At 46.6% G+C, this 70,862-nt stretch overlaps 2 protein-coding genes across 9 annotated transcripts; both read left to right on the top strand.

The window, feature by feature from the left end:
- Positions 1-22,328: 22,328 nt before the first annotated feature.
- On the top strand, positions 22,329-40,605 carry CEACAM20 (CEA cell adhesion molecule 20). Its single transcript, XM_036013064.1, has 12 exons — positions 22,329-22,758; positions 25,607-25,684; positions 26,252-26,530; positions 26,987-27,268; positions 28,627-28,905; positions 31,905-32,183; positions 34,302-34,416; positions 34,644-34,729; positions 35,509-35,573; positions 35,939-35,974; positions 36,200-36,322; positions 40,002-40,605. The coding sequence occupies exons 1-12, from the start codon at positions 22,725-22,727 to the stop codon at positions 40,053-40,055; spliced, it is 1,710 nt and encodes a 569-aa protein (XP_035868957.1). The 5' UTR covers positions 22,329-22,724; the 3' UTR covers positions 40,056-40,605.
- Positions 40,606-42,015: 1,410 nt separating this feature from the next.
- Positions 42,016-70,524, top strand: ZNF180 (zinc finger protein 180). Of its 8 annotated transcripts, XR_004900230.1 has the most exons (6): positions 42,016-42,261; positions 45,212-45,285; positions 54,845-54,919; positions 61,751-61,874; positions 63,226-65,639; positions 66,312-67,283. XR_004900230.1 is itself a non-coding variant. In XM_036013056.1 (5 exons), exons 2-5 carry the CDS (start codon positions 45,235-45,237, stop codon positions 69,460-69,462), a joined length of 366 nt encoding a protein of 121 aa, XP_035868949.1. In that variant the 5' UTR covers positions 42,016-42,261; positions 45,212-45,234; the 3' UTR covers positions 69,463-70,524. The 8 variants fall into 8 exon arrangements, 7 of the variants coding, with proteins under 7 accessions (XP_035868949.1, XP_035868950.1, XP_035868944.1 ...); XM_036013056.1 differs by lacking the exons at positions 63,226-65,639; positions 66,312-67,283 and adding an exon at positions 69,347-70,524; XM_036013057.1 differs by lacking the exon at positions 63,226-65,639 and having other exon boundaries at positions 66,312-67,338.
- Positions 70,525-70,862: the final 338 nt, after the last annotated feature.

Raw genomic sequence — 70,862 nt, 5'->3', positions numbered from 1 at the left:
GCCAGAGGTCGATCGGGGCGCTGGGTGGGCTGCGGGGCTCCCAGAAGCGGCTCCTGTGAGGCGGGTTAAGTGCACAGGGTTGAGTTGGTTGCGTGACCCCAGGAAACCCCCTCGGGGGTGGGAAGTGGGAGGGGAGGGAGGCTGCATCCCTGGGGAGCTGTGAGCGCATCTGGGGGACCTCCAGGAACCGGCCTCCAGCTCCCCTCCTCAAGGGCACTGGAGATGCTTGGGACTGATTTGTGTTTCCCCTCAAATTCCTGTGTTAAAGCCCTGATCCCCCATGGGACTCTATTCGGAGACAGGGCTTCTTAGAGTTTCCATGGGGAGGTACTTTGGCATTATGCAAATATCTTTCGCTCATCACACTTACATTTTATTAATGGATTAATTTATGTAAATTAGTATTTATGTACCAATATGGACTTGTGGATTCCTACTTTACTCGGTGCATTATACTCTGTTACTATCTACTGTGTGTTGAATTGTGTCCCTGCCCCAAAATTCATATGTTGAAGTCCTAACTCCCCAGTGCCTCAGACTGCGACCTCGTTTGGAAACAGGTTCGTTGCAGATGCAATTAGCTAAGGTGAGGTCATAGTGGAGTAGAGTGGGCCCTAATTCAATATGACTGGTATCTGTAGAAAGGGGAAATTTGGCCCTGACTGGTGTGGCCTAGTTGGTTGGGCACCATCCCACAAAGGGAGAGGTCGTTGGTTCGATTCCCAGTCAGGGCACATGCCTGGGTTTGTGGGTTCTGGTCCCAGCTCAGGGCACCTATGGTGTTTTTCTCTCATTTTGATGTTTCTCTTCTTCTCTTTCTTCCTCCCTCTTTCGAACAAATAAGTGAATGGTAGAATTTGGACACACATAGGGAGAAGCCACATGAAGAGGGAGGCACAGATGGGGTGATGCTTCCGTAAGCCAGGGAGCGCCAACAGTGGCCTGCCAACCACGGGAGTCAGAGGAGACACAGGGAACAGATTTCCCCGAGAAGCCTCAGAAGGAACTGACCCTGCCCTTGGACTCCAGGACTGTGAGACAATCTGCTTCTGTTATTTGAGCTACTTTGTTCCATCAGCCTCAGCAAGTGAAAACACTATCATTGTTCATTTTGATGCTCACATGACATACTCCTTCTTCAGCCAGAAGAGTTCAAGTGGCTGAGCACTCTGGTGACACAACCCTGTCTTCCCTTGCACATGTCTTCACCTTCTGGCACAAGACATTCCAAGTGCATCTTGAGCTTTTGCTGCTCTGGCCTCGGACTCGGCCATGTCTCCAGGGAGCCCGGGCTCCCTGTAGTGACTGGTGGTTCTTAGAAGCCAACGCTGCATGCTCAGCACACATATATGCACATCTACCTCTATTTCTCTATCTCTGACTACCTGTGTACAACTTCAAGTTCATGCCAACGCCTCTATTCCCACCTACAATCACGGTGTCAGGCCAGCTTTCTCCCTCCCTCCCACGCTGACCCTGAGAAACCCAGCTTCTCTGTCCTTAATTCATTGGCTTCCTTGGTCGACCCTCTTGCACAGTGAATGCATCTCTCCCCCAGGCCTGGGCCCTGCCCCACGCGCAGGGGCCCCCTTCAGCTGGGGCAGGCTCTGACTCCCTCCCTGCTCTGGGCCAGGTGCTCCCCTTCAATCCCTGCCTATGAATCTGTTGGGGATATTTTTTGTTGTTGTCATTGTTGTTTTCTTTTTAAAAATGTTTTTACTTAAAAAACATTTAAAAGTGTATTTTAGTGATTATGCTATTACAGTTGTCCCAATTTTTTGGTTCCCTTTATCCCCCTCCTCCCTGCACCATCCCCCTCACCCTCCAGCATCCTCTCAACCTCTGCCCCCGCTGTTCCTGTCCATGGGCCATACATAGAAGTTCTTTGGCTTCTCCATTCCCTGTGCTATGCTTAACCTCCCCCTGGTATTTCGTGCCTGGTATCCCCTGTACCCTTTCCACGCATTCTCTACCTCCCCCTCCCCACTGATAACCTCCATGGGATCTCCATTTCTGTGGTTCTGTTCCTGTTACTAGTTGTTTGCTTAGTTTTTGTTTTTGTTTTCTAGGCTCAGTTGTTGATAGTTGTAAGTTTATTGTCATTTTACTGTTCATAGTTTTTGATCTTCTATTTTTTAGATAAGTCCTTTTAATGTTTCCTATAAGAAGGGCTTGGTGATGGTGAACTCCTTTAACTTGACCTTATCTGGGAAGCATTTATCTGCCCTTCCATTCTAAATGATAGCTTTGCTGGATAGAGTCATCTTGGATGTAGGTCCTTGCCCTTCATGACTTCAAATATTTCTTTCCAGCCCCTTCTTGCTTGTAAGATTTCTTTTGAGAAATCAGCTGATAGTCTTATGAGGACTCCTTTGTAGGTAACTGTCTCCTTTTCTCTTCTGCTTTTAAGATTCTCTCCTTATCTTTAATCTTGGGTAACTTAATTATGATGTATTGTGGTGTGTTCCTCCTTGGGTCCAACTTCTTTAGGACTCTCTGGGCTTCCTGGACTTCTTGGAAGTCTATTTCCTTTGCCAGATTGGGGATGTTTTCCTTCATTATTTGTTCAAATAAATTTTCAGTATCTTGTTCTTCTGGCACTCCCATGATTCGGATGTTGGAATGCTTAACGTTGTCCCAGAGGTTCCGAAGCCTCTCCTCATTGTTTTGAATTCTTGTTTCTTCATTCTCTTCTGGTTGGGCACTTAGTTCTTCCTTTCGTTCCAAATCATGAGTCCAAATCGTGAGTGATGTGAGTCCTGGTTTCTTTCTCTTCTCTGTTGGGTCTCTGTATATTTTCCTTTATTTCACTCTGTGTAGCCTTCATTTCTTCCTTCATTTTGTGACCAAGCTCAGTCAGTTCCGTGAGCATCCTGATCACCAGTGTTTTGAACTCTGCATCTGACAGGTTGTCTATCTCCTTGTCACTTAGTTCTTTTTCTGGAGTTCAGATCTGTTCTTTCATTTGGGCCATAGTTCTTTGTCTCCACGTGCCACCTGGATGAATGTTTCTTTGACTCCTTGGTTGTTGAACTTCCATGAAAATATTTTTCTGGCCGTTCTGGTTGTTCTATGTTTTTAAATTGGTTATTATCCTTCTTCTGGTTGTGGGAGGAAGTGAAGCGTTCCTGCCTACACCTCCATCTTGGCCAGAAGTCTAATCAGTCTTTTGGCTCAAAGTGTTTAGGGAGGGCCAGGGCCAGGGGCTTAGCTGCAGAACCACCCTGTCTCCAGGGTCCCATGCTGGTCCCACGTGTGTTCTTTCCTCCCCTGTCCCCATAGGCTGATGTGAGGGCCAATTCTTTCATGGCCCTGGGGAAAACCATCAGGCAGGGCCATATGTTTCTGATCCTCGTTGGTAATAAAAGGCCCTAAAGCTTGTTTGTCCCAGGAACTATCTCGGGTCAGTCATAAAAGTATACAACCCCTCTGGGTTCACCAGAGCTCCCTGAGAGCCTAGTGTCAGGGAGTTGCCGGGGGCAGGCGGCTGAGCTGGCAAGTACATTGGGGCGGGGGGCAGGGCAGTGATTTCCTCGCTGGGACAAACCCACCATCTGCTGGGGTATGTTTTCAGGGTGGAGAAATTTCAGCAAAGATTAGGCCAAGGACAAGAAGCCATCACAAAGATAATATGAAGCCCAAGCCCAACATGCCCTGGGCCTGTGGCTGTTGCCTTTATTTTTTCTCTCACAACAGGCTGGAGAGTTGTTGTTTCCCACCATTGAGGTTGAAACTGCCAGCGTGTCCAACAAATGAAGTGTTTGAAGATGTTCCAACAGAACCAGCACAGGCCAGGGGTGAGACACCACAGGCTGTTGCCAGCTGGGAGACCCATACTTAGACTCCCTGCACACCTCAGGTTATCACAGGAGGGAGCTGTTTGCCTGCACACTGTGTCCTGATAACCAGGCACGTCATGTTTTTTTTTAAACATACCATTTATTTTGGCATCAAAAAATAAGATACTTCAGGATACATTTAACAAAAATATGAACAAGACTTTCACATTGTAAATTACAATGCATTGCAGAGAGAAAACTTGAAAGACCTAATAAGTAAAGCGATATATTATATTTACAGATTGACAAATATTAATATTGTTAAGATATGAGTTCTTCTCAAGTTGATTTACAGATTTAATATTATCTCTATGAAAATCCCAGCAGGGTTTTTATATAACTTGACAAGCTTAATCTAAAATTTATATGGAAATGTAGAGTACTTAGAATAAGTCCTTGAATATTGTTTCAAAAAACAGTTCTGAAAAACAAGAACAAAGGTAGAAGATTTACAATAATTTTTTTTAATACAAAGGGGTTTGTTTCCAGCATGAATCATTTCATAAAAATGAAATGGAGGCATTCACTTTTTAACTTTCTTAAACTCAATGAGCATAACACATTTTTAAAAAGATTTTGTTTACTTATTTTTAGAGAGAGGGGAAGGCAGGAAGAGAGGGAGAGAAACACCAATGTGTGGTTGCTTCTCACATGGCCCCTACTGGGGACCTTGCCCTCAACCCTGGCATGTGCCCTGACTAGGAGTTGAATTGGCAAGCTTTCCCTCCACAGGCCAGCACTCAATCCACTGAGCCGCACCAACCAGGGTGCATAACACATTTTTATTTTAAGAATCATAACATCCTAATCCACTTAAGAGGCCCAGAAATATCATGGGAAAACTGGAAGGAAAAGAAAACATTTGATACATGCATGTAAAAGGTAGATAAAACTCTGAGTCATGTTCTACTCTAATTTGGATATTTTATTCCTTCACAAAATGCGTGTTCCCACAACAGCAGGATTATACTGTCTTCTGTATTTTAGGAATTATTGGCCATAAGAAGTGCATTAGTTCTTCCATGCCTAAATGAGTAATACGAAATAAGAGGATAGGGTAAATTTTTAATCCCTGGACATATTCCAGTGAAACATTTTCTTTTAAAAAATTTTCATTATTATTTTACTTCTTTTTAAAAAATTAATCTTGGCTGGTGTGGCTCAGTGGATTGAGTGTCAGCCTGGGAACCAAAGGGTCGCTGGTTCAATTCCTAGTCAGGGCACATGCCTGGGTTGCGGGCCAGGTCCCCAGTAGGGGGCAAGTGAGAGGCAACCACACACTGATGTTTCTCTCCCTCTCTTTCTCTCTCCCTTCCCCTTTCTCTAAAAATAAATAAATAAAACCTTAAAAATTTTTAAAAAGAATTCTTGCGGTGGCATTGGTGAATACAATTATGTAGGTTTCAGGGGGTACAATCCTATAATCCATCACCTATATATTGTATTGTGTGTGCACTGCCCAAGTCTCCTTCCATCACCATTTATCCCCCCTTCACCATCTTCTATCTCCTGCCACAGGTCCATGTTAACACATGTGAGCCAGAGACTTCCAGCGTGTCAACCACCTGCAGAGAAGAAGGTGAGCAATTTAAAGCTGCCTTCAATACTTCATACCCCGAGGGTCCTGTTTATTGGGCTGGCTAAGTACGTGTGAACATTTTGGTGGTTATATAAATAAGCACTATGATAACTTAAACTGCTTAATGATTAAACAGCCTCAATTACCCTAACAGACTGCAACTGGCTGTGGTTAATATTTATCCGTATCCTTTGAAGTTATCTCAAATAAGAGATTAAGGTGGCAGTACACTTCCTGAGTCCAAGATCATTTCTTAGAAAGTTCATGGTACAACAGGTTAAATGAGACATAAACATATGCCTCCCTCACTACAAAGCAAAGCATACAGCCCCATTTCATCATTAAGATTCTTGCCTCTCCCAGTGGAGATGGCTCTAGGCTGCCAGTCAAGGACAGGACAAAGGGGCTGGGGAACTCTCCTCTATTTCCTCTGCTTGGACTTCCGAGCCCTCCCTCTTTAAGGCTGAGCCCTGGGAGGCACCTGGAAAGCTCGGGAAAGGCGAGCCTGAGGTTGGGCAAGCTGGGCTCTGCTGCTCTCCACTTGGGCGGGGAGAGGGGGCTTTTGTGGGTCAGATTGAAACCCAGGCACTCAGCCCCAGAATCCGTGGCCACCTTTGTGTAATAATCACATTGAGAAGGGCCCTGGCTGGTGTGGCTCAGTTGGTTGGGTATCTACCTGCAAAGTGAAAGGTTACAGGTTCGATTCCCAGTCAGGGCACATGCCTGGGTTGGGGTTCAGTCCCTGGTCAGGCACAATTGATCCATGATTCTTTCACATATCAATGTTTCTCTCCCTCTTTTTCTCTCTCCCTTAATAAAATCTTTGAAAAAAATTGATAATGGCCTGTGCTTACTATGTGCCAGGTACTTCTTGGAGAGCTTTCCATGTGTCTCAGGCTGGGTTGTCTGCAGAGTCGGAGTCATGAACCGGAAAGGAGAGGCAGGAGCAGACGGAGTGAAAATCCCAGCCACCGGCAAGGGGCTCCAGAACCAAGAAGGCCCCCTACAGAAGTCTGGTGCTGGGCAGGAGCTGCACCCCACCTGATCATCGATGGGGGCTGCCCCCCACAGAGCAAACCGCAATTCCAGGCTGAAAGGGAGCCGCCACACAAGGAGTGGTGAACGAATATTTAAAGCATGAATTTTATTCCCAAAAGCCCCAACTGGGAGTAACGTGAATGTCCGTGCACAGGCGAAGGGTGGAACAACTGTAAAAATCCACTCGGTGGTGAAATGCAGTGAGCTGATGGGATGGACAACAACGCTCGTGAATTTCGATGCATGACCCTGAGCTACAGAAGCTAAACTTGAAAGACTACATAACATCCAATTCCATTCTCAGGAACTGCATGGAAAAGAGGCCTCGCTGGGTATCCAAGTCTGTGGCACCAGCAGGCTTCCAGGGGAACTCGTTTCTGGTATTTAGAACCAGAGGAGTTCTGGCCAAGACAGAGGTGCAGGTCGAGACCCTTCGCTTCCTCGCACAGCTGAAAGGAGGATAACAATCAATCTAAAATCAATAAACAACCAAAATCTCCAGGAGATCAAACTGCATGGAACTCCGGCAACCAAGGAATAAAAGAAAAAGTCAACAAGAACAACCAGACTGGTAAGGCGGACTGCTCAGGCCAACTCAGAAGAACCGCAGCAGGTGGCTGAGGGGTGGGGCTGACTGCCAAGCTCGGCAGAGCTGCGCCAGAGGGACTGACTTAAGGGGGAAACTGAGACTCAGAGCTGACTGTAGGCTAAGGCTGGGGTTGCCGAGGTGGGAGATAGTTCCAGTCTGACACTAGAGTTTGTTGGAAAGTGCGCTAGAGATAAGCTGCATTTTTCCCTCTCTGGCCCCTCCCACACAGGCAGCGCAGCTCAGAGGGTGAATAGCTGCCTAGGTGAATACCTTAGAGCCCACCCCCTTACAACCTATCAGCTGCACCAAGAAAAAGAAATACTGCCCAAATGAAAGAACGCAGCAAACCTCAGAAAGAGAACTAAGCGATGAGGAGATTGCCAGCCTATCTGATGGAGAATTTAAAGCCCTGGTAATCAAAATGCTCACAAACTGATTGAGCTTGGTCGAAAAATGAAAGAACAAATGAAAGATACCCAAAATGAAATAAAGCAAAATATTCAGGGAACCAACAGTGACAAGAAGGAAACCAGGATTCATAGCAACAATTTGGAACAAAAGGAAGAAATAAACATCCAACTGGATCAGAACGAAGAAACAAGAATCCAAAAAAATGAAGAGAGGCTGAGGGTCCTCTGGGACAACCTGAAACATTCCAAAATCCAAATTATGGGGATGCCAGAAGAAGAAGAGCAGCAAGAAATTCAAAACTTATTTGAACAAATAATGAAGGAGAACTTCCCCAACCTGGCAAAGGAAATAGACTTCCAGGAAGTCCAGGAAGCCCAGAGAGTCCCAAAGAAATTGGACCCAAAGAGGAACACACCAAGGCACATCATTATTAAATTACTCAAGATTAAAGACAAAGAGAGAATCCTAAAAGCAGCAAGAAAAAAGGAGACAGTTACCTACAAAGGAGTTCCCATAAGGCTATCAGATGATTTCTCAAAAGAAACCTTACAGGCAAGAAGGGGCTGGGAAGAAGTATTTGAAGTCATGAAAGGCAAGGACCTACATCCAAGATGACTCTATTCAGCAAAGCTATCATTTAGAATGGAAGGGCAGATAAAGTGCTTCCCAGATAAGGTCAAGTTAAAAGAGTTCAACATCACCAAGACCTTCTTATATGAAACATTAAAAGGACTTATGTTAGAAAAAGAAGATAAAAAATATGAACAATAAAATGACAACAAATTCACAACTATCAAGAAATAAACCTAAAAGAAAAGAAAAACAACTAAAACAAAAACTAAGCAAACAACCAGGACGGGAACAGAATCAGAGAAATGGACATCACAAGGAGGGGTTTCACTGGGGAGGGGGAAGGGAGGAATGGGGGGGAAGGTACAGGGAAGAAGCATAATTAGTAGACATAAAATAGATGGGGAAAGATAAAAATGGCATAGGAAACAGAGGACTCAAAGGACTTATACGTACAACCCATGAACATGAACTAAGGGGGAGGATGCTGAAGGGTTGGGGGCAGGGTGGAGGGGTGATAAGGGGGGAAAAATTGGGAAAGTTGTGATAGCATAATCAATAAAAAATACTGAGAAAAAAATACATGCACACAAAAATAAAACCAGAGAGTCAGGCGCCCTCTAGTGGTTCTCTTTGGGAGACATATGCCAGGGAATCATGACAACCATTTTTTCCACCTGGTTGGATAGAGGGGGCAGAGAAAGGATACTACTTCTAATAGCAGCCCAGTCCGTTGTGGCTTAGTCAGCTGAGCCTCCTCCTGTGAGGCAAAAGGTTGCCGGTTTGATTCCCATACAGGGCACATGCCTAAGTTGTGGGTTTTGTCCCCAGTCGTGCGACATATGAGAGGCAAAACCAATCAATGTTTCTCTTTTTAAAAATTATATTTTAGTGATTATGCTATTACAGTTGTCCTGATTTCTCCTCCTCTGCCCCCCTCCACCCGGCACCCTATAGTCAGTCAATTCCCACACCATTGTTCAAGTCCATTGGTCATGAGTATAAATTCTTTGGCTACTCCATTTCCTGGCTATTCTGTGACTACCTGTTTGTACTTCTTAATCCCTCACGCCCTCACATCTGGCAACCACCAAAATGTTCTTTGTTTCCATGATTCCATCTCTGTTCTTCTTGTTTGCTTAGTTTGTTTTTTAGATTCAATTGTTGATAGATATGTATTTTTTGCCATTTTATTATTCATAGTTTTGATCTTCTTTTTCTTAAATAAGTCCCCTTAACATTTCTTATAATAGTGGTTTGGTGATGATGAACCCCTTTAGTTTTTTCTTGTCTAGGAAGCTCTTTATCTGCCCTTTCATTCTAAATGATAGCTTTGTTGGGTAGAGCAATCTTGACAGGAGGTCTCTGCTTTTCATGACTTTGAATATTTCTCGTCAGTCCCTTCTAGCCTGCACAATTGCTTTTGAGAAATCAGCTGACAGTGTTATGGGAACTCCCATGTAGCTAACTAACTTCTTTTCTCTTGCTACTTTTAAGATTCTCTTTATCAGACTTCCGGCAAGATGGAGGAATAGGTGGACGCACCGTATCTCCTCGTACAACCAAGATTAGAAAACCAATAATTTACAACAATAATTTACTATCAGAATAACACCCAGATCCGGCAGAGGATTTATCTGAATGGAAGTCGGGCAGCCAAGAAATTGAAGTAGACGCATTCATCCGGACTGGTAGGAGAAGACGAGCCAGGCGGGCACGGGGCTGGCTCGGGTAGGCGGCGCGCGGAGGTCGGGGGAAGGTTTGGCGCGAAATCATCGGCACAAAAGCCATCCGGGGGCGCAAGAGCACAGAGGTGATCCCTGAGTACGCAAGCTGCGGCTGGCAGACCCAGAGGGGTAGCGATTGTGGACCAGGGCAGAACTCGCGGCCCAAAAGCTCAGACAAGGGTCTGAGTCCAGGAGAACGGAACTACCACCATTGTTTTCTCCCGCCCCGCTCCCGCTCATGCCCCGCCCCCACATATAACGTCACAATCTAGCGACTGGGGTGCCCAGCCCCAGTGAGCACCTAAGGCTCCGCCCCCCACCGTAACAAGAGCGACCAGACCGAAAAAAAAAAAAAAGGAGAGACAGGGGAAAAAAAATATGTTTTCAACAGAGCAGATCAGTCCCCCAGGACTCATCCTTTTGAGTGACCAAGAAATAGCCAATCTACCAGATGCGCAGTTCAAAACACTGGTGATCAGAAAGCTCACGGAACTGGTGGATTTTGGACGAAATTTAGATGAAAGAATGCAGATTACCATAAAACAGATGCAGGAAGACACGCGGAGGAGAGCCAATAGTGAAAGGAAGGAATATGAGTCTCAAAACAATACAGTGGACCAGAAGGAAGATAGAATCAACCAAGCAGGGAAGCATGATGAAATAAGAATTCAAAAAATTGAGGAAAAGATTAAGAGCATCCAAGACACCTTTAAACGTTCCAATATCCGAATTATAGGGGTACCAGAATCGGAAGGGGAAAAGCAACAGACTGAGCACGTATTTGAACAAATAATAAAGGAGAACTTCCCCAATCTGGCAAAGGGAACAGTCTTCCAAGAAATCCAAGAAGCTCAGCGAGCCCCAAAGAAGTTGGACCCAAGAAGAAACACACCAAGGCACATCATAATTACATTAGCCAAGGTAAAAACGAAGGAGAGAATCCTAGAAGCAGCAAGAGATAAGGGGACAGTCACCTACAAAGGAGTTCCCATCAGACTGTCAGCTGATTTCTCCAAAGAGACCTTACAGGCAAGAAGGGGCTGGAAAGAAATATTCCAAGTCATGAAAGACAAGGACCTACATCCCAGATTGCTCTATCCAGCAAAGCTCTCATTTAGAATGGAAGGGCAGATAAAGTGCTTCTCAGATAAGGTCAAGTTAAAGGAGTTCATCATCACCAAGCCCTTATTTTATGAAATGCTAAAGGGACTTATCTAAGAAAAGAAGATAAAGAAAAGACATGTATAGTAAAAGGACAGCAAACTCACAAATATTAACAACCACACCTAAAGCAAAACCAAAAGAAACTAAGTAAACAGTTAGAACAGGAACAGAACCACAGAAATGGAGGGCACATGGAGGGTTAGGCAGCAGGGGGGTGGGAGGAGGAGAGAGGGGGAAAAGGTATAGAGAATAAGTAGCATAGAATGTAGGTTGAAAATAGATAGGGGGAGGGCAAGAACAGTACGGGAAATGTAGAAACTAAAGAACTCATAAGTATGACACATGGACATGAACTAAAGGGGGAAATGTGGGTGGGAGGGGGGTACAGGGTGGAGGGGAGAGAAGGGGGAAATGGGACAACTGTAATAGCATAATCAATAAAATATATTAAAAAAAAAAAAGGTTTCCAACAGACAAAAAAAAAAAAAAAAGATTCTCTTTATCTTTCACCTTTGGCATTTTAACTATGATGTGACTTGGAGTGAGCCTCTTCACATCCAACTTGTTTGGGACTCTCTGGACTTTCTGAACTTGCATGTCTATTTCCTTCACCAAATTAGGGAAGTTTTTCTTTTACTCTTTCTTCAAATAGATTTCCAATTTCTTGTTCTTTCCCTTCTCCTTCTGGCACCCCTATGTTGCCAATGTTGGAATACTTGAGGTTGTTCCACAGGTTACTTAGACTAGCCTCGTTTTTTTGAATCTTTTTTCTTGTTCTGATTGGTTGTTTTTTGCTTCGTTATGTTCCAAATCATTGATTTGATTCTTGGCTTTGTCTGCTCTACTGTTATTTCCTTGTAAGTTGTTCTTTATTTTAATTAGTGTATACTTTATTTCTGACTGGGCCTTTCTTATGCTGTTGAGGTCCTCACTAAGTCCTTGAGCATCCTTATAACCATTGTTTTGAACTCTGCACCTGATAGATTGCTTATCTCCATTTCATTTAGCTCTTTTTCTGGAGTTTTGACCTGTTCTTTTATTTGGGTCATGATTCTTTGTCTCTGCATTTTGTCAGCCTTCCTGTGTTTGTTTCTATGTATTAGGTAGAGCTTCTTTGATTCTGTGTCTTGGTAGTGTGGCCTAATGTAGTAGGTGTCCTGTAGGGTCCAGTGGTAAAGCCTCTTTTATCACCCAAGCTGGGTACTCGAGGTGCACCCTTTGTGTGGGCTTGTAACAGGGTGCAGCCAAGGGGGGCCCCAAATGGGGATTAGTAATGGTGTCTAGGACTCAGGGTGTCCAGGAAATACTAGAAATATATATATATATATATATATATGTATATGTATATAGTATGTCCTCACCCCCACAAGTCTGAGCTAGGGGATGGGATGCATGGAGCAAGACCATTAGGAGTTGTTTTGAATAGCAATAGTTTTGAAGATAACATCTAGAATGGTCATTTAACGTATCTATAACCTTTAACTGGTTTCATGAATATGTTGAGTAGCTGTGGTCATGCTTTGAGCCAGGGGGATGGGAGTGACTTCAACCCATGGTGTAACTGGGAGGCAACTCCCTCTAGGTACAGCACCTGCGTAAAAGCTTGCAGATGATTGGCTCCACGCCATGGGCCCAGGCCTGCCCAGACTTAAGATGGCAGCCCAGTAAAGCTGGAAGAATATGGGAATGCTAGCAGGTGTAACTGATTGTGGGAGGAGTCGGAAATGGTGCTGCAGAGGAAGATTGGTGCTGGAATTTAAACCCAGGCGCGGCGGCCCTGCTGGGGCTTTTTGGGACTGTGCAGTTTTAGGGTGCACCCATTTTGCCATGTGGCTTAGGAAGCAGGAGGGACTTTGCTGGGAAGAAAAGGGGTGAAAGGACTCTTGCTGGTGGGCCATAAGAAGGTGCCACATGGTTTTGGATTAACTGGAGATCTTGGTGGTGACACAGCTGATGGTGCCAGAACCGAGGGGCTGCCTGAACCATGGACTTGTACTTCTTTTCCTGAGATACGGTACCCCAGACTGCACAAAGGGGAGAAGGAAGGACTGTGTGTTTGTGGGTATTCTAAAGGACTTCAGTATTTTTAATGAAGACAGTAAGTCATTACTCTAAATTTGTATAACTTTTTAAATAAATAATTCCTTTCCTTTTCACCAGTCTCTGGCATTGAGAGACACCCTTCCCTGGTGGCAGGCAAGGTGAACCTAGTACTGGGATGGGGGGACCCCCAGAGCAAAAGGGTGGGTCCATTCAGTAGTAGTATATCATTCACCACCACCCTCCCCCCCACCCGGGTCTGTTCTGTAACAAGCTGAGTATACCCTCCTCTTGTAGTTGAGCCTTAGTTGCTGTTGGCAGGGCAATGGAAGGGATTTACCCAGGCCAGCCAGCTACAAGGACTGGTTGTGACCACTGACCACAGGCCTCTGCCCTCTGTGGAGGGTCAGCTGTGCAGGGACAGGGTGGTGTGCCATAACATGTCTGGAACTGTCCAGTGGGTGTGCTGGCCCTGGGATTTCCCAGGTGGTGCAGGCCAAGGTCAGGCGTTTTGCCCAGGGCATGCTGCCTGAGCTACAAAGCAATCTGAGGTGGCTGCTACTTGTGCTGGGCTTGGAGATTCCCAGGCAAAGCCAAGCTGTGAATCCAGGCTGGCTGCTGCTAGTGCTGGGCCTGGGGCTCACTGAAGCCCACTGTTTTGATAGGATTTAGGGTATTGTGAAGCAGGAGACAAGACCAGATACTCACAGGGAAAAGCAGCTTGGGTGGGCCTGTTGGCTGGGTGGGGCTGAGTCTCTGGGGATCTCCAAGGCAAGTCAAACAGTGCTAGCCAGTGTGATGGAATCTCAGATATGACGCCAGCCTGTCAGCTCTGTGGGGGGAGGGGTTAGAAAAGGGACAATGGCCTCTGCTGTCCTTGATGCAGGACTTCATTTTCTCTCTGTATACCACTGGGGACTTACAAGCTGAGTCTGAGTAGGTGAGGATCTTGAAATGAGATTACCCTGGTTTACCCAATGGCCCAGTGTAGTCACAGGGGTCATTAAAGGAGGGAATCAGGAAAATGAGAATCAGAGGAGACACGATGGTGGAAGTAGAGGTTGGAAGGATTCAAAGAAGGAGCCACAGGCTAAACTGAGGAAGGCAGACAGGCCCTGGCTGGGCGGCTCCTTTGGTTGGAGCATTGTCCCACGCACCAAAAGGCTGTGGATTCAATTCTCAATCAGGGCACATAGGCTGTGGGTTCAATCCCTGATTGGGGCTCATAGGGGAGGCAACCGATCGATGTTTTTCTCTCTCTCAAATCAATAAAACATGTCCTTGTGTGAGGACTTAAAAAGAAAACAACATCTTTAAGGAACACAGACAGCATCTAGAAGCTGGAAAAGGCAAGGACGTGGGCTCTCTCCTGGAACCCAGAAGGAATGCGGAGCTGTTTCTGACTGTTGGTGACTTCTGGAGTTGGGAGATAATGCATTCGTGTTTTCTTAAGCCACTCAGTTTGTTGCAATGTGTGACGGCAGCCACAGGGAACTAACAGAGAGAGGATGGATCACCCAGTCCAGACGGCAGACTCCATGGCGCAGACAAAACAGGAAGTGAAAGAGTCTGATGTCACTGAGTAACGCAAGGGGATTTTGGAAACATAACCCAGGAGGAACCACGAAAACGACCCCACTAAAGGCATTTGTGATGAACAGTCTAATAGTGGACACAAAAGGGCTTCGTGGGACGCAGCAGGCTGAGGGATGAGTAAGTGAGCTGGAAGGTCAGAGAACCTTCCATGAGACATCCAGGGTCTGGAGCCTGCAGGGAGGAGAAGGCACCCACCCACCCACCTCTAGTCACATTTGAATCGCCTAGTGCGTGTTTCACCCACATACAAATTGCATGCTTTTCTTCTTCCTCATGTTTTTCAGGGACTTTTATATTCTAGGGATTTTAAGCATTTGCCTGTTCTAAGTGTCACCCTTGTTGGTGCTCCTGTGACCTGTGGTTGTGACAAGTCACTGGTATCACTGGGGCTTAGCCAATGTCTGCATATGGGAAATGGTCACTAAATCTATCTGCTATTAATAATATTGTTAGCCCTGGCTGGTGTGGCTCAGTGGATTCAGTGCCAGCCTGTGAACCAAAGGGCCACTGGTTCGATTCCCAGTCAGGACACATACCTGGGTTGTGGGCCAGGTCCCCAATAGGGGGCACTCGAGAGGCAACCACACATTAACGTCTCTCTCCTGTTTCTCCCTCCCTTCCCCTCTCTAAAAATAAATAAATAAAATCTTTACAAATATTATTAGAATAGACATATTTAGTTATAACTAACATTATATAGTGCCCACTAAATTCTAGCTATTAAAATGACATCATTGTTAATCATAAATATTGCTAGTTAAATTACAAAGAACTAACAAGGCACAGTTCTAGGTTTACTCAGGAAATCCATCCAACCATTTTAGGAAGAAGCTATGGGTGTTATTCTTTCCAGTTGAGAGGAGGGTAAACTGAGGCTCAGAGAATCAGAGAGACTTGGCCAGGGTCGCACAGGACCTACACTTGACTTCATACCCAGAGACCTGGGTTCAAGTTCTTGCTCCACCACTTCCGGGCTTTGGTCATCTTGGGCGACTTCTTTACCCTCCTGGTCTGTGAAATGAGGCTGATAGTAGGACCTCCATCGGTGGGTTATTAGGAGTTAGAGTTGATACCTGTCCCTGTACAGGGAAAATACAAATGTTCAAAAATGAATTAATTTAATTAACCATCGATGAACTTCTTTAAATGAACTAAAAATTAACTTCACCCTCTGCTGAGCTGTTGAGCTCAGCCTCTCATCACTTCATTGAGAGGATGGTGTCATGGTTATGCCCGTTGTGTAGGAGAAGAAACTGAGATTTAGGGAGGTTCAGCCTCTTGCTCGAGGTCACACAGCTAGTGGGTAGGGGATCTGGGCTTCGAACCCCTTTCTGTCTGACCTGGCCCTTATCCACTCTGCTGCAGGGCCCCCTGAAACACACAAAGACTGGAGCAGGGTGGGGGAGCGGCAGGGGGGCTGGGACTAAGGTATCACATGGGTGCATCACCTCTGTGTACCTATGGACAGACACCAAACAAGCTTCACTTGCTGGGAGGGACCCCAACGTTACTCACCACGACACCATGAGACTTACCCTGCCTTCAAGGCTCCCTCGGACATCAGGCTCATCTTTGAAGCAGAAATCTCATCTTTTTCCCGCTTTGCCTCCACCCTGTTATCTCACCTTAGGCAACATCGCCATCTTCTTTTACCTGTGAAATGCCACCACCTTCACCCCTGGCTTGCATTGTCTCTAGACTTAAATCCTCCAATCCACCCACCAGGTGGGTGGGGTGGGTTTTGCTTACCCAAAGAGGCACACACTTTCCCACCCTTCTCTTGGGGCTTAAGCCTTCTCTCTAGCCCAGGAGTTCTGTGGAGTTCAGCTCAGCAAGATAAGGAAGCATTGTTCTGTTTAGAGGAAAAAACAGCCTCCAAAATGCATGTAGGGAGATGTCTGCGAGCCCCCTCCCTCTGTGTGTGCAGAGGTTGTTCTGCAGGGTCAGCAGGGGTGGGGGTCGGGGTCTTGGGCCTCCCTCTTCAGAAGGGAGGGACTCTGATTCAGAACTGGGATTTGGGAAGGTGACCAGCCTCTGGTGGGTGGGTTGGAGGATTTAAGTCTAGAGACAATGCAGGCCAGGGTGAAGGTGGTGGCATTTCACAGGTGAGACAAGATGGTGATGTTGCTTAAGGCAAGATAACAAGGAGGAGGAGAAGGGGATAGATAAAATAGTTCATTAAAAGAGGGAAACCACCCTGGCTGGTATGGCTCACTAGATTGAGCATTGGCCTATAAACCACAAGGTCACCGGTCCAATTCCCAGTCAGGGCACATGCCTGGGTTGCAGGCCAGGCCTCCAGCTGGGGGCGTGTGAGAGGCAACCAAATGGTGTTTCTCTCACACATTAATGTTTCCCTCCCTCTCTTTTTAAAAAAAAATATTTATTTATTTTTAAAGAGAGGGAAAGGGAAGGAGAAAGAGAAGAAGAGAAACACCAATGTGTGGTTGCCTCTCACATACCTGCTACTGGAGACCTGGCCTACAACCCAGGCATGTGCCCTGACTGGGAATCAAACCGGCGACCCTTTTGTTCACCGGCCTGCGCTCAATCCACTGAGCTACAACAGCCAGCACTCTCTCCCTCTTTCTTCCTCCCTCCCCCTCTCTCTGAAAATAAATAAATAAAATCTTTAAAAAACAGAGATGGAACGCACGGGATTTGGTGACTGATTGGATGTTGGAGGTGAGCTAGGGACAGGGGGGCATCCAGGGGGATTTCCAGATCTTTCAAATTTTAAAGAAAAAAAAAAAAGAATTGCAGGGAGTGAGGGCCTCGGACCCTGGGTTAGGAACCAGGTGTGTCCGTCCCACAGTTGGGGGGGGGGCGGGGTGGGGGAGGCGGAGGCATCTGTGGGTGGTGGAGGCCAGGCCAGGACAGAGAGCCCCCCTCCCTTGGACAGGGCTGACCAAGGTTTCGTGGCTTCTCTCAGAGACGCGGAGAGGTCGGCCACAGTGCAGCCAGCCTTTGGCACCCTTCCTAGAGAGGCCAACTCCTTCCAGAGCCAAAAATGGAGAAACTGAGGCTTGTTGCAGAGGCCAGACGTTTTGACAGACTTGAGGTTACTTGCATAGTAAGTAGAAGATTCTTATCACTCCCCAATCTCTTACCTTTTTTCAAAAAACTGCTCTAGACGGAGGTCTGCATGTTGAGTGGGAACAGATCAGTTCCATAGCCTGTATCCCACTAGTGAAGAACCGTTAGGATGGCAAACACCCTCCTTCATGTTGCATTGTTACTGTTATTATTTACATACTTTGTGTAAGCCCTGAGGAAACCGTGACTCATGTGGCTCAGTCCCAGAGTGGAACTGCATTAAAAAAATTCACAGTTCAGCCCTGACTGGTGTGGCTCAGTCAGGCCTGCAAACCAAAGCGTCGCCGGTTTGATTCCCAGTCAGGGCACATGTCTGGGTTACAGGCCAGGTCTCTGGTGGAGGACATGAGAGGCAACCACACACTGATGTTTCTCTCCCTCTCTTTTTCCCTCCCTTCCCCTCTATCTAAAAAAAAAATAAATAAAATCTGTTTAAAAATTCACAGTTCAAATAGGAACTCCCCCCTTCCCTCACCCTTCTCCGAGGACATACAGCAGCTTGTACGTGGTCCTCGGCAACTCGAGCTAAGACCCTCACGTCATTGGTGTGTCTCTGACGTCCTTCGGTTCCTGGGAGCCTCTCACTGCCCCACTCCGGAACCTCCCCTCCCCCTCCCCCATGCTTTCCGGTCCCCACCATCTCCCTGACATGCAGTTTTCATGGCTGGCTTGATTATAAAAGATCAGAAACTCTTTCCTTCCTTGCTTCTGGTTGAGAGCCAGGTAACTTACAAAATTGTTGCTGCGTGACCTTTAGGCAAACTTGTAGCACCTTGTACGCAACGGGCTATTTGGAAGAGCTGAAGCATTTCACTGTCCAATCGCCGGTGCCCCAAGTTCTAGAAGTCAAGGCTTAGACTGGGTGTGGCGGGTTGCAGATGGTTATGGCAGTGGATGGAGGGGGTAGGATGGGGACAGTGTTGGTGAAGTTATTCTGGTGGCGAGGGGAGAATATCTCAGCCAGAGAAGCTTCCCAGCAAGTTTGCTTGTGAACCATCACTGAGAGATGATGTGTCTGTACTACAATGCCCATGAGCTCAATAACATGTCTGCGTGGCCCTGGCTGGGTGGCTCAGTGGGTTGGAGCCTTGTCTCATACACCAAATTGTTGAGAGCTTGATTCCTGGTAAGGGCACATACCTAGGTTGTGGGTTTGATCCTTGGTAGGGGCACATACAGGAGGCAACTGACCAATATTTCTCACATCAGTGTTTCACTCTCTCTCTCTCAAATCAATTTAAAGACCCATTTAAGCCCTGGTTGGTGTGGCTCAGTGGACTGAGTGCCTGCCTGAGAAGCAAGGCATCGCTGGTTTGATTTCCAGTCAGGGCAGGTGCCAGCCTTGCGAACCAAATCCCCAGCAGGGGGTATGCGAGAGGCAACCACACATTGATGTTTCTCTCCCTGTTTTTCCCTCCCTTCCCCTCTAAAAATAAATAAATAAAATCTTTTAAAAAACCATTTACAAATGTCTGCATGTCTGTAGGCTAATCTTTTGTCTGTCTTCTGTGTTACCCTATTAGTCATGGCAACAAGTATGGGGCAGCACCTTCAGGGGTGTGGGATGGTGTATGTGTGTTTGCGCAGGGGTTCCTGGTTATAGATGCTTCCAGTCGAAGCTTTGAGCTGTTGGGATTGCGTCATGTGGGTGCTTTACCCCTCACCCTTCCTCTTCGAATTCACAATGCTTCTGCTTCTCCTACATACAAGGCACGAAAAGGCACAAGTACAAACTGAGCTTCCCAGGAGCTCCAAGAAGGCTCAGCTCTCTGACCCTGGGGAAAACTTTGTTCTCCCCCGTGAGCCTGAGTTCCCCCATATGGGCTCGAAGGCAGCTAGACGGGAATCCCTTCTCAGACAGAGCCATGAGTCTGCGTAGGCTCCTTCTCAAAGAAGTTTTACCAGCGTCCAGACAAAGGACACAAGCACCATGGGCTCTAGACTTCTAGGTGATCAGGGTTTTGATCGCGAAGTGAGCAATTCCAACAAACATGTCCAATGGTGACTGGACAGGGCACCAGGTGGGATGCATTCAGCTGCAAACAAAAGACAGCCTGCTTCCCAGTGGCAAAAACCGTAGCTGTGACTTTACCAGGGACCCCAGGCTAACTTCATGGCTCAGTGAAATAAATCCTTTTATCCATTCTCCATCCTCAATGTGTTGAGTATCTTTCCCAGCTTCCTGCCTCATGGCCTCAAGAAGGCTGCCTCAACTCCAGATAACATTCCCTCATGTGATATGATTAGATTATGTTATGATTAATGAATGTGTTATGTTACATAGCAAAAGGGACTTGTAGATGTAATTAAGGTTACAGACTTCAAGATAGGGAGCACCCTGGCCAGCGTGGCTCAGTTGGTTGGGCGTCGTCCTGCAAAGCCAAAGGTCTCTGGTTGGATTCCCGGTGGGGGCACGTGCCTGCGCTGTGGGCCTGATCGTCGGGTGGGGCACGTGCAAGACGTAACTGATTCATGTTTCTCTCACACATTGATGTTTCTCTCCCTCTCTCGCCCTCCCTTCCCCTCTCTCTAAAATGAAAAGAAAAGAAAAGAAAAGAAAAGATAGGAAGAGTGGTGCTGAGTATCCAGGGAGTCCTAGTCCCAAGACACAACCCATTCAAGACGATGGACACGAGGACTCTCTCCAGCCGGAGGCAGTAGAGAGACTCAGGAGGAAGGAAAGCTGGAGAGATTCCAAGTGTGCGAGGGGTCATGTGAGGCTGTCTCCGAGACGCAGGGCTCACATGCCATCAGGGGCTAAGGGCAGCTCCTGGCTGACACCCAGAGAGGAAGCAGGGACCTCGGTCTCACAGGTGCAGGGAACTGGATTCTGCCAACAACCCGAATGAGCTTGGGCACAGATCCTCCCTGCAGCCTCTCCGGAAGAGCACAGCAGCGGGCGACAGCGCTTTCAGCAGAGAAACCGGCCGGGCTGGCCTGCACTTCTCACCTGCAGGACTGTGAGATGATGAATCTGTTGTTCCGAGTGGCCAGGCTTTATGGTGATGGCTTGCAAATACATTTCATTAGAGCTCATACAGTTACTTGAATACGAGAAGCAGGGGTGGCTCCTTGGGATGCTGCCTCCACTTTTTTCAGAAGTGGATCGATTTCCAGGCACTTCCAGATGCGTCTGTGTCACCTTCTCCCTCCAAGTTGTTGCTCAAAACGCTATTCTATCCAACCACCAAGTTCACTCCTGCATCCTGTGTGCCTGCCCAGCACTCTGGAAACACTAAATGAGCTGAAATGATGCCTATGACCTTCCCCCCCCATGACACTCAACCCTTTCTAACATCATAGACGATTCACGATTTATCCTGTTTCTCTCATATTGTCTTCCCTCCCCGCTCCCCACCCTGCATAACGCGTCATCTCTTCAAGGGCAGAGATCTGGGTCTGTTTCATTTGCTGGTGTGCCCTAAGCCCCTAAAACAATGCCCAACATGTAGTAGGGCCAAACAAATCTTCGCGGAGGGCAGCCATGGTCACGTATTGACCGGGAGGTCAGTCAGGGTCAGACACGAGGAGACACAGCTGGGGGCCAGCCTGCGCTACTGAGACTGGTATGGAGCGGGCGGACCACCTGGGTTTATTGTCACTGTGGGAAACAAAGTAGAAGTTGTGCTCCAGGAAGGAGCCCAGAAAGCCCCTTTCGCTTGCTGGGGACAGAAAAGAGGGAACCTGCCAGGGGTGGAGAGGGGGCAGGGGCTTGGGGAGGAAGGACCCTGTTCCTGTATGAAGGGGACAGATTTGGGAAGTCCACTGGAGTGGGGGCTTGTCCTGCCGGGCGGGGCGGAGGGTGGGACGGAGCAGAGGCCGCCTGGGGGTACACCCGGCTGAGGAACAGTGGGGAGTCAGAAGACTAGAACATTCCTGGCAGAAGCATGTGTGTGTGTGGGGGGGATGATGGGGGGCCTTGGACCACAGCTGGTCACCGGGCACCGTGGAGTCAGGAGCGTGGTGGGGAGACAACTGGCTGGGCGTACAGAGGAGATGGGGCTGGAGGCCGCGGGAAGCCGCGGGAGGGCTGTGGGAGGCGGTACCCCGGGAGACGAACAGCCAGGCAGCCAGAACCCTGGCCCAGAGGCCCTAGAACTTGAGGCAAGTCATCTCCCTTCCACGAGCTTCGGTGCTCTAGCCGCTGAGGCCGGAGAGTGAGCAGCTCAGAAAATTCCTCTGCAAGTGGAATGGGGAAGCTGAGACAGAGGACTGAACAAACCAAGTCACCCAGGTACGGAAGGTCACCGGGGCAGAAAGCCCTGGGCGCCTAGCAACAAGCAAAACAGAAGGTGGACCTTGCCTTAGGGGTGGCCTTCCTCCCGGGCATGCTGGTCCAGCGGTTTGGACCTCTGCCCTTTCCTCCGTGGAGATAACACCTAGGCCTCGGGTGGATTCCAGCTCCAGGTGCGTCCAGAAAAGCCGCCAAACCAGGCTGGATCAGGCGCCCCTGGGCTCTCCCAGCCCAGCTCACAGCTGTGTTTCCCAACCCCTGGTCATGCCCCAGAATCCTTACCACAGGCGTCATTCCGGCTCCTTCGGTGTTTCCAGGCTGTTCGTGGTGACCTTGGCATCGGAACTGAGTTTGTGAAGCTGCCAACAACCACGAGCCATTATTATTGTCGTTTTCATGGCTGTCGATCATCATAATCTCAGTCCCCGGTTCCTTTAGCTCTCTCCGGCTCCAGTTGCCCCATCCCCCTCCCTGGATGGCTCTGCATCCTGGCAAAGATGGGGGGAGGGGGGCTGGGGGGCATCTTTCTCAAGAGGGCCCTGGGCCAAGAGGAAGGATATGTTTTCTTTCCCTTTGTCCACCTTGGGGGAAACCCCGGGGTTCCCGGGCTCCTGTTCTCTGCGCTGGGAGGAGGAAAGTGAGGGCACTGGGGGTGGAGGGTGAAGGTGGCGCCACAGTCCCTCCCCTGCCGCCACCACCCCTGTCTGTGCTGGGAGCTGCTGTCACCTAAGCGCCTGTGAGTCTGCAGCAGGCCAGAGGGGACGAGCAGGGAGCTGGAGGGAGGACAGGACGGCATCCCCGTGTGCAAGGCGGGCCGCACCGAGGCCGGGCGCTGGGAGCCATGGGTCCCCACTGGGCGGGAATCCTGCTCTCAGGTGAGTGTCCTGCTCCCCGCAGACGGGCGTGGGGTAGGGGTTGCGTGGGTGCATCCAGGTGCACAGAACAGAGACAGAGCACAGGGAAACAGACACATAGAGACAGACAGAAATAAAGACACACACAAAACAGACTGACAAAGGGGGACAGAGACCAGGGGCAACGACATACACACAGAGACAGAGAGAGACGGAGTCGGAACCACAGAACCAGAGAGAGAGAGAGAGGCCTGGAGTGACACTGGCAGGGAAGGTTGGAACATAACAGACAGACAGACAGACAGATGGGAGTGAGACAGGTGGAGAGAGGATGCGCCAGCCCCGAGCGCGTCCTGAAGTCACGCATCAGTGCTACCTGAGGAAGACTGTTGTGGAAATGGGTTCTCCCATGGTGCAGTGGGAAGGGAACTTCGGGTCCCTCGAGGAGGAGGGTTTTGAGCAGCAGTGTCCAGGTTTATAAGAAGGCCCCTGAAGAGGCTGCCGCACTCGCCGCGGCACTTCCCGGCACGCAGCTGGGGCCGCGCATCCACTGGGCCCAGGAGCCCTTCGCCCGGCGTCTCAGTTACAGCCACAGGTGGTTCAGCTCCGTCTCTCTGTGGGAGAAGTCCGGCTTCCAGGGCCATAAGCCCGCACCTGCGCCCCAGGAGGGCAGGGCCCGGACTGTGTCATGACCCAGGTGCAGCCTCTGCTCCCCCCACCACTACGCTCCGGCCCACACATCTGCCCACACATCTGCCTGGGAGAGAGACTGGGGCTTTGATGAGCTGCCCTGTACTCCTCGGGCTTGGAAGAAAGCAGGATTTCTTTCAAACTATACAGTCTCGTTCCTGGCTTTTCCGAGGCCTGTGTCCTCTTCCTATCAGATTTTTTCCCCCAGATTTTCCCGGGTTTATTTCCTCCCCTCTGTGGCTTCCATCCTGGCTTCCACTCGCCTGCACTGCATCTGCACCCAGTGAAAGGATTTTCCTCTCCGCTCTTCCCCACTTCCCCCTTAGTGGGGCGGACTCGCTGGGGTGACTGTAAAGCGTCTTTCTCTCTTTTTAAAAAAATTTTACTTATTCATTTTTTTTATAGAGAGGGGAAGGGAAGGAGAGAGGGAGAGAAACGTCAATGTGTGGCTGTGTCTCACACATCCCCTACTGGGACCTGGCCCACAACCCAGGCATGTGCCCTGACTGGGAGTTGAACCATCAACCTTTTAGTTTTCAGGTCTGCGCTCAATCCACTGAGCTACACCAGCCAGGGCTAAAGCGTCTTCCTTGACCCCTCTGGCGCCCCGAGTGACTAGCACTGTCCTCTCCTCATTAATCTGGCTGTTTTCGTTCTGCTCCCTTTCTTTCTGTTAATATGTAACCAACTCCTACTGGAACATCAGGACAGGGATGGATGTGAAACTTATGCTTAACGGGTATCTGAGGCAAAAGGAGGAAACTGCAATATTTGGATACGGAAAGCGTTTTGCAGGCAAAGAAATGATTTGCGATGTGTGGTGTGCCGAGGTGAGGGCTCAGCCGGGCTGCAGGGGCTCCAGAGTCGTTCTGCGGGAGAGGGGGGGCCCGGGGAAGACTCTCCACAGAGGGAGATTTACTTCAGGTGGGTGTGATGAGGCCCCCGCTGATGCTTTCACTCACGTGTTTTCATTGATCTTTACAACAGTTAAATGAGGCAGGGACTGTTATCATCCCATTTTACAGATGGGGAAACTGAGACTCAGAGACCATCACCCCGCCCCCCCAAATGGCAAAGCTAGGATTCAAACCCAGGCAGGCAGACTCCAAGCCTGTGGACTTAACCACTAATGGCACTGGCTGCAGAAAACCCAGACATACGAGAGAAGAGTAATTAGTGACTGAACACTTTCTGTGAACTGTTTTAAGCGTGTCGCCCCTGAGATCTCAACAGACTTCACAACAGCCCGAGGCACTAAGTTCTACTGTTCTCCCCATTTCGCAGTTGAAGACACTGAGGCTCACGAAGACAAAGCCCCTTGCCCATGATCATAGAGCCAGTAGGCATCCGAGTCAGTATTTGCTCCCAAAGAGCTGAGCAGGGAACGGGGCAGTCCTGGGGCCAGACTGGGGTCATGGGGGGGCATAGGGAAGCATGGCTGTTGGCCTCTGTTGCCAGGGCCTCAGGGAAGGGTGAGGGGGTGTCACGGTCAGCTGCACAGGACCGTGGCTGCTGAGCTTAGGGGCCCCCACCCATGCCCACCATCTCGTTGGGCCTCCGGGAAACCGCGCAGCATGGCCAGGTGGAAAACGGGAGAGTCCTGCTGTCTCCTTTCCCTTTCCTCCCCCAGGCAAGGGGCATCTCTGCCTGGGGGCAAGTCTGAGGGGGTGCCAGGTGAATTCCTCCCCCAACCCCGACAGACGAGAACAAGCGCCCTTCATCAGGGATAGGATCTGGGCCCATCCCCGGGCTTGCCGGGTGTGGAGAACTCAGTCTGTAGGAGCTGGTGGGCCGGGTTTAAGTTTGGCTTCTGCTACTTCCTTCCTATGTGGTCCTAGAGAACGACTTCATCTCCCGTCTCTGAGCACCTGTCTCCCTCTGTGTGCAGTGGGGTGGTGGGTCACACATCTCCCCGGAGGGAGCCAGGGCTCACTACCACCCCGCAACAGCCCTAGGATGCAGGTGGGATTGTGCCCATCTCACAGCTGGGAAAACTGAGGCTCAGAGAAGCTAGAAACATGCCACAAATCACACGGCCAGTAAGTATCGAGTAGGAGTCCAGCCTCTAGGGGTGGAGAGCCGTGTCCATGATCCTCCGCTTGTGAAGAACATGACTGGACACCCTCTCCCCGCTCAACACACTTCTCCCTCCATGAGCACCTCCTCTCTCCCCGACCAGCCTCACTTTGGACCGCGTGGAGCCTGCCCGCTGCAACCCAGCTCGACCTCGACGCCACACTGCTCAACGTCAGCCTAAGTGAGAAGGATCGCTTCTGTGCTTGGGACCCCTTAGGCACTCAGACTCATGGCAGATTCAGAGATGTGGGTGTAGAAAGCGAGGCCGTAGTTCTCCAGCACCCGTCAGAGTTCCACGTCCACAGTCCCAATGAGACGAACCCGATGGGCCCGGCCGGGGTCTAGCAACTGCTGGTCGGACCAGCTGCACGGGGGAGGGGGGGCCTGTGCCAACGTAGCCAGGGGTGGGGGAGGTCAGTGGGCATCCCTGGTGCGGGCTGGATTCTCTTTGGAGCTGACATTCATCAGCCCAGTGTCAGGCCCCAGACCATCAGCTTTGTTTTTACAACCTCATGATACAAACCTACAGAGAAGGGGAGTAAGGGGCTGGAGACCACGCCCAGAGTGAGCAGCAGCTCTAGGATTTGAGCCCAGGCCCTGAGCCTGTGTGTCTTCTGACAATTCCAACCTCTCCCTGTCTCTCTGGGCTCCTCTGTCACCACGTCTTGCTTGGTCTTTGTCTGTCTGTGTCTCTGCCTCTGTCTGTCTGTCTGTCTGTCTGTCTGTCTCTCTCTTGCTCCTTGTGCAGAATTGCCAGCCAAGCCCACCATTTCAGTCAGCCCGGGCATTGTCACAGAGAAAGCGGAAAAGGTGACCTTCCGATGTGACACTAAAGACATCAACCCTAACATCCACTGGGTCTTCAGCAATCGCCCGCTGGTGTTGCACGAGCGCATCCACCTGTCCCCAGACGGCAGGGAGCTCACCATCTCCCCTGTCTTGCGGGGGGACGCCGGGAGTTACCAGTGCGAAGTTTGGGATGTCCAGGGGTCCCAGAGCAGCAATCCCACCTACCTGGTCGTGAACTGTGAGTCCCTTTCTGTGCCCCCTCACCCCTTGCTGACACTCATTTTCTTGGTGTTTCCGTTTAGTCACATAGCTTCAAATGCCACCCAAACTCGGACTTGTCTACCCTTGAACCCCAGATGTGTGATGGTTTGATAGCTCTACTTGGATTCAACCAGAAGCATCCAACTTAATGTATCTAAAACTGAGCTTAAACTTCCCCTGTTTGATTCAAAGTCTTGCTTGGGTCTGAAGAAGGAAAAAGCATTTGCTGGCATGCTTCCGACATCTCTTCCAATCCTATTCTGTCCAGGAATAAGGCTGGCATTTCATCTCCATTAGATCCCTGCACCTCCTTGTAATCGATCCAGAGCCTGGGTGGGGAGAGGAGAAATAGCAATATTAGCCCTGTCAGATCCTCTGGGAGAGCTGGTGCTGACGCTGTTGCTTGCTGCTGTGACTGCCTTTGTCCTCCCAGATGGGCCTGACCCCTTTGACATCAAGGTGGAGCCCAGTGCACCCTGCGGAGAGGTGGTCAAGGTGATAGAGGGCTCCAACGTGACCTTCTCGGCGAAAGCGCAGTCTTATCCAGCCCCAACCTATTCCTGGTTTCTCCCCAACGATTCCACCCCATCTTTCACGGAGAGAACATTCCGCATCCACGCCGTGTCCAGGGAACAGGAGGGCACGTACAGGTGCTGGGCGAACAACAGTGCCACCCAGAAGTCCCGCCTGGCTGCTCTTAGAGTCCAAGTCCTTGGTGAGTCTCTTCTAGTCTGTTCCTCTCCTTGGTTCTTTGAGAATCAGAGCCCCCCAGGGTTCGAGGAGGACCCAGAGCAGTGGGGGTGTCCCCCGTGGCTGGTGGCAGAGCAGGGCTCTGTCCACAGGGAAGGGCCTGGGTTCCTGCCTTGGGAGACCCTCCACGAGACCTTGTCTGTCTCCGTGGGTCGTTGTTATCCGGTTCTCTGGAAGTTGGGGGTTGGTTCTCAACAACAGACAGAAATACTAACAAGACACACACGTTTATACACTCACAGAGCCACCCACACACATGAGAATCACATGTGTGCAGCACACAAGAGACCAAACACACGAGCACAACATGCAACATGCAACACCACAGGCACGGCACACACATACAACACATGTAACACCTACACAACAGGCATGGGCGAGACAATACATAGTACATGGCACTTTGCAAACACAGAACATGTATATGCCCACCCACAACACATGTGTACAATATACTCACACGTGCATGTACAGACAGAACATGCAGGATATATCTATAAAACAGACACACATATCTCCCATATGACACATCTACAACTAACCACAAACACACAAACTCACTCCCACAAAACTCCCACAAAACCCACATAGACGCACAGTAGAACATGGGGCAAAAAAGGACGTTTACAGTTGTTCATATGGAAAAAATGTAATAACTAATAAATACAAGGATAAACTCTGCGTTTTGTGTACTCACAACTGTGAACCTGCTTTTGTCCCACCCTGCAGATAACATGCCCACGACATGCACATCACACTCAACATTTCCACACACAACACAGAAAACACCACGTCATACATTTAACATGCCCCCCACACAACTGACATGCAGTGCACACACTCAGTGTATCCATAGACTATACACACCACACAGCCATGCACAAAGCATGTACGTACACCATGCAACACATGCATGCAACACATACAATACCACAGACACACAGCACACACTCGCATACAGAAACAGACGAATGTGCAAACAGCACACACTCACTCACTCACACACACATGCATACATATAACAACCACAGCTCACAGTCACAAAACATACACACATACCACACACACAACAGACACAAACACACATAAAATACATCCACATACTCCACACACACAAAACCCATAATATGTTCACATCATTGTCACCACACAATACTCACTCATACACAAAAGGCTTGCACATACCACCCACACAATATAGTCACATGCAAAGCACACACACACACACGCACACACATCCTCGGAAAGCCCCGTGGGCCTGGCCTGGGCAGGAGAGTGGGGAAGCATCCCTGAACCTTCTCCTCTGTGTCTCTGTGTTTCCAGAACACACGACCAAGCCTCTCCTCATGACCCCAAACCTGAGCGTCGTGGAGAATGCCAACACCGTGCCCCTGACCTGCCTGACCATCCATGAGGGGGCTCTGGTCCAGTGGTTACTGAGGGGCCAGCCCCTCCAGCCCAGCAAGCACCTGGTGCTGTCTGAGGACAACAGGACCCTGTTCATCCACCCCCTCTGGCGGAACGACACGGGGCCCTATGAGTGTGAGGTCTGGCACGGGGGCGGCTGGACCCGGAGCGACCCTCTCAGGCTGACCATCCACTGTGAGTCAGCCCCAGCCTGGACCTTCTCCTGCTCCCTCCCTCCCTTGCTTGTAGTTCTTCCTCTAGCCACTCATTCACAGTTACTGGTACCTGCTCTGTGCCAGGTATGTCTGGGCATGAACGAGACATAGTCCCTGCCCTGGAGGAGCTTACACGGTAGTGGGGGAGACAGACCGCGGACAGCTAAGCGAGAGAGATGCATGGTGTGTCCGACGGGGCTAAGGCCAAGGAGAACCGTGAGGCAGCGACAGCGTGAGGAAGGGCCGAGAGGGGGAGGTATTGCAGTCTTAGCTGGGGTGCTCAGGGGAGGCCTCCGGGAGGAGGTGGCCTTGGGGAAGAACTGGAAGGAGGCAGGCAGTGAGCCCTGCAGGCAGCTAAGGGAAGAGACCTCCAGGGGGAGGGAACGGACTGTGCATGGCACGTCAGAGGGCCCCGAGGGGGACAAGGGGACCAGAGAGGTGAATCGGGGGGAGAGTGGAACAGGAGAGGCTGGCAGGTGACAGCGTCGGGGCAGATCACACAGGGCGCTGCGGGCAGTGGTGGGGGCACCGGAACTGCAGAGGCGCTGAGCAGCGGAGGGATAAGACTAGACAGGTTCACAGGTCTCCCTGGCTCTTGTCTACAGGTCGGAAGCGGGCGGGGGTGCAGGGCGGAGGCTGTAGAAAGGGCGTGTTTGTGTTTGTCCTGGTCCTTGGAGAGGCAGCCCCCAAGGTGGGATGAAATGGGAATGCGTATGCAGGGATGTTATTAGGGGAGATGCTCCTGTGAGAAAAAGCAGAGAGGGAGCCAGGAAGGCTGGGCGAGCGGTCACACTGGGACGCAAGCCTGACCCCGAGTGAGACGGAAAGGGAGGGATCCCTGGGCTGGACGGAAGCCTTTGGACCACCATGTAGTCTAAGGAACTTTGTCAAGGCTGTCGGGAGTCCCATGCCTCCCAGGAAAGGGCCTGCCTCAGTTTCCCCAACACACTCAGATACTGGCAGAGTGCAGCCCACAGGAGGGCACGGAATGGATTTCAGGGTACAGCAGCTGAACCTTTGGTTAATTCAACTCTGGCCCTTGGAGGTCTGCAAGGCACCCCCTGGTGGTGACCGAGCACGATTGTCCAAAAGACATGAAAGGGCTGGGTCAGGATGGCAGCTGTGGGTGATAAGAAGTGGTCAGACTATGGATATGTTTTGAATATCAAACTCACAGGATTTGCTACTGGTTGACATAAAGCAAAAGAGAAAGAGAGCAGTCAAGAACAAGTCCAAGGTTTTTTGCCTGAGCTACTCAAAGCATGTAGAAACTATGAGCTGAGGTGGAGAAGATTGTGGGGAAGAGGTTCTGGCCCGGGAGGAAGCAGGGGTCCACTTTTGTACAAGTTACGTAGCAGGGAGATATAGCTAAAGGGCTAAACGCAACGCCTTTCTCCTCTTTCCCCTCCTCTGTTGCTCTCTCTTTGCTTTCGCTTTCAGTCATTAAACCAAAAATACCTATTTTGTTCTCTCTCTATGCTGATCAGCATGTCGGGAGCTTGGTAATAGGCAGCCATGACTTCCAGAGCTCACAGCCTACTCAGGGTGGGGAGAGCAACCACCAGGCAAAGAAAACCCAGTGCCATCAGCGCTGCCGTGGGATGAGAGGATTTGGGGAACCCACAGGAAGCCCAGCCAGCCAGCAGGGTGTGGGCAGGCTCACCGTGCGGGGTGGTGTCTCTCGTGAGATCTGATGCACCAGTAAGTCAGCTGGGTAGAGCAGGCTCAGGGAAGAGCGTCTCAGAGAAGGGAGAGAAGGTGGGGTGGCTTTGAGGCAAGGGGGAACATGACCGGGATGGACTATCCAAGTGGGGTCTTATTCCTGGATTGAGAGTGGAAAGTGTGGAGGGGTGAGTGATGCCGCTGGAGGGGCCAGCAAGGGCTGGAGTTTGAGTGAGCTCACCAGCCGTGGGCTTTGTCCTAAGGAGACTGGGGAGCCATGGAGGGCTCTCAGCAAGGCTGGGGAAGTGCCGTGGTTGCATGTGGAAAGACCCTTTTGGCTGCTGTGCGGAGGATCTGAGACTGGGAAGCAGGGGGACAGAGGAGGGACCCTGGTGGCCCCAGGGTTAGGACTGAGAGAAAAGGACAGATTCAAAGGATATTTAGCAGGGGGCGGGGGCAGGCTTTTCCTCCTTTCCTGGAATGTTCCAAATCGAAACTCTCTGCATGCTTCTTTCCCAGTAGTTGACAATAATCTAAACAAGACAAGACTCAAACTCTTGGTTTGCACGAGAAACCCCACAGGCTTTTCAGTGGTCTCCTTCACGGCTGTGAGAGGGCAGCAAGTGCTCTTTACAAAGAACATCCCCCAGCATCTCTACTGCCGAGAATACATAGACGTAAAAGTAAATATTGTTACAGAGCCACATGTCGTTACACAAGAAATCCCATCACAATTTCTTTGGACATTCACAGAACACGGCAAAAACTTCTGAAGCCTGATGTCTTATGAGGCTCCTTTGTTAGAATTTGCTTTGGCAGGAGTAGGGTTTTTTGGTTTCGATTTTGATTTGCCTTCTTCCATGCTGCAAACTACTATCTACGCAGCTAAGCGGGAAAGGGAGCGTTTTCTTCTTATCTTGCTGAGACTTCTTTCAACTGCAGTTAAAAGAGCCTTTGCTGCCTGGGGTATAACCTGGAAATAATCTGAGTTAGAATTGAGAAGAGGCCTGGCCGGGTGGCTCAGTTGGTTGGAGCATCGTCCCATACGCCAGAAGGTCGTGGGTTTGATTCCCAGTCGGAACACAGACTGAGGTTGCAGGTTTGATCCCCAGTCGAGGTGCATATGGGAGGCAACCAATCAATATTTGTCTCTCATATCAAAATCTCTCTCTCTCTCAAATCAATAAACATATCCTTGGGTGAAGATTAAAATAAAAAAAAGAATTAGGAAGAAAGAAAAAGGCAAAACTTCCAATGTGGAAGAAAATGTGATAACTTCCCAGTGGAGGTTGGGTACATGTTTGGCTCTGCACGCAGATGGCCCTGACCGCGTGAACATCACCAGGGGGTCACAGCCCGGGGCGGTCACCCACGTCCAGGCGGAGCTCAGCTCCAATCTGACCTTGCAGTGCTGGGCCAAGTCCCAGCCAGACGCTGAGTATCGCTGGACCCTGGAACACTCCACCGCGGTGTATGTGGGGGAGAAGCTGGTCATCGAGGCCCTGACCTGGGAACACCAGGGGACCTACAACTGCATGGCCTTCAACCCTCAGACCCGCCTGGCCCACTCCGCCTCGGTCCTGGTCAGCGTGGTAGGTGAGTCCTTCAGGGGCACTGCCTTCTCTTGGGGGTACAAGTGGCTTTTCCTTGGCCCGTGGTGTAGAAATGAGTGCACTGCATGGGCAGGCTGTCAGTCAAGGGCTGTTCAATCCCAACCCCTAATGCTCAGGCCCTAGAACCTCTACTTCCTAGCTGTGTGCCCTGGAAACCTCTGAAGCTGCTCTGAGCCTCAGTTTTCCTACCTGAGTAAATGGGGTATGTGATGCCTGCCTCTCATAGCTGTCTAGAAGTACAGTGAGCCGGGGAGAGAAAGAGTGAGCTGGCAAGGGAATCAGGAATTACATCAATAGCAACTGCGTGTGACTGGCAGTGAGTCTCTGTATTTCTGTCTTGAGGTCTTGAACAGGCAACACAATGTCACTATTAGCCGGGGCTCACATCCTGGCTCCAGTGCTTACAAGCTGTGTGACTGTGGGCATATTACTTAACCTCTCTGGGCTTCTGATCCCTTACCTGTAAAACAAACATAATAATTATGCATATGTATATGTTTGTTGAAGACTATTTAACGTGCCAAATTCTATGGCAGTGCTTGACATATTGCATTTGTTAAACAGATAAAATTATTCTTCATTGAGCCTATGCCACATGCCTGGAGCAAGTCTTTCTATGTATAATATCCACAAACGTTTCTTGGGTGCCTCTGCCCACCAGCCATGAGGCGGGCCTGTATCTCTATCGCACAGCAGAGACTCCGGCCCTGTCTCTAGGGTTGGAAACCAGGCTGGCTGCCTCCAGAGCAAGGTTCTTGGTGGTCCACTAAGCAGAGGACCCCATGCGGCTTCCCAAATTACCTCATTTAATCTTTGAACAAGCCTCCTGGTTCTTGTCAAGACCATTAGCTGGACGGAGAAACAGAGGCTCGGAAGAGGAAGCAGTGAGCTCGGAAGAGTTCACCTGACGTGCCTGGGGCTGTAGTATTTGAATGAGATACAGAAGGAAAGGCTCTTAGAGCTCAGAGCTTGGCCGATGTCTATCATCATCATCATCATCGTTATCGTCATCATCATCATCATCATCACTTTTTATCGGGCACTCACTGTGTGCCAGGCACTGATGCTGAGCCTTTTCCGTGTGATCTCACTGCATCCCTTAAGGAGCCAATAGGGTTATGAATTGCTACGCTTGTCTGACGTATAAAGAAATGGAGGCTCTGTGAATGAAATCAAGAATTGCTCAGGCATCCAGGGAACCACTCCAGCTCTTCCAGTGCTGAGCCCCTTCCTCACAGCCTGACCCTACTGGCTGCCTTCTCCATCCCTGTGGCTGAACGTCGCCCCTTTGAGAAAGGTTCTGGGCAGAAGCAGGATGGGCGTACAGCAAGCCGATATTAATGATGACCACTGCCATTTATGAATCCATCCCCTACTGCATGCCCGGTATTAACATTCAGGATCTTTTTAAAAAAAAATTAATCAATTTACTTATTTTTAGAGAGAGGGGAAGGGAAGGAAAAAGAGAGGAAGAGAAATATCATGTGTGGTTGCCTCTCACGTGGCCCCCACTAGGGCTCTGGCCTGCAACCCAGGCATGTGCCCTGACCAGGAATCAGAACCAGTGACCCTTTGGTTCACAGCCCATGCTCAATCCACTGAGCTACATCAACCAGGGCAACATTCAGGATCTTATTTCATCTTCATAACAGTCCTGGGCAGTGGGTATCATTTCTCTCACTTTGCAGATGAAGAAATAAGACTCAAAGGGGAAGTCACTTGTCCTTGGTCACAGGGCCCCAGAGAGTGAAAGGTGACATGGGGGAAAGCCAGGTTTGGTTGTCAAAGCCCTCTCCCATGGAAGCCACATTTGATCCATCGTCATAAGCAGGATCATTGTCACAGCAACACAGCCGTGTGAAGTTCCCCCTTTTGTCCCCATTTTACAGAAGATACAACTGAAGCACAGAGAGGTTAAGAGCATGGTCAATGTCACACAGCTGATAGGTCATGCTATCGCTACCACTAAGTCCTAGCTCTCTGTGACGGGAAAACCAGTGCTCATCAAGTGAAGTGGTGATGAAGCCACAGTAGGAGCGGGGACTGGGGGCGGGACTGCGAGTGCGTGAGGCCCAGGTCCCCGTTCTCTCTCCTGACCCAGGTCCCCAGTCTCCGCTGTCTGCTGGGTCCATTGCTGGCATTACCATCGGGGTCCTGGCAGTTATCACCCTGACCGTAGGCCTGGGCTATTTCCTTTACACCAGAAATGCCAGATGGTAAAACTGGGAATGGGTTGGGAGGTGTGGCCTTTGGGGGCCCTGCCCAGCAGTGCGTGGCAGGGGGTGGGGATGGGGGGGTGTTGCTGACCATGGGCTGTGTCTGTGGCACCTGGGGAATTCAGAGGGTGTGTGGCATTGCCTATGAATGAATGTGCCACATGGGCAGAGCCCGTGGAGATGGGAGGGACTAGATGCACAGAAGTATGAGGGCTTTGGGGTTTCAGGCCCTCCAGGAAAACAGCAGAGGACCCCATCCATGAGGTCACCACACCTACCTCCAAGGAGGAGCACCCTGCCCAGCCCAGTTCCGGTAAGTGGCTTTGTAGCTGATACCCAGGGCAGTGGTGAGGGCTGGGGGAGCAGCTGGTGCTGGGAGCCGTCCTGCTTTCGGCTTGGCCACCAGGTCACCATGATATCATGGGCAAGCCTTACTTTCTCTAAGCCTCAGTATCTCCATCTGGGAAATGGGTGAGTTTAGAGTCAAGAACTCTAAGGAGTTCTGCCTGTTCCAAAAGCCACAGCAAAAACAAGGCATCATGCTGCCCTTCTCTCCCTCACTCTCAGAGAACTTTGTTAATTGATTGCTATAGACAGAGGGAATCAATCACAACACTCCTCTCTGCTGAATCCAAACCTGCCTCATAATCCATCTCAACACAGTGGACCAGGCACCTCTACTGATGGGCAGGAGTTGACCAAAGGCATAGGGAAACATCTCTGCCATCTCTGGCCTAGACTTCTAGAAGGATGGTCCTCACCAGGTGGAAGTCCTCCAGAGACTGTCCTGTCCCGCTCAATTTGGACAAACCCATGTGACTGGAGACCCACTTGTGAAACTGGGGCTAGGTCTTAGATTTCCATCCTCATCCATTTCATCAAACAGCCTTCTCTGACCAGGAGCTAGTTTTCTGGGACATCTCAGGTCTAGCTTGCCGGAGATTTGATGAGGAATCCTGGAGAGAGGGGAAAAAAAAAAAAAGAAGGTTTCTATCACCTCCTTCCTGGGAATAGAAATGACCTGGAAAAAACAGTCCCTCCCCTCAGATCTCTCTCTAACTCCAGCCCTGGGCTGGCATTTGATTTCTCTAGACTGGCCAAGGTCCGTGTATGACAATATAGGCCTCGAACTTCAAGGCCAGGTCAAAGTCAAAAAGGTGGGTGATGCTCCAGAGGGACCCTCTGTGCTCCTCTGCCTGGCTCTTCTTCAGCCTAGAAGGGCTGTTCCAGTCCCACGCCTTGGTGTGGGAGGGAGTCAGGCATGTTTTCTTGACAACTCTAGTGCCAGCTTGGGTCTCTGCATTTCTCCCTCTGTCTTCTCTGGGAATCCCAAGAGCCTCCTGGCTTTTCCATCTCTTCTCCTTGTCCTCTTGTTCTTCAATGTGACAATGCCTAGCCTTGAGCCCCCCCTGGGAATCAGAAGGGATGTAACTGCTTCTGAGGCTAATGCCATTTCTGAGAATTTCTGTTGTGGCCCCAATCCCAAGCCCTGTGACCTCTTCATTTCTTTTTCTGTCCCCAGATGCTGCCTCAAGAGCCCTCAGAGCACTTCTATGAGGTACATTGACGCTGCTGGATTTGATTTTAAAGCTGCAGAGGGAATGCAATCCTAGAATTTTAGATTTGACAAGTATGAGGAACCATCTTGCCTAAATCTTTCTGGTGCATTGCAGGGCCAGGGATGGGGAGAAAGTAGAAAGTGCAAATCGGTACTTTCCAGACAGTGTGATTCTAAGGCAGCCTGTGCCTGTGGACCCTAATCAGTCTCTCCATTCACTCGCAGATGAAGCCGCCTTCTGCAACCCCTGAGGGCTATTCTCATGGCTCCAGGAAGCCATCGCCTCAACTTGCATTGCATCCACTGGTCTCCACTCTACCACAAGGAAACACAGAGTCCGTCTATGAGGTATTTTCATGTCCCGCAGAGGCTTTGGAGGGGTTGAGAGCTATCACCGATTTGCTGAAGAATCTGTGGAATAAACTATCAAGAGAATTTCCCTTTAAAAACCTTTTCAACTCCATGTCATCCATCCCCATCCCATCACTTTATTTCATTGCCATCCTTTTCCTCCCCACCCCATTCCATTTCTGTTCTTTCCATCCACATGTTTAATCCAGCCCATCCACTCTGTTCCTTAGCACTCGCTTCCTCTCCATTCAACGTCCCTATTTGCATTCATTTCTACGTGATTGGCTTTCATTTCATCCCACTGCATCCTGTTTCCTCTCATTCTATAATTTTTTTTCACTTTCTTCTCTTTCCATTTCCTTCTTTCTTTCCCCTAACTCCCTTGTTCCCATCCCTTCCCCTTCCATTCAATTCCGTTTCACTGTTTTCCATTCCCCTTCACTCTGCTCTCTTCCCTTCATCCTTTTTCATTTCTCTCTACTCATTCACTCTACTGTGTTCCATTCCACTTCATTCCACTCCATTCTTTTCATTTCCCCCTGCTCCTCCCGTTCCCTTCCATTGCACCCCATTCCACATGTCTTTGTTACTTTCCATTCCATACTTCCCACTTAATTTCCTGCTTTCAAATCTTTTCATTCCCTTTTATTTCATGCTATTGCATGCATCAGTTTCATTCAATGCTGTTTTACTATTTTAGAGTCTGCAGCATTCTATTCCATTCCCTCACTTTCCATTATTTTCAATTTCATTGCTTCATTTCTATCCTTTAACTCCCACAATGTCCCCTCATTATATTGCTTTCCTCTCATTTCTTCTCCATTCCCTTCCTGTCTTTCTCACTTCATTGCTTTCCGTTCCACTCCTTTCCTTAAGTTCATTCCTTTCCACTCTTTTCCACTCATTTCCATTCTGATCCTGCCTTTGTTTCATGATTCGTCCTTCCACTTCCTTTTATCTGACTTCATTCTTTTCCACTGTTATTTTCCCTTCCATTCCATTCCTTTCATTGATACTTCTCGGGGCAGCATGCCAGTTATTCCACTCCTTCCCCTGCCTTTTGTTTCCATTGCACTCTTTTCCACTCCTTTCCATTCCATTCCTCTCTACCCCACTCATGCCCTTCCCGTCCCAGTCAGCTACATTGCTGACTATTCCTTTCAACTCGTGTCTTCTCCCTTGTGATTCTTCATTTCTTTCATGATATTTACTCCCTTACATTTCTCCCATGGGGAATTTGAGGCAGTTCACAGAAAGCTTATAAAATGGTGCTATAATCACACCACACTATAAAATGGTGCTAAACCAGAAATAGGAATCACAATCAGAAAGGTATTTTTAATAATAGTAGGAAGTCAAGATGTGGATAAAATGTAAAAATATGCTGGATCTGCATAGTGTCTGTCCCTATACTTCTCATTTGTCTTTGAGTTTCCTGGGGGCCAAATAAAAAAGAGAAGTACTATCGTTTTCATCACCCAAAAGGAAGAAAACCATTGGCTCATCCAGGCATAAGTGGGGCTTCCCATAGCAACTTCAGCTAACTTGGGTGATGGCTTCCTAGCTCTAAGGGCAAGTGAAATTACTTCAGAGAACTCAAGTAATAACACCTATTGTTGGAACTAGCTGGGTTACTTCCTGTCCAGAGATGAACTTTAGATCCTATACTCTAAAGGAGGCAGTCACTGATCCACTTTGAAGAGGGAGAGGTGGAAGGCCAAATCCATGCCCTACTGACAATGTTTTGTTAGGTTTGGAAAAGAGACAGTTTAGGGACATAGGATTCCAATACTTTAGTGTGGGAAGGCCGGCTTAGAGTAGAGACAAATGTATTCCCTGTTATCCCAGAGGGTAAGTCAGTTACCTTGGAGGCAATTCAAGGGTAGCTGATGTTAGCCCAGTTGACAGATGAACCATTCTCGAAGTATGTGAATGTCCTACATAGCTTAGATATTCTTAAAAATCCTCACCCAACGATATAATTATTGATTTTAGAGAGAGAGGAAGAGAGAAAGACAGGGAGGGAGAGATTGATGTGAATGAGAAACATTGATCAGTCACCTCCCCTATGTGTCCCAACCAAGGATTAAACCTACAATGTAGGTATGTCCCCTGACCGGGAATCAAACCCAGAACCTTTTGGTGTATGGGACGGTGCTCCAACCAACTGAGCCATTGGACCAAGGCTGTCTTAGGGATTCGTTACAAGGCAAACCCCCTGAAAGTAGTTCAAATAAAATGGAGATTAATTGGAAGAACACTGGGGAATCTCAGATAATTCAGTTTCAGAAATTGTGGGCCACATGGGGACTGGAATGTTATCAGGAAGATTTTTCTCTTATGTGACTGCTCATTTTAGCTGATCTATGAATTTGTTCCACTTTTCTCAGTCCACATTGAAATCCTAGGCAACTTTCCTGGTCACTCCTCTTTTGTAACTTCAGATTACATAAAACATCCTCTACTATGTTAGGGTTTCTAGGTTCAGACTCTCCAGAGAAGAATCAGATTGGCTCAGGCTACTGCATGGATTGTGTTTAGGTTGGTCAGTCCTCCAATCAGCTGTGAATTGGTACAAATTCAGCCTCCTCGGCACCTCTCTTTGTATCAGGGTCTCGGGACACGTTTGTTCCCTTGTATCAGTAAAGGAAAAGTTCTTTCTGGAAGTCCCACCCCCCAAACTTCCTTTTATATCCCCTTGGCATAAGTGCTGTCATGTGATAATCTATGTTGCAAGGAAAGCTGGGGAAGTGAGGTGGTATACTTCCCAGTCTCTTCCCAGAAACAGGTAAGGGCAAACCCTTACCTGTTAGGGAAGGGTGTCAGGTCAAGTCAATTCGGTGTCTGCTATATTCTGGAGGGATGAGAAGGAGTGAACCATGCAGAGGGTCTGGAGTGGAACATTCCAAGTGGAGGGGCATCGAGTCAAAAGGCCCTGAGGTGGGCGTGTTAGTGATCTGTTGCTGCATAATGAATTACCACAAACTTATCCAATTAAAGCAACATACATTTACTATCTCACAATTTCTGTTCATTGGGAGTCCAGGCACTGCTCATATTGGTCTTCTGCAAGGCTGTAACCAAAGTGTTGGCTAAGACTCAGATCTTATCCAAGGCTTGACTAGGAGAAGCATCCTCTTTCAAGCGTATGTTTATTGGCAGCATTCGGGTCCTTGCAGGTTGTCATCTGAGGGCTTCAGTTTCTTATTGGCTGTCAGCTGGAGGCCACCCCCACTCCTTTGCCAAGTGGGCCTCTCCACAGGCAGTTCACAATACCACCTCAAAGCCAAGAAAGAAGTCGAAATCTTATACAACAGAATCATGTGCATACAATCCTGTACTTCAGGTCACCTTCATCGTATTCTACTGGTTAGATGCCAGTCACAGGTCTTGCCTTCAAGGCTGGGTGGTGGGGATAACATCAAGGCATGAATACCAGGATATGGGGGTTAAGGGTGCCACCTTAGCCACTGTCCTCCACTGTGGGGAAATATATGGGCCGTTCTAGGAACAGTGAGGGGCCAGTGTGACTAAAGTACAGTAACAAAGGAGGAAGGTTTTTTTAATTTTCAGTGATGAGGAAGGAGAGTGCTAGAGTGCTGGGGTCCTGACGGACAGCAAGGAGAAGGAGGGCTCACCCAGAAGACGGAACTCACCTTTTCTCCTTGTATAACAGGTGCTTGAGAATCCGGAATGCAGCATTTACTGCCAAATGAAGCCCTCAGCGTAATGGAAATGAAGACCCTTTCTCCAGAAATCCTAGAGAAACCATGCTCAATCATATGCTCAGTGACATTTATTGGATGCATATTATATTCCAGCCACTCTCTTTGCAAACTTTGTGACATTCTGTCTCAATGGGTTACTCAGGCTCTGGACCCTAGATCCTACTGATTCTTAGGCTTTCGACTCGTATTTCTTTAAAGACAACAGAAACAGGGGAAAAGTAACCTAGAATTAGAGGGCCAATGTTTGAGACCCACCAGCTGGAATGGCTGTAGCTGTATCATAGGAACAGCCAAACACCACCGATGGACAGCATTCAGAGAGAAGTGTGGGAGTTAGCCAAAGATCTTAGGCTTTTAACAGTGTTTTGAAAATAGCAGCCAAATGCAACCCAACATGAAAAGGGATATCTGCTTAAAAATACTTAAGAGTCTTACCTGTGGATGATTATCTCACTAGAAAAGCCAAGAGAATCAAATGGAATACTATAAGAATTCATAACATTTCAGTAGGTTAACCAGATACAAAATAAATATTTCTTTTAAAAATCCTCATCTGAGGACATATTTCCATTGATTTCTGGAGAGAGAGAGGTATCAATTGGTTGCCTCCTGTATGCATTCCAACCAGGGATGGAACCCACAACCTACACATGTGCCCTGACAGAGAATTAAACCAGCAACTTTTTGGCGCACTGAATGACATTCCAATCTACTGAGCCATGTGGCCAGGGCAAAATAAATATTTCTTATAAAAGCAACAACAAAGTTATAAGGAGCTCTAAGGGTAGAAATTATATTTCAAATAGAATATTTCTTGTAGTTGTTAAAGGTCAGAATGTATGTGAGGAAAACTAGGAGTCTTTTGCAAGCATTTAAATAAACTTAAAAATACCATATTTTCATACAGTAGGATTCCAATTTTCTACTTCCTCCCTGGTGGGGAGGAAATATCACAATTCCCTTAGTGTGACTGGGCTGGTTAATGAGATGTTGGCTGTTAACATAGAACCGGGAACCTTTATTTATTCAAAACAAAACACGTATTTATTGAGCATCTATTATTGCAAGGCACCTTAGGTGCTGGGAATAAGGCAGTAATAAAATAGATACAGATCATTTTTCTTAAGGAGTTGACAGTCTAGTGGTGAGGATAGATGGACAAGAGACAACATAAATACGTGAAATATATTGTGTTCCATAGTGAAAAGTTCTCTGAAAATAAAGAGGTGGGACACAGGGATTATGTGGGGAGTGAAGGGCTTGTTTGCAAGTTTACAATGGTTGGTGGGGCAATGCCTCATGAGAGAAGGTGACATCGGTTCACAGACCAGATTGTGGGGGATCCTCAAAGGAAGAGCCTGCCAGGCAGCATGAACAGCGCATGCAAAGGTCCTGACGTGGGAGTTTTCTTGAGTTGCCGTAGAAAATAGAAATGCCAGCATGACTGGGGCGGAGGCCAAAAAAAAAAAAAAAAAGTCGAGATGAAGGCAAAGGGAAGAGAGGGAGGGTACGAGAGTAACACATTCTTGAAGGGCTTCAACTGAGCTCTCTGGACTAACGGGTTTTCAGCTACTATCTTTGGCCTTGGGGACCAAGGAGGCTGTGCGTGCCAAGATTCCGACACGCAGGCGCTCGGGAGGGGTCGGGTGGGTTCCGCCGAATCCCATTTTCTCGGCCACTCCTAGGCGTCAAGCCGGGACCAGGGCCAGCCTTTTCCCAAGTCAGCCACTCCTGACGCGTCGGCTCCTCAGCCTCTGCCTCTCAATCCCATTTCTCTTGGCGCTACACAAACTCGAACCCACAGACCCAACTCCCAGCTCGTACCCTCAGCCGCACGCCCAGTTATGATCCCAGCGAGTCTCGGAGCCCACCTCCCCTGACGTGCTGGAACCCCGCCCAAGCGCCGCCGAGGCTTCTGGGAATTGCAGTCCGGACTCGCCGGGCCCAAATGCACTTCCGGGTTCGGCTAGAAGCGCAGCCATTGTCCACGGCACAGACGCTGGCTGTGGCCGCGCACCTCGGCCCTTGGAGGTTAACCCTAGGGGCCTTGCGAATGCCGACTTGGGGAGGGGCAGAACTAGCGTAACCTGAGTCTGTCGTGTGCAGAATCGGGGTAGGGGGTTCACCAAGCTCGTCCGGCCCCAGAGCCGTATCGGACACTGAGGCTGGGACAGGCCTGGCCTGGGCGGCGAACCTGTAGACGCCCAGGTTGGTGAGGGGCGGGGCAGAGCTGGTTGACCCCTGAGCGCACGCGCAGCGTCTAGGCGGGAAGCTGGGATTGGGGGTGTGTGTGGACAATCTGGGACCTACGCAGGTAGCGCTTGCTTCAGCTTTCGGTTATGGAAGTTGGACGTACTAACGCAGCTGCAGATTCAGACACTGCTTTGCGGCGTGTGCGCAGGTCCTGGATTAGGTGGTGTTCTTGTCTAGGTTCTGAGGGTTACCAGGTCGGTGGAAGACGCGCTGTGGGCGAAAGTATTGAGGGGGCGGGTCCTGAGAATCCCCCCTCCCCTCGTCCAAGGCTAGGCCTGGTTAGTGGAGGAGGACTTGAGGACCACCGGGTTGATGAAGTACTCATTTTCAGATTCTGGTTCCTGGAGGAGAGGGACTGTGTCATTGTCCCTATACCCTTGAGCATGTGTTTGAGTAGGAAGCACGAGGTTAGAGGTGAGATCCTAGGCACCTGACCCTGGGACCCTGGAGCAGGCACTGCTCTTGCAGGCCTGGAGGCCCCCTGAGTAGTGAAGAGACCGGGCGGGAGTTGCAGATTCTTGCCCTTGGAGAGGCAGTGTTGCTCCAGCGAACCCTTAGTGGGAATGGCTGATGGACTGCAGACTCTCAGGTGGAAGGAAGGACCAGGGCCTAGAGGCAGGATCTAACCGGAGTGCTCCCTGCACATGCGGGGGGAGTCGAGTGAGGTGGTTCCGAATGGGAAGTGGGAATTTGGACTAGTAATCTTGGGTCTCATGTAGGCTCGTGCAGAGCCCTAGGACATTTAGGTCTGATGGAGACACGTTGGAGGTATAGAATCGGAGCCCAGGAAGGACTGAGTTGCAGCAGGTGTCTTCACGTGGGCAGCTGTGTGGGAGTGAATCAGGATGCTGCCAGCATGATTATGAAGTAGGTGTTCCCAGGACCTCTGCTCAGGGGCTACTCTGCTTGTAGGCGTGAGCATGCCCAGGTTGGTAAAGGGACAGGGACTGTGCTGCAGATTTGAACCTGGAAGGGGCTGTATTCAGCATGGCACCTAGGTGTTCACGTTTGGGTGGGAGGAAGTGGGATGTCCCGTTTCCCCTGGGAGCTGGTCTCTCACAGACTTGACAACCCTCAGGCTAGTGCCCAAGTCCTGGGGCTGCTTTTGGAGCTTTGTGCTCAAGCTGCTGTTTGGGCATTTGGATGTTTTTGCGGCAAGAAGGCAGTGGACGCAGGTGACCCCTCACAGAGACTTGCAGGTGCCGTCTGTGTCTCAGCTGGGTTGAGGCACAGAAGGGGAGATACTTCAATAGATTCTCATCTGAAGAGCAGGGACTGCATAGGACCTGTAAGCTGGCAGAGGGCCAGGTTCTGGATGCAGTTTTGGGGCATGAGTCTGCTCTGTGGATGCCAGCAAGGGGAAGGAACCTGGGTGGGTGGCCTCTGCACAGTGGCCCCTTCAAAGAGAGCCAGGATAGACCCCTGGGAGTACAGGCCTTGGGGCCCCGTTTTGGAGGTGCAGGTTCTGATCTTGCGGCCGCTCCAGCTGCAGTCTTCACATGTGCTGGCGTTTGGGCAGAATGGAGAGGTGTGGGCAGTCCTAGGGCCCGGGTACTGGCTGAGGATGCCCAGGTGGGTAGAGGGCACAGCTGCAGATTCTGGGCTGCAGAGGGGTAAGATGTAAGGCTGCACCAGGTCTCTCCACACACACACAGGTGTTTGGGTGAGAAACAAGAGGCTGGAGTATTAGACAAGGGTGCTGGGGTCTTTGTGCAGATGGCAATCAAGTCACAGCCTGGGGATGTCCAGGTTGGTAAAACGAGAGCACCTTTCTGAGCTGCAGGTGCCCAGGAAGATGTTTGGGCAGGACTCTGGGCAGGTGTGGCTCCAGTGGGTCCTGTGGAGGTTGTGGAGGAAACGGTTTGGGTGCAGGTTCAGGGTACAGCAGCCTTGTGACCCACACTATACTGGTTGAATGAGATTCCCGTGGGGGTAAGGGGATGGGTAAGAGGGAGGGTGTAGTGGGGGTGGGATGCATAGGGTGGGATTTGCAGGGGCTGTTCTAGTCTCGTCTTGGACCCAGAAACATTGAGCTGGTACAAAGACAACTGAAGTACACATTCTGGGCCTGGGAGGGGCTGGCACGTGCTGGGATCTGTCAGGATGCCACCAGTGCCAGGCCGGCTCTGCTGCCAGTTCAGGCCTGAGGACATCCAGGTTGGTGGAGGGACTAGGTCAGAGCTATACCTTCAGGGCCTAGGAGGGTTTGGAGTGGGAATCTGGGCTAGTGCCGACCCCGAGTGGTGTTGGGAGCAGGTCTGGGGTGCAACTGAGCTCTGTGCATATGCTTGGCTATTTGGGCAGGACATGGGAAGCAACTGGTGACAGGCTGGTAGGGAGTCACGCCTGGGTAACAGGAGGGTAGGGTCCTGTTCCGGGTCATGACCTTAGGGGCTGGGTCATGAGCTTTCTGAGTTTAGTCAGGGAGTGTGATGCGGCACCATCAATCCCGGAGCCCTGCTGCTTGTCCTAGGGAGAGGTGCTGGTTTGGGGCTGTGGATTCCAGGTTGGGGAAGAAGGGGTGCACACCAGAGTGCCCTTGATGAGCATGCCAGGTATTTGTGGGGGTCCCAGGACCCAATGGGATAGGGAGGGACTGGTTTGTGCTGCATGTGGTGGTGGGCAAAGGCTGCATTTGGACGTGAGGTGGACTTACTGGTATATGGCCCAGAAGCCTGAGATAGTGGAGGAACCAGTTTGCAGCTGCAGAGTATTGGCTTAGGAGAGGCACCAAGAGAACCTAGGTGCATGCACAGCTCTTCGGGCTGGAGGCTAGGCAGGAACTTCTAGAAATCTGCACAGTTCTTATGGGAAGTGCTTCCCAGAAGCGGAGACTAATCCAGGGAGGAGGGTGCTAGGGTGGACCTGCAGGAGGATGCTGTTCTCAGGGCTTCTCCCCTTGCAGCTCAGGACCCAAGGGAGGAGAGCATGGAAGAGCAGGATGAGAAGCCCCCAGGGCCCCTGGAGGCCTGTGTGCAGGTGAGTGAGCTTCTCCCCACTCCACCCTGGAGACCCAGAGCTTGTTCCCACCCAGGCCCCACCACCCAGCCCTCTGGGCTTGGGAGCCTATCCCGGCTCCCTGCAGTGTTTTGGAGGCTTTTGGCCCCTCCTGACCTGCAAGGTTCTAATACACACCATGCATTTAATGAGGCATTTCTTCACGCTTTTAACCCAGATAACTTTCTGGGAGGAATTGGGCATCCTGTGTCAAAAACCCTTAGAATACAGATTGCACTTTGGCCAACAACACGGCTTTGCTGGAGAATGAGTACCTGGAAAGAATGTTTGAGAATACACAGTGCAAGGGGAGAGTTCGGTGAGTTATGGTAAGACCATGAAATGGAATATATTGTAGTCATTGTTATGATAATGAGTATTTACCAACTTAAAAATACTTATTTATGATATGTGTTAAGCCAGTGGCATTTAGAAATGACCACCTTTTTAAAAATGGACGTAGTTTGTGTATAGAAAACATGTTAAAAGACTGTCAATACAGTAGTTAACAAAGATTATCTGTGTGTTACATTCCAGGTGACTTTATTTTTTCATTTATTTATCTATATTTTTGCACTTCTGTACAGTGCATTTTAGGGTTAAGAAATGAACAACTTAAAGCATTTCCCTAGAGCAAATATTCTCTGAAAACATTTAATTTCTTTAAAATGTTAAATTAGGGTGTCACCTTTGCCTTCCTGCACAGTGCAGTCCCAAAGCTATTTTGGGGGCAGAGCTAGGCAGTTATCTGCAGTTGAGGGAAGCTCCCGGGTGTGAGGTGTCACAGCCTGATCTGGGTGGGGAGGGTGTCTGTATGCATCAGTAACCCAGTGGGGTGAGGAAGGTGGCACTGGGAGTCAGCACCCGCATCAGGTGAGGTGAGTGTCCCTATGGGTTTGGGGTACCAGGACCAGAGCAGCTGAGAAGCACATCCACACAGGGCATGCCCCCGTGTGGGAGCCCATGTGCAGTGAGGGTGTCCAACATGGGGTGTCAGAGCTAGAGCAGGGTGACATGTGCAACATGTGGAGTGGGGGGGACGGGAGGGTATCCTCGTGTGGCCCCCCTATTCTAAGCAAGTTGAGGGCATCCATACCTGAGCGTAGCCTGGCGTGGAGTATCAGAGCCCAAGCCTGATGTCCAGGGCACCCACACAGAGTCCGAGTCCAACGGGCACGAGAGTGAGTCCAGGAGAAGGGTCCACTCGGCCTTCAGAGTCAGAGCCCAAGCAGGGTGCAGAGGGCCCCTTGGCCGAGGGTGGCCTCCATGGGGCTGCAGAGCTCAGGTGGACCACGGAGCATCTCACCAGGGTTCTCACCATCAGAGAGGGAGAGAGCGAGCCCTGGGGTGAACGGTACTGTCAGCAGACATGCGAGGTGTCGACTAGGCTCCTGGTTTTCAGTGTGTTGGTGTAGAAGTACGTAGAGATGTGTGTGTGCCGTGCGTATGGGCACGTATGTGTATAGACACATGCCTATATTCCCTGTCCACGTGAGGCCCTGGGAGCCGTGACATTCTGATACTGATGTGCATACCTGGTGCCCAGATTTCGACTCCTGAATGTCTGCTGTGGCTTTTATGGCCTCATTGTTAATGGAAATTTAGTGTTCAATTTTTTTCTAGGACAATGGCACTGCCATAAATGTTTTTGTATATGCTCCCTTGTACATGTGCCCAAGATTTTTCAAGGGAGTTATGCAAATATAAATTTACATTCATGTTTTTATCAAAACTACAGGTATAACACATTTTGTTATCATTAGCATTCTACTATAAGCTAGTGATTTCATGTCTTTTCTCATAATCTTAAAGGTCCTTCTATGTCATACAACTGAATTAGCAATCTGTTTGTGATACTTTTTACTTTCCTCACATATTTATTGATTGCCTAGCCAGTGTAAGGCCCTATGGGAGGCACTGGAGAGAAAGATGACTTAGTTCTCATAGACAGAAGAGTTGTGCTTCTTATATATCCCAAGGTTACACAGGAAAAACAAAAACAACTTTTTTCTTGTATGAGTTACCCATGGCTGCATACTCTGAAACACAGCAGCTTAAAACAACCAACATGTATTATCTCACGAATTTTCTGAGGGTCAGGAATCTGGGAGCAGCCTCTCTGGATGTTTCTGCACTCAGGGTCTCTGATGAAGGTGCCGTGTTGCTGGCCAGGGCTGCTGCCTTCAAAAGCTTGACTGAGTAGGACGACCCTTTGCAGAGTCACTCAGATGGCTGTTGGCAAGAGGCCCCAGTTCCATACCACGTAGCCCTCTCTCCAGGGCTGCATTACACAGCAGCTGGTTTTTCCCTACACAGGTGACTGGGGAGGGTGCGCAGAGAGCAAGAACATGTTTAAATGCATACAACCAAGATGGAAGCCGTGGTGTCCTTTATCACCTGATCTCAGAACTGACACATCATCACATCCTCTGTAATCTGTTGGTCACACAGACCCACTCTGGTACCATGTGGACAAGGACCACTTAAGGGTGTAACCATCAGGAGGCGCTGCCATTGGGGGCCATCTTGGAGGCTGGCTACCATACTTCTCAAATCTGAATGTTCTCTAGTTGGTTTTATTAATCATTATCAGAAGATGCACGGGTACTTTGGGCCTGACAGATATTAAATAGAGCCACGGCAGAGAGAAATCAAGGGAGCCCAAGTCTTGGCTTTCAGTGAGGGACATGAGTCCACTGAACTGGCCTAGGAAGAAACTGTATTGGGGCATTGTCTGAGAGATTTCGGTGACTTACACACCTGGAAGTAGCTGGACGGAGTGGGGAGACTTTGAGGTCACTCTGAGGCCTGCCTTCCTTCAGGGCCTGAGACCCAAAATCCTTCTGGGGGCCTGTGGTAGAGGCTCACCTGTCCCCTGTCATTGTCAGCATTCAGAGATGGGCAGGTTGTCTGTGAGGTAGTGACTCCATGGTGGAGGGTCTGTTCTGTGTACCTGAGTTATTCATGAATATTCATGGTGATCATACAGGGTGGGAGAGAGGATTTTCTTGTGTGTGAGAATTAGCAAGACCCTCTCTGGTCAGGAGGATCTGTGAGAAAGGCAGGCAGGGAACCTGCAGCTTTCTCATCAGGGCGGTGGGTGGTGTTACCCCAGGGCCCCGTATATCACACCCCTTGTGCTGAAATGTGAGCTCTGCCCTTCATCTCTCAAGAGTAATGAGAGAAATAAACACAGCAAAGAGGGAAAGGTCTCCTGCTGTGACGGATGCCTATTAGAGTTAATATTCCAACCCCCCACAGATTTAGAGGGTTTCCAGCCGGCATATCCCAAATGCAGAGCTTCCGGGACTGAGTTCAGTACTGATTCTGTGATTTGACTGGAAGCTTTGTTTTGTCCCAAGAACCGCCCCCTCCCCCGTGGTGGGGAGGGTATGTTTGGTCAACTTTATTTATAGGTGAGGAAATAGCGGAAGAGTCCTGTGTCTGATTTGACTACAGGCTCATGTGACAGGTTACTCCATGACAGCTCTGCTTGTCCCTGTTCCTCTGCTCTGGGTCACATGTGGTTCTCCCCAGGTCACAGGACAATTATCTTCTGCCTGTAACTCTTCTCTGTGCGGAAGTTCAACAGTCTGGTTTCTGTTCCCACCCTGTAAAGTATGAAAAGAAAAAGGGAAACTGTTCATTCCGAGGAGAGGTGACCACAGAACAAAAAGGATAATCTTTTAATGCTCCAGCCCTGGCTGGTGTGGCTCAGTTGGTTGGAGCATCATCCCATACATCAAAAGGTTACAGGTTCGATCCTTGGTCCACACACACAAGGGAGGCAACCAATCAGTGTTTCTCCCTCACATTGATGTTTCTCTCTCTCCATTCTTCTCCCTTCCTCTCTTTCTAAAAGCAGTGCAAAAAAATGTCCTCTGGTGAGAATGAAATGCTCTGGGAGGATAGACGTTAAATGAAATAAGCCAGACACAGAAGAACGGATACTACATGATCATTCTTTGTGGAATCTGAAGCAGCCGAACTTGTAAGAGCAGAGAGTGGTGGCTGCCAGGACCTGGAGTTGGGGCACCATGGGGAAATGTTGGTCACGGGCACAAAGGTCCAGTCAGGTGGGATGAGTAAGTCCTGGAGGCCTAGTATGCAACGTGCGGACTGAAGTTAACAGTGATGTACTGTAAACTTGAAGTTGGCTAGGACAGTTGGTCTTAAGTGTTCTCACCATACAAAATAATCACAAAATAATGGTAACTATGTGAGGTGATGGGTGTGTTAATTAGCTTGATTGTGGTACTCATTCCACAATGTATACTCACAATCAAAGCATCGTGTTGTACACTTTAAATATGTATAAATTTTATTTGTCAAGTATACCTCCAAGCTGCAAAATAGTGGGGGAAAAATGGCCCAGAGCACACAGAAGTGGGGGTAAAGGCTTTTAATTAGACTCATATATCCCAACCCTGAATATACATCTAGTCCTGTCAAATTTCAGATGACTTGATACTGGGGAGAATACAAAGTTGAAAAATACACTGTTCTTTACAGTATAGAATTCATGACCCACGGAAGAGGCATATAGGTAAGTAATACGAGGAAAATGATTTTACTGGAACAGTAAGACTCTGGTAAAAAGAAAGCTAAGAAATCCTAAGGAAATAAGAGATGAGACTTTGTGCTATCTGGGAATGCTTCATGGAAGAGGTGGCATTTGATCTGAGGCTTGAATGATCAGACTTTGAGCAGTGGAGCAGTGGAAAGGGGAGGAGTGCGGATCAGGCAGTTGGTGTGTGGTCCATCCCTGGTGAACTCCATGCACTGAAAAGAGTTAACTTTACAACCATTAATTTCTGTGTGGGTAAAATAGACATCACTTCTCCAAAAAAATTAGGTAGTTGTGTGAGATATTCTGTGTTGGAGTACTCTGTGTGTTGTTAAACATAGTAGGCAAATGATAGATGGTGGGAGTGAAGATACAGATCAGATATAATACTGGAGACCTTCCTAAAATAGTCAGTAACCCAGAGTGGCTAGCAAGAGTGTGGATGTGTGTGTTCACTTGTGTGACAAGATGATTTTTGAGCATTTAGTTTGAGAGAGAAAGTTGGAAGTAGGTTCTGGAGGGTGAAGCTCTGAATTTTCTGAGAAGGAAGGGCTCCCAAAGAGGTTTCTTCCAGCCACAGGAGAGACTTGAGCTCAGCCATGGTTTGGTGACTTCAGGAACCATGGGGACAAATGTGTAGGCTCAGGTAGCACATGCCTTGTCCTTTTGCTCAGTGGTTATGTTACTGTCAGCACACATTTTTGAAGCGCCTACTGTGCGTCAGTACTGATTTAAGCCCAGTGAAAGCATGGTGAACAGGAGAGCTCAGCTTTTACTGAACCCACTCTAGTGGAAGGGGAATTAAGAGCAAAACAAAGGTGTAAAGAAGTAAAAGCAGCATAAGAGGCAGAATGGACTGTTTGCATAGGGCAGGGAAGGATATTTATGCAGAGCTGACTGAGCAGAACTCATCTCCCTTTTACTTTCCCTGTGAAAACTTCTATTTTATTTATTTATTTTATTAATCCTCACCCTAGGACATTTTTTCATTGCTGAGAGAGAGAGAGAGAGGGAGAGAGGGAGAGAGAGAAACAGTGATATGAGAAACATCGGTTGGTTGCCTCTCCTACGTGCTCCAACCAGGGATTAAACCTGCAACCTTTCAGTCTACAGGATGACGCCACAGTCAACTGAGCCACACCAGCCAGGGCCTCTGTGAAAACTTTTAAAGCAAAAAGTGTTGAGCACAGTTTTGAGTGTGTTGCACATGCCTGGGTTGTGGGCTAGGTCCCCAGTTGGGGGGGTGCGAGAGGCAGCTGACTGATGTTTCTCTCTCACACAGATGTTTCTTTCCTTCTCTTTCTCCCACCCCTTCTGTCTCTGAAAATAAATAAAATCTTTAAAAAAATAATTATTAAAAAAATAGATACAGTGTTAAAACATAGACAGTGAACCTACTCCTCAGTTCTTCTGCTCCCCAAAATAATTGCTTTTAATACTTTGGAGACTGTCCTTCCTGACTCTTCTGTATATTTTTATATTCTGTAAAAATCTATTCATATTTTATAGACTGTTCATAGTTTATTCATTCAGCAATGTATTATAGACATCTTTCTGTCATTTATACTCCTCAGTTCATGCAAATCTGTCTCTTGCCTGCTAAATAGTATTTAGTTATCTGGATAAAGCATAATTTATTTAACTAGGTACTTATTAATGGACATTTAATCCATCCTCCCATTTTTGCCAGGATAATGTAACCCTTTAATAAGACTCCCTGAGACTTCTGGCCAAGATGGAGGCATAGGTAGACACACTGTGCTTCCTCACACAACGAAAAGAAGGACAACAACAATTTAGAAACAAAAAACAACCAGAACTGACAGAAAATCAAACTGTATGGAAGTCCGACAACCAAAGAGTTAAAGAAGACACATTCATCCAGACCGATAGGAGAGGTGGAGATGGGCAACTGGGCAGAGAAGACTCACGGCAAGGCAGTGGCTGGCGGACCTGGTGAGGCAGTGGATTGTGAAGTGGGGTGGGCAAGACTGCAGCTGGCCGAAAGGTGATAGCTGGCAAACCCGGCGAGGCAGCAGATTGCAGACTGGGTGGTTCCACGTTCATGCGAGATGAACCGGGAGGAACAACTGGGGAGCAAGACAAACTGTGCAGCCCAGGGCTCCAGTATGGGGAAATAAAGTATCAAACCTCTGATTGAAAATACCTGTGGGGGTTGCAGCTGTGGGAGAAACTCCTAGCCTCACAGGAGAGTTCATTGGAGAGACTCACAAAGTCCTAGAGTGTATACACAAACCCACCCACCTGGGAATCAGCACCAAAAGGGCCCAATTTGATTGTGGGTAGCGGGGGAAGTAACTGAAAACTGGCAGAGTGCGGAGCAAGTGCCATTGTTCCCTCTGAGACCCCTTCCCTACACATACAACACAGCGATGTGGGGTGCCCTGCCCTGGTGAACACCTGGGACTCGGCCCCTTATACAACAGGCACACCAAGACAAAAAAAAAAAGGCCCACATGAAAGAACAGATCAAAGCTCCAGGAAAAATACAACTAAGCAATGAAGAGATAGCCAAACTATCAGATGCACAGTTCAAAACACTGGTAATCAGGATGTTGACAGAGTTGGTTGAATATGGTAGCAAATTAGATGAAAAAATGAAGGCTACGTTAAGTGAAATAAAGGAAAATGTACAGGGAACCAGTAAGGAAACTGGGACTCAAATCAATGGTGTGGACCAGAAGGAAGAAAGAAACATCCAACCAGAAAAGAATGAAGAAACAAGAATTCAAAGAGATGAGGAGAGGCTTTGGAACCTCCAGGACATCTTCAAACGTTCCAACATCCAACCCACAGGGTTACCAGAAGGAGAAGAGGAAGAACAAGAAATTGAAAACTTATTTGAACAAATAATGAAGGATAACTTTCCCATTCTGCTAAAGGAAATAGACTTCCAGGAAGTCCAGGAAGCCTAGAGAGTCCCAAAGAAGTTGGATCCAAGGAGGAACACATCAAGGCACATCATAATTACGTTACCCAAGATTAAAGATAAAGAGAGAATCTTAAAAGCAGCAAGAGAAGAGAAGACAGTTACCTACGAAGGAGTTCCCATAAGACTCAGGTGATTTCTCAAAAGAGAACTTACAGGCAAGAAAGGGCTGGAAAGAAGTATTCCAAGTCATGAAAGGCAAGGACCTACATCCAAGATTACTCTATCCAGCCAGGTTTTCATTGAGAATGGAAGGGCAGATAAAGTGCTTTTCAGATAATGTCAAATTAAAGGAGTTCATTATCACCAAGTCCTCATTATATGAAATATTAATGGGATTTATTTAAGAAAAAGAATATAAAAAATATGAACAGTAAAATGACAGCAAACTCACAGTTATTAATAACCACACCTAAAGTAACAAAAACTAAGCAAACAACTAGAACAGGAACAGAATCATAGAAATGGAGATCACATGGAGGGTTAATCAGCAGGGGACTGGGCAGGGGGGAAGGTACAGAGAATAAGTAGCATAGATGGTAGGTAGAAAATAGACAGGGAGAGGTTAAGAATAGTATAGGAAATTTAGAAGCCAAAGAACTTACATGTGTGATCCATGGACATAAACTTAAGTGGGGGGTGGGGGAGAGAATGTGGGTGGGAGGTGGTATGCATGGCAGAGGGGAATAAAGGGGGGAAATGGGACAACTGTAATAGCATAATCAATAAAATATGTTTTAAAAAGACTTCCTGTACACACATAAGTGTGTTTTTTACAGTATTTCTTAAGGAAATACTTATAGGTAGACTTACTGAATGTTACATTATGGTTTTAAAAATATTTCCATTGAAAAAACAAAAAGAAAAGCAAGAAGTATCTACAAACACTGAAAAAATCTGAGTAAAGTCTGTGCCTAACTTTGAAATATTGTACTAGTATCAGTTTCCAAGTTTTGACAGTGTGCTCTGGTTGTGTCTGATACTAGCATTGGGGGCAGCTGGGTGAAGGGTACACAGCAATTCTGTTCTATTTTTGCAGCTCCTTGTAAGTCTTAAACTACTTCAAAATAAAATTATATTTAAAAACATATATTGCCAGTCCAGAAAGATTGTATCAATTTAAACATCCGTTCAGAGGGTCATCCACTATATGACCCTCTTGACCAGTGGGCTACCATAGGAGGAGTTGTTAGCAACAGGCAGATGGCACACTCCACGTGCTTGGGATTTTGGTTACATACAGGGGTTTTGAGCAAATCAGTAATAGGAGGAGGATAATGGGAGGTGGAGAAGAAAGGTACAAATATGGAAAGCAGGAAGGCTAGAATAAAATGCACTGAATTATAATTGGAGGTACCGGTGTGAATTTACAGTCTCTAATATATAGAGATAGATAATCATAGAAAGAGTTTTAGTTTTATCTGATTCAAAGAGGTGACCATCTTTTGTATATTCACTGGCCATTTTATTTCTTTGTAGTTGAGCTACTTTGCATTTTCCTTTTTCCATTTTTCTGTCAAGGCTACCTTTTTCTTATTGATTTGGAAGAAGTATGTTAAGATATTTATTGCTGGTGCCTTTATGGTGGTACTTGCTGCCAAATGTTTTATGAAGTTAGTGTATAATTTTTTTTTCCCAGTCATGCTGTATTCTGTCTCATTTGCTCACAAGTCTGAGATCCAGGCATTCAGACCGGGCCCAGCTGGACAGTGCTTTTCATCTCCCTAGTTCCTGGGTCACTTACAGCTCCATTCAGCTAGGAACAGGGCTGGCCTGGAAGATCCACAAAGACCTCATAGGCATGTCTGATGTTTCAGTGCCTTTCCAGAGTTACTGTCGCTCCATGGCTCACATGAGCTTACTGACAGGAGGGAGCAGAAGTTTGGTGGGATGCATTAAAACACGTGGTATGTCAAATCCTAGCCTACTCACAACAAGAGTTGTAAGCCTACTTACAACGAGAGTTTTGAGCTGTCACTTAGCTCCCTTTATTTTCCTTTCTCTTGTCTATTTTACCTTCTTAGGACTCTATCCTTCCTCAAAAAATGATCATCAAGGTCGAGAGAGAAGATGCTGGGTCACTGGCCATCCCATCCCAGGTGAGTTGGACACATGGCCACTTCACATTGAGAAGTGTGTGTGGCTGGTTGGTGGCAGAAGCCAGATTGAAATGAACTGGGAAATGAGTAGAAAGTAATGGAAATGGAGATAAGAGTGGGCAACTTTTACAGAATTTGGTTATTATGAAAGATTGAGGTTGAGGGACTTTTTTTTTTTTAAGGATCAAAAAGGTTTGACTCTTAAGTGATTGCTGGAAGGAATTAGTGAAGAACAAGAAATTAATGATCAGGAGAGATAAGATAAAACTATAAGGCAGAGTCCTTGATTAGGGCCAGAGGAACCCATTCAGAGCATATGTGAGTAAACTGGCTCTATGGAGGAAGGATGCATATGGGACGAATGAGGTTGAGGGAGTTACGTGAAGGCTTGGATTTGTCTCTGTGAGCAAGCAGGTGGAGTTACCTGTTAGGCATGAGGGTGGGGACTAGAATGGAGAGCTGTTTGTGAAGTGTGGAGAAGCTTTACAACAGTAATTTTGGATTATGGGAGATCAAGCTGCTCCAGGAAGCCTGTCAGGGTGCTGATGGGTCTGAAAGTATCGTTCAAAGATAGGACCATGAATTGATAACATACTATCCAGCTGCTTTTGTGGGTCCCCCCAAATGGGGGCAGTCTGTAACCTACTCTCCACAGATGGCAGATTGACATTCAGATTTGTTTAGTTGATGTAGGCACGTGCATTCAGTGGAAGCCCCATAGATCAAGGTAATATTTGAAAGAGAGTTTTTGGATATATTTAATAGGATTAAAATGAATGAGCCACAGACTCTAAACTGAGCAATTAAAATGGAAAAGATGGGGGACTTGTGGCCAAGATGGAGGCGTAGGTGGATGCACCGTGCCTCCACACACAACCCAGATAGGGACGACAACAAGTTAGAAAAAGAATAACATCCAGAACTGACAGAAAATTGATCTGAATGGAAGTTGGACAACCAAGAAGTTGAAATAGACCCATTCATCCAGACTGGTAGGAGGGGTGGAGTCCGGCAGCCCTGCGCAGGTCACGAGCGGAGAGCAGACAGAGTTGGGACCAGGTGTGTAAGGCACCTGGAACGCGCAAGACCGCAGCAGGTGGACCCTGAGTGCGCAAACAGCAGCAGCTGGCAGACCCCAGCCAAAGGCTGGCAACTGGCAGACCCAGTGAGGCGGCAATTGTAAAGCAAGGCAGTGCTCGCAACCCAGGATGCCAGCGCTGGGAAATAGAGCCTCAGGACACTGATTGAGGACACCTGTGGGAGTTGAAACGCACAAAAAGACACCCAGCCTCACAGGAGAGATCCTTGGAGGGCCCCACGGTGTGCACAAGCCCACCCACATGGGAATTGGTACCAGAGGGGCCCAGTTTGCTCGGGGGGAGCAGTAGAAGGGACTGAGGTCCCACAGGGAACGGAGCAAGCACCATTGTTCCCTCTCAACCCCACCCCCACATAGAGCATCACAACCCAGCGACTGGGGTGCCCTGCCCTGGTGAACACCTAAGGCTCCGCCCCTTACTGTAACAGGCATGACCATAAAGTGAGATGGCCAAAACAGAAGAACAAATCAAAGCCCCAGAACCCACCCTTGTAAGCGACCAAGAGATAGCCAACCTATCAAATGCACAGTCCAAAACACTGGTGATCAGGAAGCTCACAGAATTGGTTGGTTTTGGTTGCAAATTAGATGAAAAAATGCAGGCTACAATAAAAAAATGAAGGAAAATGCACAGGGAACTAATAGTGATGGGAAGGAAACTGGGACTCAAAACAATAGAGTGGACCAGAAGGAAGAAAGAAACAACCAAACAGAAAAGAATGGGGAAATAAGAATTTAAAAAAAAAAAAGGAGAAGCTTAGGAACCTTCAGAACATCTTTAAACATTCCAACATCCGAATTATAGGGGTACTAGAAGGAGAAGAGGAAGAGCAACAAGTGGAAAAGTTATTTGAACAAATATTAAAGGAGAACTTCCCCCGTCTGGCAAAGGAAATGGACTTCCAGGAAGCTCAGAGAGCCCCAAAGAAATTGGACCCAAGGAGGAACACACCAAGGCACATCATAATTACATTAGCCAAGATTAAAATGAAGGAGAGAATCCTAGAAGCAGCAAGAGATAAGGAGACAGTAACCTACAAAGGAGTCCCCATCAGGCTGTCAGCTGATTTCTCAAAAGAGACCTTACAGGCAAGAAGGGGCTGGAAAGAAGTATTCCAAGTCATGAAAGGCAAGGACCTACATCCCAGATTACTCTATTCGGCAAAGCTTTCATTTAGAATGGAAGGGCAGATAAAGTGCTTCTCAGGTAAGGTCAAGTTAAAGGAGTTCATCATCACCAAGCCCTTATTTTATGAAGTGTTAAGGGGACTTATCTAAGAAAAGAAGATTAAAAAAAATATATAGTAAAATGACAGCAAACTCACAATTATTAACAACCACACCTAAAACAAAAAGAAAAGCAAACTAAGCAAACAACTAGAACAGGAACAGAACCACAGAAATGAAGATCACATGGAGGGTTAGCAACAGGGGAGTGGGAGGAGGAGAGAGGGGGAAAAGGTACAGTGAATAAGTAGCATAGATGGTAGGTAGAAAATAGGCAGGGGGAAGGCAAGGTATGGGAAATGTAGAAGCTAAGAACTTATGACACATGGACATGAACTAAAGGGGGGGAATGTGGGTGGGAGAAGGTGTACAGGGTGGATGGGAATGAAGAGGGGAAATGGCATAATCAGGAAATGGCTGTAATAGCATAATCAATAAAATATATTTTTTAAAAATGGAAAAGATAAGGAGGACACTAACCAGAAAGGAAAAGAATATAGACTGGTAAATAGTAATAGTAGACATACCAGTAGAGTTAATGGCCCCAGACCATCAAGGACAAGAAGGGTAAAGGGAATGATTGATCAAGTAAAGTGGAGAATTCTGCTAGAGGGGCGAGAGGGTTGGGGGACTGGGTGAAAATGGTGAAAGAATTGAGAAATACTGATTGGTAGTTAAAAAAATAGTCGTGAGGATATAAAGTACAGCATAGGGTATATGGTCTGCAGTATTGTAACAGCTGTGTATTTCCAGTGCCAAGTGGGTACTGGGAATATCGGGGGGGACACTTTTTGAAGTATACGATTGTCTAACCACTAGCTGTACACCTGAAACTAATACAAAATAATACTGAATGTAAACTAATTGAAAATAAAATTTAAAAATAGTCTGGTGTAATAAGAAATAATAATCTGATTTAATCCAAGAGTAGGCAGTTCTGTGTGTGATTTGAGAGGTGGAATACTTTATGTTCATTAAGTCTGGGGTCTCACTCTAAGAGTAGGGTGCTGAAGAGCAATTCCAGGGCCCAGGAGTTTGGCTAGCCCTGTAATGTGATGACTGAGAGCACAGGCTCTGATGTCAAGCAACCTTGAGTTTGTATCCCAGCTACCAGCCTTAGGTGCATGTGTTAAATTCTCTAGTTCTTCATCTGAAAAATGGCCCTGCTAATAGAATTTTCTCACAGGGACCTTGTGAGGATTAAGTGCATGTTAATTTGTGACATGGCTAGCACACTGCCTGACACCACACAGTAAGTGCTATATTAAAGTCGGTTATTTTTAGAGTATTATCAGAGAACTGTACAAGTAGAAGCTATAGACCAGTGATTTTCAACTGGTGTGCCACAAGAATTTTTAAAACATGCAATGCTTGACTAGTTAGTTAGGGACATTGGCCTCTTTTCCCTTTGATTGTCAAATAAAAAATGACAACAGCCAACACAATGGTAGCCGTCCAATGTGAATGCCATGTCTTAAACCATAAACATGCAGGTCATATAATAGAGTTACATCTTACTGGTCACGTTGCATAATAAGGTTGCATCTGATCAGTTAATTCTGGGTACCAAAAATCCTTATATACAAATATAGGCACCTAATTTTTTTTTAAAAGTCGCTTTGAAGCAAAAAAATAAAATTACTCTTTTTTTTGTAAATCAATAAAAATTAGACCTATGTTTTGTCAGATCAGCAAAATATATTTTTTAGCGTGTCACAGAATTTTAGTAATTATGTGTGTTGTGAGATGAAGAAGGTTGAAAATCACTGCTGTAGACAATGGGAGACAAAGCAATTCAAGTTCTTAGAATGGGGGATGAATCCTAGGTATTCTCAGTCTTCAGGGGATGGGGATGGTGGTGTTTAAGAGGTTGGTAGGACAAAGCTCTAAGAAGTGAGGTAAATGATAAGGATTTCAGTGTAACCAGGAGACTCACCCCCTTCCCCTTTGATGCTGAGACCCTGGGATGGAAGAGCATGTCCACCCTAAGCCTGTGAGGACTGTGGAGAAGGGAGTCTACGGGGGGAGGGTAGGTTTCCATTAACACAGGGGTGTGGAGGGAATACTTGGTGAACATGTTGAAGCTGTAGGGTGTCATTATTAGAAGATGAGTTCCAAAGGGCATGGTTGAAGGGTTTGGGAAGGAATTTGGAAGAGTGGGGAGTTGGGGCCAAGTGAGAGGAAGAATAGAATGTGTGGGGATAGAAGTTAAGAAAAGCCAGTGTCCACATGTTGAAGGACTTTTTAAATTTTAATCCTCGCCCAAGGATATATTTATTGAATTTTAGAGAGAGAAAGAAAGGGAAGGAGAGAGAGAAACATCGATCAGTTGCTTCCCATACTCACCTCTGCCAGGGATCAAATCCACAACCTAGGTATGTGCCCTGACCAGGAATCAAACCTGCAACCTTTTAGCATATGGGACAATGCTCCAACCAACTGAGCCACTGGCCAGGGCCTTAAGGACTTTTTCACATGAGTTTTGATAGGCTCTGAGTTTTAGGTGAGAGAAGACCTATATCAGAATTTGGACCAGGATTCTTTTGATATATTACAAAGTTAATTCTATAGATTCATGTAGTGACATAATTTACCAAATACGTATTTAGTATTTACTATACACCAACACTCTGCTAAGCACTGGAGTTAGAGTTTCATACTATAAATGCTTTGTACCTGCTTTCAGGGACTGTAGACTAGTGACAAAGATGACCATTATGCAAATGATAAGAAAGTGTGGCATTTTGCCAACATATAGCTGGGGTAGGGTGGGAGGTGCTAATCTAGTCTAGTATTATTTATTTGATATTTGAACAAGCTTATTCATAAAGATACCTACATGAAATAGCAAAGAGGAGTACAGGGATGGGCAAAATTGGGTTTACAGATCAGAGCATGTGAAACACAGTTTATTTTTGCATTAGTATGATCCTAACTTGCAGTCTTCTTCCATGTGCACAGCTGTAAACCTGCTTTTGCCCACCCCATATATTAAATTTATTAGATGGAAGCATGAATTAGAGGTTGGAAAACAGTGCTGTAGATCCATATTCAGCAGAGGCTGAGAAATAAGTGATATTTCTCAATCCCATTTTGGGCTAATCAGGAAAACCTTTGAGATTTTGGTGAAACTTACGGCCCCAACTTAGAAAAATGCAGTATGGCAGCATTTTGCATGGAGTTTCATGGGATCCACGGACCCTGTGTCCTACTTATGGATTACAGCTTAATATCAGTAACACTTGCTCAGTTAAAAAAGCCGTTAGTGGCAAGTGGCATGGAGTTTCCTGGCTTTTGCTGCCTTCGGGTAAGGATAGATCACCCTCAGCACTTCTTTTTGAGATCAAAAAATCTGCCCACTAGTTTTGAGAATAGGTCCTTTCCTGCTGAGAGGAGGCAGTCCCTTTTATTGTGTATGGCAGTCATGACTGAACATCCCCTAAAGTCCTGATAGTGCAGATCTGAGTGTAGACAGCTGGAACTGTCATCTGAAGTCTAGCGGTTCAGGGTAAAGGCCACATTGGCTATTACTTAATTTCTCAGGGTTTTCAGACATAATAATAATTGCCAGCCTTTATGTTTTGTTCAGTAAACTCTGCTAATGGCTATATATATATATATATATCCATCCTCACAATTAACTGAATATATATATATATATATATATATATATATATTCATCACTATGTGTATATATTTATCACTAAGTACATATTCATCACTATATATATATATCATCACAATCAACTGACTCAAAAACCCAATAACTTGGATATGATTAAGCCTAATAAATAGAAATAGAATAAACTCACCATTAAAACACAGATTATCTCGTTAGATATATATTTTTTTTAATTTAGACATATGCTATTTATAGGTGGGAAAACCCAAGTCTCTTTTCTTCCAAATCCAGTGCTCTTAACCTCTACTTCATAGGGGTTACATTTCATCTCCTATTTCAGGCACTAGCAAAGTGGAACCTATGGACTAAGTGTGGCCTACCACCTGTATTTGTAAATAAAATTTTATTGTAATAAAGCCATACCCATTTGTTTATTTTCTGTACCTGCTATCTTGCTGCAGCAGCAGAGCTGAGTAGTTGCAATAGACTGTATAGTTTGCAAAGCCTAAAGTATTTACTCTTTGGCCTTTGGTAGAAAAAGTTTACTGGTCCTTGTTCTGTTAGTGTCTTGGGAATTTGGAGAGAATTCTATATACCAGTGCAAAAATCTGAGTAAGCATTTTCTTTAAGGTGATCAAAAGAGAAAATTTATATTAGTTCTTATCTAGCATTTTTCTCTGGGGTTGTAAAAACAGATCCAGCATCCAAAACCCAAAGGGGCTTACCTAGAAGACACATGTACGCCTTGACTAGAATTCAGTGAACACTGACTTATCTCAGGACAGCTTCCAGGGCATCAATTTTCCTTTCTTCCATCTGTCAAACTTTTCTTCCTCTTTGAACATTAGAAGGAAATGACACAAGAATGTGTGTCCTGTTTTAGGAAGGAGGGAACTTCAAAATTGTGACTGTGGACTTCACTCAGGAAGAGGACATTTTGACTCCCGTTCAGAGGACTCTGGACAGAGATGTGATCCTGGAGAACCACAGGGACTTGGACTCTTGGGGTAAGGATATAGTCTCCTTTAGTGAAGTGTGCATGTTGAAATTATTTCTTGTTTTCATTGATTAAGAGTTCTGGAGTTCAGCCCTGGTTGGTGTGGCTCAGTGGATTCAGTGCCAGCCTGTGAACCAAAGGGCCACCAGTTTGATTCCCAATCAGGGCACAAGCCTGGGTTGCAGGCCAGGTCCCCAGTAAGGGACACATGAGAGGCAACCACACATTGATTCTTCTCTCCCTCTCTTTGTACCTCCTTCCCCCTCTGTCTAAAAATGAATAAATAAAGTCTTTTTTAAAAAAGTTGTGGAGTTCAGAGGTAAGATTAGCCACACATAGATTTTTTGTGTGTTTTTTTATTCCCCAGTGAAGATTTAATTTTAATTTGTAGGATAGAAAAGCTTCTTGGGTTTGAGCTTGTTTAATCTTCATGTTTCCCAAAGGCCAAAGACTGGGAACAAATTCTGCAGTAATTTTCTTTTGTCTCTAGCCAAGAAACCCAGAATCCTATATCTTAACCTATCAGCTTTTCAAAACAGACAAAATTTTTTAGTTGGAGCAAGGGGATGAGTATAAAAAGAATTTCCCAGTACACATATCCAGGTGAGCAACAGACACATAGGAGTCATTATAGCTATAGAAAGTTTGATTGAAAAATTCCCAAAGGGCATGCCACATTTTTCTCCCTTTTCCACCTTCCAGTGAACTATATACATCACCACTTTTCCAGGTATTCCCTAATGCTTTATTGGCCACCCAGGCTTCTGCTTATGGGCTAACCTCCATTCTCTATCACTGGGAATGACAGGAATCCAGGGGACCGTATTAGCCCCTAAGGCATTTAGGGGGCTCTGGGATAACAATGTCCCCATTCTTCTTCCTGGTTCAGAGTCATTTGCTCATGTCTCACTGACATAGGCTCTGTTAGCAAGTTTCATGCCTTCAGAAATTCCTAGAAATGTAGACACTAATTTCTATTTCAGTGAAAATGTGTTTAGCACTAAAGAGGATGGAAAGGGCCCTTTATTACTTTGCTAAGAATTGCAAAATTGTTTTGAGGTTCTTTTAGTCTGTATAGGTGATCTTAATTTGGAATATGGAAGTTTAGATTTGGTATCTACTCTCAAATATTCAGTAAAATTAAGATTAAATCGTTCCATTTTAATGCCATGTTATACTGTTGGGCTTTGGTAGTTTTCTTCTTACTGCTTTATCCCACCCTTTTGCTTCTCCATCCAGGTTCTACTAGCTGAAAACAAATCTACCTGTATTGATATTTTGCATCCTTTCTTGTCAGCTGTGTTCCACTATTCTAGCTCTAACATTTTTTGGTTAGGATGTTTTGTTTTGCTTTCTTCCAGACTCGGCAACTGCACTTGGAAGAAGAGAATCAACATCAAAACAGAGAAGTTTTGATCATGAACCATCCCATGGAGTGAAGTTAGAAGGGTTGGCAAGAGATAATCTTTGGTTATCTTCACGTGAAGAAGTTTGGATTTGTAAAGACCAGTTGGAGAAGCAACAAGAAAAACCAGAAAGACTTTTAAAGAAAGTGGCATTCACTCAAAAGAATGCTATTACTCATGAGAGAGTCTGCAAAAGTGATGAACTTGAGAAGGATGGTCTGAATTCCAGCCTTCTTTCACCCGAGATGACACCCATGAGAAACCATTTTCACAAACATGCCTCACATGTTAAAAAATTACATCATTCAGTTATGAATAGTCATCAGATAACTGATGACAGTGAGAAACTATGTGAAAATAATGAATGTGGGAAAAAAACGCAGAGCATTCACCTTATTCAGTTTACAAGAACTCAAACAGAAGATAAATCTTATAGATTTAGCAACAGTATTCAGTCTTTTAGCCATGGTATGCCCCTAAATATACATGAGAAAATACATGCAAGAGGGAAATCCTTTGATTTTAAGGAATATGGGCAAGTTTTGAACCATAGCATATCCCATAATGAACAGCAGAGAATTCCTGTTGAAGAGAGACAATATAAATGTAGTACAATCTCCCAGAATTCATCGCTTGCTTCAAACATGAGAAATTCTGAAGAAAAACCCTTTGAATGTAACCAGTGCGGGAAATCCTTCAGCTGGAGCTCTCATCTTGTTGCACATCAGAGAACTCATACGGGGGAGAAACCTTATGAATGTAACGAGTGTGGGAAATCCTTCAGCCGGAGTTCTCACCTTGTTTCCCATCAGAGAACTCATACTGGAGAGAAACCTTATAGATGTAATCAGTGTGGGAAATCCTTTAGCCAGAGCTATGTCCTTGTTGTGCATCAGAGAACTCATACTGGAGAGAAGCCTTATGAGTGCAGTCAGTGTGGAAAGTCATTCAGGCAGAGCTACAAGCTTATTGCACATCAAAGAACTCATACCGGAGAGAAGCCTTATGAATGTAATCAATGTGGGAAATCATTTATCCAGAGCTATAAACTTATTGCACATCAAAGAATTCATACTGGAGAAAAACCCTATGAATGCAACCAATGTGGAAAGTCTTTTAGTCAGAGTTACAAACTTGTTGCCCATCAGAGAACTCACACAGGAGAGAAACCCTTTGAATGTAATCAGTGTGGGAAATCCTTTAGCTGGAGCTCTCAACTTGTTGCACATCAGAGAACTCATACTGGAGAGAAACCCTATGAATGTAACGAGTGTGGAAAATCTTTCAACCGCAGTTCTCATCTTGTTATGCATCAGAGAACTCATACAGGAGAAAAACCCTATGAATGTAATCAGTGTGGGAAGTCTTTCAGCCAGAGTTATGTTCTTGTTGTACATCAGCGAACTCATACTGGAGAAAAGCCCTATGAATGCAGTCAGTGTGGGAAATCCTTCAGACAGAGTTCCTGCCTTACTCAACATCAGAGAACTCATACTGGAGAGAAACCTTATGAGTGTAATCAGTGTGGGAAAACATTCAGTTTGAGTGCTCGACTTATTGTACATCAAAGAACACATACTGGAGAGAAACCCTTTACATGTAATCAATGTGGGAAAGCTTTTATTAACAGCTCTAAACTTATTAGACATCAGGCAACTCATACTGAAGAGAAACTTTATGAATGCAAATAGTTTGGAAATTTTTTAGCTAGAGCCTGTTCCTTTCTTCCTCCCTCCCTCCTGTCTAAGGAAGCACATGTATGGGAAAGAACATGTATAAAAATAATGTATGTGGAAAAGCTTTCAGTTAGCCCTCTGCTATTATGTATCTGGAAATTTCTCCTGGAGAAGAAATGGGGGACTGTGGATCATACATCTTACTTAGCAATTCCATGTGCAAAATCAAACTTAGTCTTTTGTTTAAGACTAAAGACTTAGTCTTTTGTTTAATGAGACATTTTAAACAAAAGTAATAAATATTGGCACTTTTCCTTGCAGAAAGCACTTAGAATTACCATGACCATTAAATGAACAGCATGCTGTGGAGTGATTGCCAGTGAGGTAGACCTCTTTTCCAATAAAGAGTAAATGAGAATGCTAACACTGTGATGGTGTTGAGAAGTTTGAAAATTGTAGTTGCTAGGAATTAGGCTGGAAAACAGTTCAGTTATCTTAAAACATGATTTCCCCACTAACTACTTTGTATTCTCTTTCATACAGCACTTTCTCTTACATTTGAAGATGTTGTAAAAATTAGTAAAATGGCTATGATACAAAGTGGAAAATGCAGGATGGAATTTAGAACATTCATTTCTCAAACCATTGTCATAAGTTACTTGTGTTGTGAATCAGAATTAAAAGGGATTCTAGGTATTTCTATTTGATTTTTAGGTTTATGCCTGGTCTTTTCTTTTGCGGTGTGTGTGTGTGTGGGGGGGGGTGAATACTGTTTTTTTAAGATTTTAATTTATTATTTTAGGCAGAGGGGAAGGGAGGGGAAAAGAGAGGGAGTGAAACATCAATGTGTTTTTGCCTCTCACTGTGCCCCCCACTGGGGACCTGACCTGGCTCGCAACCCAAGCATGTGCCCTGACTGGGAACTGAACCAGCAACCCTTTGGTTCACAGGCTGGTGTGCTCATTCCACTGAGCCACACCAGTCAGGGACTGTTTTTGATATAATAAATGATATGATGAGTGTATATTAGTCACAAGAAAAAGAAAGAAAGGTTTTCATCTCCTTTGACCATTCAGAAAAGACTGGACAGCCAGATAACAAAGTTTCCTCAGGGTTCTGAAATTTCCATTTGGATTAGCGTGATCAGGTCACTTAGGTAGAGCTTAGATTACCCAGGAATATTCCCTGTTGAAAATAAAATATCTTCATGGGAATGTGGAACTGGAAATTTAGGCAAGAAATGGTTTCATAGGAGGGATTGAGATTCATGGGCAGTGTAGGGGCAAGTGGAATTTTTTTCATAAATCCAAAGCAGTGTAAAGGAGTTCTACTTTTTAGGTGGTTTCCCCCTCTCCCCTCATGTAGATTGTCTTTTCTGGTCTGAAATATGTTCCTCTATGTGAGAGTTCTCTGAATGGGAAGGCACTGCCCTGGCTAAGTGCTCATCACGCCTGCAAGAAAGCTTTTAGTGAGGTAAGATTTGTATCTTATTGATTTAAGATTTGGTTCACATGTCTTCCTGGTCTTTCCCCCTAAATCATGAATTCTAACCCTGTGGATTATGGACCTGGAACCTCTCCTCCCAGAGAATTAATAAAAATAATAATAATAATTGGAGTTGAACAGAGAAACCTAAAAATAGAGGCAAATTCTCTGGAGAGAGAAAGAAAAAGCTAAAGTGACATCTGACTGGGTGTTTTCCCAGTAAAATTCTGTCCCTGGGACATGACCCTAAGTGGAGCCATCTCGATGAGGATTAAGCCCAACATTGCAACACACTGGGAAGTGACTGGCATTCTGGGGGAACAAGTGTCAATGGCTGGAAAATTGGCTTGCCACCCCAAGAGAATCTGTAGTTAGCCCATGACTGTATAGTCAGAGGAACAGCTGGAGTTCGCCCTGCATTGCCTTTTGGAGAGGGCATGAAATTGTGAAAACCTGACTAGCTCACCCACCCCAAATCATAGGTAAAATTGATGCCAGTGCTAGGTACAAGTGGATTATTGTTGCTGGACATGTTGAATCTTACTTTGAAGGTAAGGAGTCATGATTTCAAAAGTACATATAAAGCCAGATGGCTAAGGAGGACTCTAAAGATTTCAACTTTTGGAAGTGATCTATTGCAAAGTAACCTCTTGAGTAAATGTTAAAAACATGTCATTGAAAATGAGAAGTTGATAGAATGGCAAAAACAATTTTTGAAGTGAGTGTGTGTGTAATTTTCTTGGCCAGGTTGAATATGAGAGTCATCTGTGTGTGTTATATCAGTTCATAGGTGGTGATTTATGGTTACCAAGTGTTTTGAATAGACATTCAATAAGTAAACAAAAATGTTAATTTCGATCATTTTCTCAATAATTTCCCTTTGTTGGAAAGGTAGTCTTTTAATTACGAAAATGGTCAACCAAAAATGAAAAGAAGTTAAAGTAAAAATATACCAAAAATATGTCATTAAATTTCTGAAACTAAAATTCAGGATTGAAAAAGGGAATCAATAACTTGACTTTAATGATGTGTATGTGTGTATATATATATATATATAATCATATGTAATGTGTGTTACATCTATATGTATATAGACATATATACAATATAACTTATATGTAATATCTCCCTTACATTAAAATTGTATAAAACTCACAAAAATAAAATAGTACATTGCCATAGAAAAATAGGGATTTTACAGGTAAAATTTCTTTTACCATACTCCAATAAAACTAGAAATAAATGAAAGGTGACCGAAATGTTTTTAACTACATGAATATTGAAAAGTACTCCTAGAACCATTTGTGTTTTACATTTTTCCAGTTTTATTGAGATATAATTGACAAGCTTAAGTTTAAGGTGCACAACATAATGACTTACATATATTGTGAAATAATTACCACAATTAACATTTATCATTTCATATAGATATAAAAAAAGGAAAAAAGGTTTTCTTCCTTGTGATTGGGACTCATGATTTACTCTCTTAGCAACTTTCAGATATACCACACAGCAGTGCTGCTTTCATACATGATTTTTGTATTTTTTAATTTCTTCTGGATTTTGCGTTCAATATTATGTGTTCTGTATGTTTTCTTTAGTATACTTGATAAGACCAATTAATCTTACCTCAGCCTTTAGAACTTTATCTTTAAAAAATCAGTATTTTTTCAGTTTGTTTGAAGGGGTTGCATGTGGACTCAGTTTCCCTCTAAAAGACTAGATGAGTCACATCAGTAAATAACATTTGGCTCTTCATAAATTGTAGCAGCCTGGGTTCTTAGTTGGAAAGCATATGAGCCAATTCTAGCAAGTTGATTCAGAAAAAGGAGTTCATTAAAAGGGTATTAGGTGGCTCCAGTTCCTGGCAAGAAAGACTATGTTGGGGGCTTTGTTAACAAAAGCAATTGGCAAGTCATGCTGAAGGGTCTACAAGAGTTCCTTAATGTTCTCAAAGTTCCTTAAGGCACATTAATTTCCTTAATATATCTCTGCATTGATTACTTCTGGTCGCAAGTCTGGGGCAGGTGCCTAGATCTGGTGGAAGCTATGTGGGAGGTTGGGAAGTCGGAGATGCTAGTGCCTGGTGTGTCCTAGAGCATCCATAGTGCTAGGTGGGCTCTACCTTCCACTCACTCTAATTGTTTGGGTAATTTGTCATTCACAGAATTGTTATTCATTTGCTAAGCAGCAGCAAAGGAAAAAAAAAGTTTCTAGTGCAGCTCACCCTTTTGCCTAGCTATTATGTCAACACTTTCTTCATTTTCTATACTTACATTGTACATGTAGCCTCCTACTTAACATAACACGTCTCTCTTACAGCCAAAAATGTGTGTACCCCCCTCTTGTCATTGCATCCAGTTCCAAGTCTGAGATCTCTGGGTGGTGTCCATTCCTTTTCTACAGTTCAGATGCTGAGCCTTAAGAAAAAAAGATCATAAAAGCAGGTCAAATTTTACTAAGCTAATTTCAGTTACCTTGTTGTTGCCAGTAGGTATTCAGAAGCTTTCTCAAATCACTTTTGTGAAACCACTATGTTGGTGACATAGTTTTTACTGCTTAGGATAATTTAATCTGTATTTGGGTTCATTTGGGGTCTAACTAAAGCAATGACTTTCATTACTTTGCAGTGAAAATAGTATTGTTACTTTTGAAAATTTCACTTCTGACATTTGATAAGTGGATCTTCATGTTGGAACACTAATGTTGGATTTTCAAAATATTTTGTGGCCCACATGGTATTGATTTGTAATCCACTGAGGATGGCATTTCAGTGGACATAGGCTGATAAATAGTATTGATAAACCTTCCCATGGTCCTCACATCACCTGTCTGGACTCTTCAACATCTGTGTTCTATTGAGCGTTCATTCTGAGGCCATGACCATCTTCATGATCATGGCCTCTCTTCTTTAGGGAGGATTCCTGGAATTTCACTGTTGGGTCAAGTTCTTGAAACACGAGTAGTCTTGGATATTGTATCTCCCTCTTGTGCAAGTTCTACTAGTTCATTCCCTGGCAGTGTTTGCTGAGGTCTGGATTGTTGGTATCTATTGCCTTTGATTGACTGCACCACAGATCAAACAGGTTGGTGATTCTTTTCACCATAAGCACGTCCTCTTGTTCTGTATTTGGTTTGTCCATATTTTTTTCTCCACCATTACTTGCTTTCTGAAAGGACAAGAACCACACTACTCCTGCAGGCTGGAACTGTCTGTGGGTGTAAGTTCCTGATTTTTTTGTGCATCAGAAAAATGTCAAGGCCATGCCATTAACCTGGGTTGGTAATTTCTTTTTTAAAACATACAATATGTAGAATGCAATCATAAGTGGAATATGCTGAATTTTTAGAGTAGTGATTAGGTAATAAAGGACAAAACAAAAGCCAGAGGGGATTATGCTGATGAAACCTTGAACTATTTATTTGTGTTCTCTAATATTACTATTCTCTACTAATTGCATGGGGATGCCATGGATAATACTGGTGAACTTTCTGCTTTAGTATTTTTTTTACTAAATACTTGCACTGGGGTAGAGTTCATTGGATGCTCTTCATGATCTGGTGCTTTAACTAGATATTGCTGAGTGTTGATCATCTAGACCTGTATATAGTAGAGCTAATTCCAAGATGTGTCCCCGAGAAACTGGACACCCAGTCACCACAGGCTACACCCATCCTTGAGTGCTGTAGCCTCTCTCTGCAGATGAGTCTCCAATTACGGCTGCTATGTCCAAAAGGAAGATGGGAAGACTGCTGTGTTTGGGGTTTTGTTCTGTTACTGCTGGGTAAAGTTCAGTTGTGTTTCTTTTATAAAAGGAAAACTAAAGTTTCTAGCTTTAAAAGAAACTGCAGAATTGTGGGGTATTTTTGTATTTATAAAATATTCAACTTGGTCAGAAAACAATGGAAAAAAAAAGTTTGAGTAAAAGATGGAGACTAGGTTAAAACAAGAGTTAAATTGGAAACAACAGCTTTAGTTCATACCCTTAAAGGCTGGACAGCCTTTGAGTTGCACATCATTCTGAAGATCCATCAGTTATGCAGCAGCAATGTGGAACCAGGGCTGTTTGGTGAGTAGCTTATCTCAAGGCAGTATTGAATATTATATCTCAAGGAATAATAGAAATGGGCTTGTAATATCTTGTGGGTAATAGATAAAAATGTTTTCAGATACATTCATATGATGTGACATTGGCCATAGGGGCCACTAACCTGAGTGAAATTCCTACCAGCTATTAGGAACACTTGGAGCATTGAGAAACCATTAGCTATGAACAGCTGGACCATGGTAGGTCTGCACAGAGCCATGGGTGCTTTGTGAGCTGCAAAAAGGCACTGTCCTAGTTTGCTCAGGATGCTAATACAAAAATACCATAGACTAGGTGGCTGAAGCAACAAACAAGATCAAGACATCAGCAGATTCGGTGTCTG

Source organism: Phyllostomus discolor, chromosome 12 (assembly GCF_004126475.2).
Source record: "Phyllostomus discolor isolate MPI-MPIP mPhyDis1 chromosome 12, mPhyDis1.pri.v3, whole genome shotgun sequence".
Taxonomy (NCBI): domain Eukaryota; kingdom Metazoa; phylum Chordata; class Mammalia; order Chiroptera; family Phyllostomidae; genus Phyllostomus; species Phyllostomus discolor.
The sequence above is the reverse complement of the archived record's forward strand: the minus strand, read 5'-3'. Positions and strand labels throughout refer to the sequence as shown.

Coding starts and splice junctions, on each gene's coding strand:
- CEACAM20 (XM_036013064.1), top strand. CDS start 22,725: ATGGGTCCCCACTGGGCGGGAATCCTGCTCTCAG. Junction 25,685..26,251: donor ACTGCTCAACGTCAGCCTAA/GTGAGAAGGATC, acceptor CTCCTTGTGCAG/AATTGCCAGCCAAGCCCACC. Junction 36,323..40,001: donor ACACAGAGTCCGTCTATGAG/GTATTTTCATGT, acceptor CTTGTATAACAG/GTGCTTGAGAATCCGGAATG.
- ZNF180 (XM_036013051.1), top strand. CDS start 45,235: ATGGAAGAGCAGGATGAGAAGCCCCCAGGGCCCCTGGAGGCCTGTGTG. Junction 45,286..54,844: donor CCCTGGAGGCCTGTGTGCAG/GTGAGTGAGCTT, acceptor TTACCTTCTTAG/GACTCTATCCTTCCTCAAAA. Junction 61,875..63,225: donor CAGGGACTTGGACTCTTGGG/GTAAGGATATAG, acceptor GCTTTCTTCCAG/ACTCGGCAACTGCACTTGGA.